The sequence below is a fragment of the Melanerpes formicivorus genome, unplaced genomic scaffold (genome assembly GCF_026170545.1).
Source record: "Melanerpes formicivorus ecotype bairdi unplaced genomic scaffold, bMelFor1.0.p_v2 SCAF_20, whole genome shotgun sequence".
NCBI lineage: Eukaryota > Metazoa > Chordata > Aves > Piciformes > Picidae > Melanerpes > Melanerpes formicivorus.
In genome coordinates, this window is record NW_027142372.1 from 7,853,221 (window position 1) to 7,925,309 (window position 72,089).

Here is a 72,089-nt window from a genome sequence, read left to right on the forward strand (position 1 = left end):
TCAGAAAACACTAGCAAAATACAGGTTTACAGTCACAAGATAACGAGTATCCGCTCAAACTAACCACCACCCACTGAGAAAGAGCAGAAACTCCTCAGGATTGAGGTTTCTATGGCTTCATTACAAGATTTTGCTGGCAACAAGTGGTTTCTTAAGTCATAGAGACAGACTTGTTCGTTTGCAAGCAGATACTGTAGGAACTGTAGGTTGTTGGCTTCTGAGGCTGAAGGCAGGAATAACCCTGGCCTCTTAGCTTCTCAGGGTACAATGACTTAGCTCATTATAACTTCACTTTTTTTTAGCACACTGGGAATTTTCAAAGGGATTGGTATTATATTTTTATCTAATGTTACTGGATTTTAATTGCAGTGTTTTATAGGAAGATGTAAGAAAGCCAGTGGCACATGAAGTACTACAACGCTAAGAAATATACCACTAACTCAAATACTACAAAGTTTCTCATTTATTCTAATTTTCAGGCACCACCAAAGCAACATGAATGAGCTCTATCAACAATATTTTAGAGACACAAGTGAAACTAAGTCAATAATTTAAGCAAGCTATATCAACCATATCTTCTTTCATACCCTTTTATAATCCCTTCTAAGATTAGTATTCAAAAGAACTATTATCAGCGGACAAATTGCATGAGATGCAGGAAGCTACAGAGCCCACAAAAGGAAAATGCCTGTTTCCCAATAACTATTTCTGCAATGAATGAAGCAGCACAAATCTTTTCACTTTCCATAACTCATTTGCATGAATTTACTTTTTTGCCTTAAGAGGTTGTTGTAAAGTGTGTTAAAACACACAGTGCAATTTTAACTCCATAATCTCACAGAAGAAATATTGTGTTAGTATAAAGTGTAAAAATATGAATGCTGTTAAATTCTTTGAACAGCGACAGTGCAGCATTGCTCAAAAGCACCACCCAAAGGTAGAAGTGATGTAAAGACATGGACAGAATTGTCACCTTTTCTTTTTTTTTTGTTTCCCCTTTTTATTTTTCTGTTAATTTCAGCAAAGCCTGAATGTAAAAAATGACAGTGCAGGGGAACTTGACAGAGTTTTTGATTGAAGCCACTGATTTTCACAGCTGCACCTGTAGGAAATTGATGATAATGCTGTCTAAACCATTCATTATGATTTGGAACTTTACTCAAATGAACACTAATTTATAAATTTGGTAGAGGAGTTGTAGATAATATGACAAAGTACTGTTTTGAATTGAAAATTCCTTTGACTTAATTTTATTTTTAAAAATGAATAAAAAAATACATTGAACAAAACTGGGGAAGGATATTTATTTCAAAAGCCTTCTGAACTAGCTGAAATTGTATTTCTGGAATAGTTTGCATGTAAGTGAAATATGTTTGTTGGACAAATTCAGCTCTCATTTGTATTCATAAATTTTCTTTGCTGGAATTATAAAGGTAAAACAGGAGACTTTTACACATTACCAAGAATCAATTGCTTCTTAGACAAAGCACATTTCTCTTTCTGCTCATCATACAATATTTCTAAGGCTGAGATAAGCATCAGCTTAGCATTTAAAAAAGATACATAAGCATAAACTTTAAGTATAAACCATGTAATACTAGGTCTGGTCTGCTAACACATTTTGATGGAATAATCATTTTAACATCCTATTAGATACTTTAAAGGAGAGGAATTTGAAACGCACTGGTTCAAATTGGTGCATTACACTAATATAAAGTAAGTAAATATATTCTTCCTTTAACTTTAGCAAAAAGACTCTAGATATGAGGAAGTATAACACTGCCCTGTATTTTCCAGATTTAAGTGGGTTAATTTGCTGGGGGATGGTTTTGCCCTTTTTACTGACATTCATTGCTCACAAGGAAGAGTTGAGGAATTGTGAAGCAAGAGATACACTGAAACACCAACTCAGTGGAACACAGATCAAGCACTAGAAATATCAGGAAAAAGTAACACTTGGCACAGAACACAGATCTTTCACCTTCACACAAATACCTTCAATATGAACATTTTCCTTCAGAAATTGCTTTTGTTTGCATAAGTGATTAGAACCAAAATCATGCAGAATGGTTATTTATTAATGAAGAATAGATGCAGTATAGTTTCCTCTGCATGCTTCTGTTGCAAGAGTAGTACAGAAATAAACTAATTTACAGAACTCCCTCGTCAAAGAAACAAGACTTGTAGTAAATTCTGTTCTCATAAGTATGCCTACACTGTGATTTTACCACCAACTGGATAATTTCTTCTTGTTTCTCATTGTTGAGGAAGCCAGGGAAATAGCTAGTTATTAAAATAAACAAAACATTGAGTATCAAAATTGGGTTTTCACAAATGTATTGTAATATAAAAATCACATTTAAGCCTGGAAAATGTACTGAGTTATGTTAAACCCCCAAAGGATTCTCGAGCATGTTCCCTTTTCTTTAAGCCTTGGTACATTTCTGAAAAGCAAACTTTAAAAAGGTTTTTTTAAGAATATTTGCAATAGTGTGACACACAGTTCTGGTACTTCAGATTTTATAAACCCTGTAAAAATAGGAATAGACTTCTTTTTGTTAAAGAAACTTACTGTTTTGTAATGGAAATCACCCTGCAAGGCAGGGAATGGGAAAAAAGAAGAAAAAAAAAAAGAAAAGGAAAAAAAAAATAAAAGAAACAACACAGAAAAGGAAAGCTAAGGCTGCAAAACTGCATCTGTAACAATACTGCACAGGTAGCTGCAGGGCTTACTGCACAGACACTAGAGGCCACTTAGCCTTTCCACTCAATAGAAGCCAGGCTCCAAAAAGACCTTTAACCATGTAAGGTGGGGAGAAACTGAGGCCCCCACAAGCTCTATTTAGAAGATTGCAGGTAACAGGAGAGAAATTCAACAACTGTTACTAGACATTCTGTCCCATTCGTGCACAAATTGCAGGAGGAGGCAAGTTACTGATTCTCACCTTCCAAAGAAGGCAGTGGCATTCGATTGTTAAATGCGGTTGTCCAGTCCCTCTACCCTCAAGGTCAAAGGAACAGATTAAAATTTCCTCGTATTTCACATACAATACCTAATGTTAGATCAGACAAGCTTTATAGGTAGACTGTATGGACATTATTTACAGGAAAGGGTGAAAGGAGTACATAACTTCCCACATCTTCACAAGAATCAGAAGGTTCACTAGCAGGTATTTGGAGACTGTAACAAAAGAATTAGTACTTCCTTAAAAGTAGTTTAAAACAAGCTCTATATATATAAATACACACACCTGTGGTCTAGATGCAACTAGGTTGCACTCCACATTAGCCTGATCTCCACAATTCACTGGAGGAGAGTGGATTAGGCTCAGACAGCCAGCAGAAACCTCTCACTGCAAAGCATATGCTCACTTTTCCTCAATTATTCCCAACTTCATTCAGGAAGACCACTTTCTTATAAGGTATCATTAAAGAAATTCACAAGACATTGACCCTATGCAGTATCTATCAATTTCAGTCATTAGAAGAAATGCAATCAGTAATGAAGTCACCTGCATTTTTCAGCTTTCTTACATCTCTAAGCACAATACACTGTTAAAAAAGGAAACTGTTCATATAGAGATTCCAGCCAAACCTCATGCATGCTTGGAGTTGTGATAAGAAGGTCAGTCTTTTGTGACAAGATGGCAAATTCCCATGTCAAGTTTCCCATAAGAGTTTCAAGAAGGCATTCACTTCATTCATTTGCAGTGCATCAAGTTTTGCCACTGTTAAAAGATTTGTTCAATACCAGGCTACTGAGTTTCACTGCAATAGATTTATCAAAAATCAGCTTATATTTTTCTAGGTTTGATTCTTCTGGTGCTTTTGAGGCCAGTTTCTCATACTTGCCCTTTCCCTTTATGACTTTCTTTAATCATAAGCTTTCCATTAGAAGTCGGCCCAAACAGGAACTATTCATACAACTTGATGATGCTGATTCAAACCTACTTTGATTCCAGACTTCCATGAGGAATGCTTTCAGTACTCCTACAGGATTTGACTAACAACTTCCGACAAACTCAAAGATTCAGCATCTGGGAGTTCATTATCTACACCAACACATGAGCAGAAGTAGGATCTGAATGTAACACCCTTGTCTTTATCTCTGAAAGAAACACTCAGGCATGTCTAGCAGAAATAATTGAGACAGGAAATCATAATACCATAACGTACAAGCAGATGAGTTGAAAAGATTATCTGTGCTCCCTCATGACTCCCTCTGTGATGGACCTTAGACAGTAGGGAGAACATGCAGGTATTCTGTTCCTTCATACAGAAGTGTATGATATGGCATCTCAGTCTTTGCCTTTTCAAATACATCAGTGTTGGCACTTGACACTGGTACAGGTCGTAAAGTGTTCAACTTGGGGATCAGTGATAATTGCTCAGATCTCCTTTAAGTCATTCATTTGTTCCTAACAAGTTTGAGAAATAAGGATACCCAAGGTAGAAACCTCCACACTAATTACAGATACATATGAAAAGCTGAGATGCTTGCTGAGAATTATTAAAGATAATGCAAGTAGTAGATACATTTTAATGTCAGGAACAAAACATTTTCAACTCCTGAAGTAACAAACTTTAAATCTTTACTAACTGGGCCATCATATTCTTACAATATCATTGATGCTTGGGTAGCAGTATTCAGCATGAATACATATTCATCATCCATATTCAATACCTAAACCCAGTGTTGGGAGAGTTACATCATCAGTTCTCCAACTGGTGAGGAAAGTGGGATGAAGACCTGATGTTGCATTATCATATGTACCTTCAATACACCTGCATGCACACAGGTAGAAAGGAAGCACTCCAAAAGGGCTTTGAATGACAAAATTCCATCAAAGGCCTCCTCAATACTCCAGTGACTCTACCAGCCCTATTAACCTTAGATCAGAACTCATTTACACTGTGAGGCTATAAAGAAAATATATACAAATAAAATGCAAAAGGTAAAGAGACAGACAGAAAGGAAAAAAAAAATAAACAAAAAATATAGCAAACAAGCAAAAAAACAGTTGTACATCAGAACACTTGGGAAAAGAGGGTTTTTTCCAGAGAAGCAGATACTTTGAGGGTTGTGTGCCCAGATGTAGATAAGAAAAAAGAAAATTTCCATCAAACTGGGTCCAAAAGAATTTGTGAATTCAGATGCTAAAAAGTAATTGAGCTACATTTCTCTCACTTTTCATTCAAGAGATTTATTTATCTCTACTTAAAAATTACTAGTTCTGTGAATTGCTTTTTGCAAACTGGTGAAATTCCAGCTTACAAAACAAATTTTACAAAATTAGGTTATTATGTATTTTAAATGATATAAATTCTTACTCATTTACACTGATCTTTTTTTCAAAATAAAATTAAATTATATATTAGGCCAAATGGACATAATGTTTTTTGCTCTCGAGTTCTGTAAACATGACAAAAAATAAATATGAGGCTAAGAATGTCTTCTCTATTGGTAATTAAGTATTAAAGCTCTCTTGCATGAATTAAAAATTGCAAAACCTAAGATTTTGTGAAACAGATAAAAATTGCAGAGGCTGTGTGAGCAAATAAGATCAGCATGGAAAGAATGTTTTATTATATGCATCTTACACTATCATAACGTTTCACACATTTACAATATTTTTCCCTGTTTATTGACACTAAATCACTTTAAGGGAAGGGGAGCAGAAGGGTTTGAAGAGGATTACTGCCACCATGTATAGGTTCAGAGGTAGCAAGATGTGAACGGTCTCCAGTCATTTAAAAGGACCAATACTTACTACGGTCACTGGAAGTATTAGTAATAAATATCCTGAAATGGATTGCATATCACATACTTGCAGTTCCTGTTTTACTGGGGAATGGGGGGAAGACTATATGTACTATAGCTTAGATTAAAGGAGTCAAGAGCATAGATTAAAGGAGTCAAGATTTCTGATTTTATTTGAATCTGTAACTTGCAGAATCCATTGGCTCTCCTTGAACTAAAAGCTGCAGATCAGCCCTTTTCTCCTCTGTACTTTCAACATAATAGGTATTATTACCCATAACTTTTTATATAAAAGAATTGTGCAGCCAGGAAAATGAATGAATTTAATTATCAATGCAGTGTGAAAAAAAAAATCATTAGAGCAAGAGCCTGGAACACTACGTATTAACAATAAACAAAGGCTATTAAAAACAGGTTTAAAAAGTGTCATTGTTTCTTTAGTTCTTAAAATGTAAATAATGCAAACATAGAAACAAGAAAGCCATAGGTAAACATTAGTAGTTATTGGCAAAAGATGACCCCAAGAATGCTAAATGACTGACTGGATCATTTAACTTTAAATCTATACTTTAAGCAGCAATACAGAGAGGTCATTTGATTGCTATGCATAAAAAATTTAGAATTCTAATATGATCTAAAAGTTTCACCTTCAGAAGACAAAATTTTCATTATAAAATTGTATTTAATGGTATTCATACATATATGCCACCTCAGTTTTGTAATATTATATTTCTATAGGCTGTCGACTGTGCATACAGAAATGATTATTTTAAAAGAGTGGAACTTTTTTTACTTTATACTTTACAAACTCTTCAGTTTCCCTCGTAGCTGAAGAATAAAAACCTGTGGCCTCTTAAATGGAAACTGCAAGTTGTTGCACAGAATTTTGTCAGATAGGAATCAGCACTTTGCAGCTGTGTTTTGTGGTAAGAAAGGGTATTCACAGCCATGCACTTCATACTCCATTCACTTCACATGCACATTTATACTGAGTCATGGTTCAACCTTTGAGGATTTGGAAAGAGATTTTTGTACTTTCATTTTATGATTTCACGTAAATTAATGAATAATCTGGCCCAATTCTTTTCCTCTCCATCAGCACGTAAAACCTTCCAAATACCAAAGAGAACAATTTAGACCAAAAGATGTGACTACTGAAAAATTATATTATCAAAAGAAGAAAGTATATTAAATAGGTACTGTTGCTGTGAAAAAGCAGGCCAAAATCCTCACTTCACATAGATGGGACCAGTTTCTACTGCAGTTTACAAATGCGCTTCCAGACACAATTTGCCCTTGCTGATTAAACTGTAATTTACTGAAGTCCTGACTCAGATCTGCTTTATAAAGTATACTTATTTACTTCATGCTTGAGTTTAAAAAAAAAAAAAAGAAAAAGAGTACTTGTAAAATACTTCTCTGTCACTTATTTAATTAATGAAAAGAAAATAACCTACTAGATAGCACTAGAACTGCTGGTTGTCAGTTGGGTTGGGAAGGAACTGAAAGTGCAGCTGAATGAATACCAACAGACAGGAAACAGCCATGGAAGGTAGTAAGGGTAGAGAACATTGCATAGAATGTATCTAAGTTTCAGGTTTGATTTTTTCAGACATGTAAGTGGTCTTGAAACAAGCATCATTTCAAAATCAGAATGTTGATGCTGATATCTTAATTAAAAACCCCACCAGTATACTATATAAACAACAACTAGAAAATTGTGTCATTTATAACATGACTTACTGTATAAAGCTTATTAGTGGTTATTTAAGATGAGGTTTCTTTATTATGGAGGGCATCACCACACAAAAAAAGAGTCATACAACATTCTGTAATGTTTCACAGCCTTAGGCTTTATTCTGTAAGACATTTCAGACTGTTTAACTTTACTACTGAGGATATTCCCTATTGATTTCAAAGGGATTACTTGTAGATGTAACTACAAGCAGTGGTATTTGCAGTAGTGGAGTCTCAGACATCTTTTCCCATCCTTTTCCACTGAAGTCATCAGAAGAGAATCAAGAATTTGAGATACATTATGCTAGAGGGCTAAAAATGTACAAAGAACAAAAAAATGTAAGTGAATCATACTGCACGCCAAGTCTAAGTGCGGGGCTAAAATCTGAGTACAGATCTTTACAGGGAAAGAATGAGACAAGTAAACAGGTAAGAAAGGTACTAATGTGAACCAGATTTTCCCATATTGTTCAGCAGTGAAACTAGTAAAGGGTTTAAATTAACGCATTAATGACATTCATGCCAATCAAAACTTAAATATCCCATTCAGCAGATTGCACAGGTTTCCTCTACAAAGGAGACATTTCCATCTTGAGAAGACATTTATGAGCAACCAAGTCTATGTCTAGAACTTGGTAGTAGGCGTTGATATCCAGAAAGATATCAACAGAGCCCTCCCATTCTCAGACTGTTAAAGGAACCCTGGAAGCAATTATAGCCCAGCCTAGAGAATAAAGAAGTCAGGAACATAATGCAGAGAAACCTCTGCCCTAATTACTCACCTGCTATTTCGTAAATACCAAACACACCCTACAGCTGGAGCCACTACCAAGTGTACATTTCCTCCCGTGTCACTTACAGGTGACTGTGCCGTCCTGTCACTAAAAATAAAATGTCTCCAGGAGTAAAATGGAGAACAGACTGAACAGTGTTCGCCTTATCATCTACTACCTTCAGTATTTTCCCACTTAATCATTCAGTCAGAGCAGGCACAAAATATTTTATTCTCATTTGCTTTTAAATTTTGAAGCTTTGAGCATTTAATTTGAAAGTATAAATTTTGTTCAAACCAACTAACTTCAGAGAGCTAAAGTGAGGGGGGACCAGGAGACTGGGAGTCAGATTATGTAGATTATATTGGGATTCTTGTATGGTGTAGCAGTTTGGGCTGGGTGCCCTCTGCTGTGTTCATACGTGGGGTGCTTCCTGTGTCCAGAAGTCCAGCCCAGTGGGTGCACACAGGAAACCAGGTATTTCATACCGTGATTCTCTGTGCCACTATAAGATCCAGTGCAGGGTCTGGCACTTCCTCTTTCTTTCCTCTCTGCCGCCCGGTAACTTGGGGGAGATGTCTTCCGGCCCAAGGCTGGGGGGATGGGCAGTCTCAGATCTGGCCAGCTGAGACTAGCCTAGCGGGGGTGGGGGGGGGGGGGGGAAATGGGAAGAAGGAGCCCTGGGGGTCTTGGGTGTACCCTCAGGTGGGGATGGGATGTTTCTGGGTCTGCTTTGGGATTTCTTTTGTCACTGTGCTTCTGGCTCTCTGTAAACATTCACCGCTTTCCATTTAAACTTTCCATCACTTTTGCAATCCGTTTGTCTGAGTCATTATTTTTTGCCCATGGTGGGGAGGGGGTCTGCCTTAACCCCTTACATACGGACAAACTGCAGTCTTCAGAATGCAGCAGCTTTCCAGGAGATACAGTTTGCGCTCTCTCCTAATGAAAAATACATAGCAACAATGCTACAAAGCCATCTTGAATAGTATTGAAATCCTTGGATGGAGAGCATTTATCAAAGCATTTTTCCTGATATTAACTGTGAGAAAATTAGTAGAATAAAGATGGTCCTTTTTCTCACCCACTTGCAGCAGTGATTACAGAAAAGATGCACTTCATATGCTACAGTTTGAATCAATACTGGAGCAGTGACAAAGAACCACATTTAAAAAAGAAAATTTGGAGGAATTTAGTTTTCACAATTTTATACATAATGCTACAGAATCATAGTTCAGTCTTATTTGCAAGGGTATAACCTATATCTGAAAGTACAATTCATATGTGAGCTGAAAAGAAAATGTCTTTCTTCAGCATACCCACTATTAGGCAAGCAGATGGCTTAATCTAAATGACCATGTGAAAGAAAGGGGAAAAAAAAGACCAACACAGATCAATATCCTCACCATGATTCCCGCATTCCAATAAATACCAAACCATCAGGAGCAACAACAGAGAGAAAAGGAGCATCAACATATCATTTTGGGAAAAACAGTAAATAGCTTAAAAACAATCTGAAAACAAACAATGAATAGATTTAGTAAAAAGAGTGTAAACAAAAGCTAAACCAGCTTTACTCTTAACATCAGTGCCTGTGGTTATCCTGTATGAAACAAAATAAACCACCATAAAAGCTCTACGTATCACATACCTATGCTATAGTGAGGAAAAAAAATCAAAAAGAAAGCAAAAATAATATTTCCTCATAAACAGGACACTGCTTTTCTGTTGGAATTTTATAAATGAAAAAATTAAAACTTAAAAAAATTATTCTTTGTCCAGCATACTCTTTTAGGAGCACTATGATGACATCAAACAGATGAAGAAATGCCAGATCAGAGTGGAGCCAGATCAATGTTGGGGAAATGAGACAAACAGCTTTCAAAAATTCAACAGCAAAACTTCCCGGCCACAGCTCCGGGACCTTGGTCCTGTATCCCATGGCTCCTTTCATGGATGGTATCAAGGAACAGATCTATTGATTTGCTAAGATTTGTTGCTCTGAGGCACAGCCATTACATAGGTATGAGAGTCCAGGGATTTAAACAGACTCAGCCTGAAAATGCTAGTTCCATCCCAACCTAGGCCTTGACTCAAGTGGGAGAATGAAGCAACTTTCTGAAGGCAAGGCAACAGGTAAGTTCATATCTGCAGTCAACACCTTCCACAGGAAGCAGATTACTCTCCTGGCTCCAGTTTTCTCTTGGGTACAGCAGCTGATCTGTGGATATTTACTCACTAGCCCCCTTTTCAATCTACCTTGTTGAAAGAGTGTGAAACCAAAACCACAGAAGGCAGCAGAAACCAGTGAGCTGCAAGAATATTTATCCCTGAAAAATAACTACAGCTATTAATTTACAGAATTCAGAGTACTTACAGTTTGTAAGTACAGGTAAGTACCTGTTTCACAGCAAAAGTCAAGATCCTCTCATGTTCTTCAGCCTTTGCTCCCACAAGCTAAAGCCATGGAGTTCAACAAGTGAGTTCTCATTGGAACAGATGATGACCAGAACCCAGGATATGCACACATCTGCTACACAGATTGAGTGTAATCTATGATATAATCCAAAAAGTTAAATAAGCACATAAGTCATTCTCTGGTGGAATTTACTGATAAACTTCGCCTGACAAAGCATGTAATTTATAGAGGAAAAGGGAAGATTAAGTGATTCATTTAAAAGATATCCCAAAATATTCCACATAGGTATTCTGGCCCTGAGCACATCACACTATGGAAAGCCCATGGAACAAAACAATCTTTAAGAGGATCCCTTCCAACACAAAGCATTTCATGATTCTATGAAATTTCACCAGTAGTCTTGTATTAGAAACGTTTGGGTTTTTTTCCCCACATTACTTCAAGTGAAATACTGTGAAGGAAATCTGAATTTCAGGCTCCTTGGAAGGTTTCAAAGGTAATAGTTTAAGACTACTGAACAAGTTAGCAAAGGTTGAGTAATCATCTGGGTAAGCAAAAGCAAGCTATTAGAAAGCATTTTTGCTATTGGCTGTGCAAATTCTCAAAATTCTTGAGTGGAGTGTCAGACACAGTATCACAGTATAACTAAGGTTGGAAAGGACCTCGAGGATCATCGAGTCCAACCTATCAACACAGACCCCATGACTAGATCATGGCACCAAGTGCCACGTCCAATCTCCTCTTGAACGCCTCCAGGGACGATGACTCAACCACCTCCCTGGGTAACCCGTTCCAATGACGAATGACTCACTCGGTGAAGAACTTCCTCCTCATCTCGAGTCTAAACCTCCCCTGGCGCAGCTTGAGACTGTGTCCCCTTGTTCATAAGAGCTTCAGAACCAACAGGCCAACACCATGCCCAGAGGCTATGCAAAACCTGACTGCAGTCCTGACAGAATCTGCTCTGCTTTGTCCAGCATTTGAACCTATACCTTGCATGCATGACAATCACTAGAGTAAAGTTGTCTCTGACACGGGACACTTTACTGCTTTGGAATATTTAACTTCATGAATAATTTTCATTTACTTCAGTGAGAAAACCCACTAAATAATACTTTTTAAGAAATTTTAAGTATTTATTTTGTAGTTTTGTCCTAATTTTTCCAGCTGCTACTATAATGTTATTTCATTGCTAACTACACTCTGCTGTAAAACAGAAATACAAAAGTACTAACTATTTATATATTTCAAGAACTGATCACTATACTGAGACAACATATTGCTTTGAGTTGCACGTGGATTAAAAGATGTTGGAAGAGGTTTTTGGATAGTTTTAGAAGACTATAGGGAAGGTTTGCCTTTGCTCTAATTAGAGAAAGCTGTTTTGTATTTGAGGGTAATGTAAACACCTTGTAACTGAAGGAGAGAAACTAGGCAGAATTTGGTTGGATGTGTTAAAATATTGTTTTGTTATTTTGATCTATTGTATGCCTTAATTATATGCATGCCAGTAGAAAATGACCAATTGAGATGTGACATGTGCCTTCTGATAGACTATATAACAGGAATGGAATGAAGCTGGAGGTTGGGAGATTCAGGCTAGATATGAGGAGGAAGTTCTTCACCATGAGAGTGGTGAAACCCTGGAATGGGTTGTCCAGGGAGGCGGTCGAGGCCCCGTCCCTGGAGGTGTTTAAGACCAGGCTGGATGAGGCTCTGGCCAGCCTGATCTAGTGTGGGGTGTCCCTGCCCATGGCAGGGGGGTTGGAACTAGATGATCCTTGTGGTGCCTTCCAACCCTGAATGATACTATGATACTATGATAATGTAATAAAGGTCTTCACCTGCTTACATCTGTCTTGAAAGTATTGCATGAGGCAAATCCAACATCTATACTACTACAAAAAGATAATCTAGATGATAACTACATTCGATTTTACAATTTTCAGGACACTAAGATCCTGAACTGTATTATAATATTAAAGAAATAATAATAATTTTAAAAGTAGGCCAAGTGTCTTAATTTTGGTAATTTAAACAAAGTTACTGTTTAAGTAATATTTATTTTCCTACTAAAAAATAAACTTTCCTGAATGCATTTCCATATCTCATAAAAACTCTATAACTTTTAAAACAATAAATACACAAACAACAAAAGCTTCCATTAATAAGACTAAGAAATACAAGTCCATCACAAAGCCCAAATGCAAAAAGATGCCTACTCTTTAGCCCTTTGACTGTTCCAATCATAGCTGAATATTTTACTACTTTCTAGAAGGACACATTTGGTGATAAAATTTTTGGGTTCATATCTAGCTACTTAAAATAAGGACAGTTTGTAAAGACATGAAAAAAACAAACATAACAGACAACATTACTAAACAAATACTTTGAAAAGCTCTTAGCATAAAACACCCTGCAAATCCTCCACATTCCCATACAAACATCTGAAAATAGCCCTGCCTCAAGATGCTTTAAATCTTTTCTAACCCTGGTTTTATAACCCTTTAAATTTTGCATCTTCCTTTAGGACAGCAGACAAACACGTTGTATTTCTACTGTTATTTGCATGTTTAATAAAGTTGAAAAAAAAATACACTTCTTGACGTGTATATAATGCAGAAAGTACAGAATATACCCAATGCAAATTTGAACACTGCCAAAAAATAACTGTAAATGTCATTTCATCAACATGCAACCTGGTTTTTAGAATTAAGACATCATCAAACCACCTTTACATGGAGTCTTTTTGGCTGTCTTTAATCTAAAATACAGCTTTTATAAGGCCTCAGAAGCTGACCTAAGTGAAGTGACCTTTTTAAGGTCTGAGAAGAACTTGATCTATATTTGCTAGGGAGAAAAAAAATCTCACGTTTCTAATTTTATGCCAGCAGTTCATACACTATGTATAATATTTAAACATGCTCTAATTCTTATGTGTCAAAACAATCATGTTCATTAATACTTCCATTGCGCCTGCACTACTTTCAATGTATAATTTTATAAGAACCATTCCCTAGATACTTAGTACTCGTCAAGGAACTCAAAAGAAATAGGAATCAAAAACTGCAAGCACTAGATCTAAATTACATATTGATACAAGCAGTGCTTTAACTAAACCTGTTCAGAGACCTGGAGTAGACAGGAGAAAAAGAAGTAAAAAATCCCAACTTCTTTTTAAATACAGGGGAATAATCTAAGAAGCATGTGAATGGCAAAAAGCAGTTTCTAGCTATTTCAAGAAAGTAAAGGAGAAAGTCTGCAAGCTTTCCATTCACTTCAATAAAATATGTCTTTCTCTGTTCTCACCAGTTACATTAGACTGGAGATATTCAGGTAGAAAGGCCAACACAGTAATTCTAATTTTAAAAAGATAATATTTTGGTAACCTATTTTGATAGCTATTTGCTGAAGAATTCTTCAGGCCTACTTACAACTTTTATTTAATTTTTTTTAAATTTTACCTCTTTTTAGATTTTAACTCTTGCATTTATCTGAGAAATTTTAAGTATCATTCATCTTTACCTTTTCATCAACAGGCTCTGGCCAGCCTGATCTAGTGTGGGGTGCCCCTGCCCATGGCAGGGGGGTTGGAACTGGATGATCCTTGTGGTCTCTTCCAACCCTGAATGATACCATGATACTATGATAACAGTAAACATTAGGGAATTATGGTAAATTGGACTAAAAATTGACCAAATGTGTGAGCAGGCATTAGAAGACAGCCATCAATACAAGCAGCAAGTGAGAAAGGAATTACATTAACCAGAGGAAGTTTAGACACAAGCTGTATATTTTGCATGTTCTATGGAAAAGAAGTTAAGACATTATGCAAAGTGCTCTGGCACTCCTAATGCAAAATTTCAGGAGCTCTGCAATGTAGTCTAGTGACTTCTCACTAAGTAAATTAATGAATTGATGTACTGCATATTAGATAGCAACAAAGGGACAACAGCATTGTATGGTAGATTGCAAGTTGGAGAGATAGAGAGTGGCAGATTTGGGAAAGGGAGCTTCATAAATGAGTGTGGACATGTGCTGGAAACATCTCTACAGCCTGGAAATAGAACTACACTCTGGAAAACATATGCATTTTAAATAAACTCCACTGAATCACAGGATGATATTAAGCTTTTGGGGTATTTTTTTGCCGGGCTTCTAGCTCTTAGTTGTAAGATCTGTGAAATAAAGAACTAACTATACTCTCTCTCCTGCCCTTGACATTTAAATAGACAAGCCAAAAACCTTAAAAGTAAAGCTAGACAAAACTGCTGATAAATGGTTTACCACCACAGAATGTAACTTCTCAGTCCTGACTCCAAGATTGTCATCAGAGAGGAGTGGCACATGGTAATTCAGATCTCTCTTTACCACATTCTTTGGTAAGAGGTGCTACCAAAGAGTGCATTAAGATAAAGACTTCTGAGGCAGATTAAGAAGGAGGATTACCAGGATGTTTTCTGCTTCTAAGAAGTTTTTTTTTTTACTTTCCTTTTAAGGGTTTTCAATTGTTAAAATCATCTAGATTAAGAGCTTTTCTTTTATTTTTTTCCTGTGGACAGAACAACAACAGAAGCACAGCCTTCACTTGAGGGGTTCATTACACACATTCCAGACAGCTCTGATCATATTTCACTACCCTGGAAGTGATTGTGATGTCCAGAACACTGAATTATGTCATTAATTAAGGAATCGGGCAGGAGGTAGCTGATTATGAGGGAGAGAGGATCTGTACTTCCACAAAACTATTTCCATAATCATTGATGATAGAAAGGGAAATAAAGAAAAATTACGTAGTGCTTAATAGAAGTGTCCTGGTATATTGTTTTAAAAGGTTGTTCTGTGTGTAGATGCTGCTATTTAGCTTCAGTGGTCAGCCAAAAGCAACTATAGGTCTTCATAACCTTGTCTTGTTATGAAAATAAGACAGACAGGAAATTTTTGTTTTGGATACCAAACTTACTAATTTCTCTCAAAGTACATATGAGAAGGAAAAGGGGGGGGGGGGGGGGGGGGAAGGTAGGAGAAATCCCATAATCCTTTTAAGATCTTTTTTTTTTTTTTTAATGTTGATTTTACCTGAAACAAAATGTGCAGCATACAAGAGCAAGAATACCAGAATACAAGAGTATCAGAGATTAGTTCATTAATGGCTTCAAGCAACTGGCCATGCATCAGCATAATATTAGGGGCTAACTGATTTCTCCCTGTAAGCCACTTATACAACTGAGCATTTGCAAATCATCTCAAGATGCATGTCAGAAAGAGAGATGACAGTGTTAAAGAAATGCATTTTTCATCTGTTCTATCAGTAATACACACTACTGAATATGTTATAGTGCAGACAATCAAAGAGACTTATTTTGTAACCAGTTTGGCAAGCCAGAGCACACATTACCTGCAATGTGGCTTTTTTTTCCTATAAGACCTGATTCAAGCAAGATTTCACTGAACAGTTACAGGATTTGGTGAAATGATGGTTTTGCCACATTCCCTATAGGCTTACATTCAGATTTTCAAATCAGCATCTGATTTATTTTTTAGCAATATAAAACAAATAAAAAAACAAACAAACAAATAAAAACTCCCTAATGTTAAGCCAAAGAGCCAAAAATGGGGACATGTTTAAATATCTGACCAAATCAGAGCCTTAAGATAATGAAATTAAAGAGATTGTGCAAAACAATAACTGCTTTGCTTCTTAACACAAAGACCAGAGTAGTCACTTGTGTCATTTATGTGGGTGCCAAATAGGACTCATAAGTGTTCACTGGGTAAACCTCACAAGTACACAAAACATTCATAACTTTTTTAAAAGAAAGGCAAGTAGGCTACAGACAGACACAATTTCCTGTGTCTGTTTTTGCTTGACTTCAGTGCAGGGCAAATATGCATGAGATTGAAATGACTGGCAAGTAATGTTTTCAATTGTATGGGTATAAAAAAAATTGCTGTATCAAAAACCTGAATTCCAAAGTGACCCTAAAGGCAATACTGACTGGTACTAACAAAACTGGAAGCACATTAACTCCAAGACAAAGGCTAGAGAGTACACTACATCCCATTAGTGCATAAACAGGTGTGTTACATCTTCGAATGTTACATTTTAAATAATTCAATTCCTACATTTCTTACAGCAAGAACAAAATGGTCAAACTGAATAGTTCCCACAGTTTTTAAGAACTATACATAAATATGCAGATTGCTAAACGGTGCCTACAAAATCAGTGAAAGAGTTACAGTTGGGTATGAACAGTCCTCTGGAGCAGGAGGTGAGTGCTGACAATTTCTCTTTCTCATTCCTGTATGAGAAGAGACTAAGGAAGCTGGTTCTCTAGCTCAAAGAGGAGACTGAGGGGTCACCTCATTAATGTTTATAAATATATAAAGGGTGAGTGCCAAGGGAACGGAGCCAGGCTCTTCTCAGTAATGCCCAATGACAGGACAAGGTGCAATGGGTGGAAGCTGAGGCATAGGAAGTTCCATGTAAACATGAGGAACAAATTTTTCCCTGTGAGGGTGATGGAACACTGGAACACGCTGCCCTAGGGGGCTGTGGAGTCTCCTTCTCTGGAGACATTCAAAACCCACCTGGATGTGTTCCTGTGCGATCTATTCTACCTGCTCTGGCAGGTTGGTTGGACTAGATGATCTTTCAAGGTGCTTTCCAACCCCTAATATTCTGCAAAATCTGCATTTTAAAAATTTAAGGCCAAATTCTCTTTTACAGGCACCTCTAATTCCAAGTTTAATTTGAGAAACAAGTGTATTACATTGTCAGATTACCAATATTGAACCATTTCTCTGCTGGATTTCAATGGATACCTTTTGGGGTCTTTTGTGTTAGTCCATCTCAGAAACCTCTGTTCCACTGGTTTGTTTGCTTTTTTTTTTTTTATTCCCCCCCACTTGGAAGACATGGAACTCTAGAAAGGGAGACTGAAAAAAAAAGCCTTTGATATCTTTGTGTAATCACCTGCAGTGTGCATCAGCAGGGAGTGAGAGCACATGGCATTGTGAAAGCCAGCTTGCAACTCTTGAGAATCCACTGTTAAAAATCCACAGCCAGAGATAGACACGGCGATTGTGCTGTAAGCACAGTTCAAGCATTACCGCGGCAAGCACGCTGATGATTAGCAGCCCTCAGGTGGGCAACATCCTCGTTGATGGGCTTGCCATACAAGCTATTCTCACTCACTCTACATACTGACTTCTGTCTATTCTCTTGCATCTGTTTTTATATTTAAACTCTTAGGGTTGCTCTTCAGTTATATTTTCCTTTAATGAAACAAAACTGCATTGAATCATTAAAATTTTCATAGCTTTGTTTTGATTTAAACTTATTTTATCTTTTTATTCCAAAAGCATTTTGCCTCAGGAAATTTTTCTTCTTCTAACTACATTCTCAAGCAACTAAGCCTATTTTTATAAGGCAAAAAAAAAGTAATCTTCATCCATTTTTAAATACTGACTTATTGACTATGGATTTAGGCTCTTTTTATTCGTTGTGTCCCACCACTACCACAACTATAACCTGAGCAGCTGCAGATGAATTAAAAAATAATTAAATTGTTTTAGATAGAAAAAAAGAGAGTAAGATAGTAAAGAGAACTTTATATTTCTCCCTTTAGCATCACTAGCTGTCAGTATACAGCTGCTCCCTCATGTAAAGATATGAAAAGTTAAACTTAAAAAGTAAGTGATGGCAGTTAAAAGTACACCCTGAAGAAATCTAATACAAAACACATATTTAAAGCATTTTTCCATATATATCCACAATAAAGTGCTTGATCATGTTTACTAATTTAAGAATAAATGTGCACATTAACAAAAAGAACTGACTGCTAAACTGCCAAATTCTACAGAGTAGAATATGCAGGCATTCTTTCAACAGACAAATAATCCTATATTCCTCATACTGTAGAAAGCTACTTAAGCACTTTACAAGGAATCATGATAGACTTGTAGTATCTAATCTTAATGAGATTAAACTAATCAATCTTAAATTAACATTTATTCTGCATATACATGCAGAATTAGTCCATGTACATTTGCATGTACACCTGTGCACACTGGTGAAATTATTACTGACCCAGGAGATAATGTTCATGTAGTAGAATGCTCTTACCATTAGGAAAACTGGTATCAAAAGCTCTGCATATATGCCAGGAGATAAAAGGCACCATATTACTGTGGTCTGTTTCAGGGACAAATAAAGTATGCTATTATCTCATATACTATGGAATACACAGAACCACAAACAGAAGTGTTTCAATTCAATACAATATGAAAAAATTCAAAATATAATGAAAAGTGTCTGAAAACAAACCAACAAAATTACACAGCAGAGTTGTTAATTGATTATTTATGATCATCCAGAACTGGCATCGTTATTATAGTTTTCCTTCCAAATTTCACTAAGATGCACCACTCCATAGCAACTCAAGAATCTATACAAATCGCTTAACCACAGCTCAGGTCTCTAAAAGGCGTCTCACCCAAGCCTGATGTTGCTACTGCTATTAACAAAAGTGTAATATTTAATTCATTAAAAAAAAATAAAAATCAAATTAGGGAAGTTATGATGGACTTTTCTTGTGGAGCATCATCAGGCTGGTAAACGAAGTATTTGCAACCACTGAACTTGTCTCTGCTGTGAGCAATCAGTTCTCCACTATTCTTAAAAAACACCACCAAACTTGTAAGTGTAATCCATTCATTCCATTGCTACCTGCTACGCTGAATATTTCATCAGAAATGACAAGACATTTTCCTTCTCCCTCCCTCCCAACCCTGCTTTTATATTTGCTCGCTTGACAACTTGTCACTGCCACATCACTGCCATACTGACTGTCCTTGAAACCTGACCTCTGTAGCTTTTTGCGCCCAGTGGTCATGCCGTCCCTGTCTCACTCCAACCATTTCTGACAGGAGACATGCTGATCTCAACAGCAAGTCCTGGCACCTGAGACACACTGGGATTACACAGGTAAATCAGGGTATTCCATGTTGTCTCCTAGCTAACAACAGAGGGAAAAACATGACATCTTGAACAACAGATCTTACATTCGCATATTCAAAAGATTCATCATGCTTTTACAAGCAGATGGCAAGATTGTTTCCCCTTGCTATGAGAGGGTAAGTCATACATATAAAATATTTTTAAAAAATTTTAAAACACAGCAGACTCTACTTTGGCTGCAATTTAAACAGAATTAAAGGTTGGTTCTGGAGGAAAACAATAGATAAGACAATGAATTTAAATTAATTAAAAATAAAGAAGGCAAACAGAAAGGCTTGTTCACCCAACTAAAACAGTTTTAATTACATTCTTTATTAGAAGCATCTCCGTTTATTCAGCTTTCATGTGAATCATGTGTGCCTAAGAAGATGTATGATTTGATTCCACAATGGTCAGACCTACGTAGAAGCAGGTATATTTGTAAAGAAAGGTAAGGCTTCCTTTTAAAATGGCATGTTTTTAACTTTTCTTGAAATGTCTGTGTAGAGAAGAACGTGAAGTATTTTGACTGAAATAAATGCTTTCATGGAAAACAGTGAACCCTGGAGATTATGCCGATTCTTGAAGAACTTCATACTGTTTTAAGCAGGTGACAGTAATGTCATCGCCTGAGCTTTTTGCCTTCCACATTTCCACAAAGAAGAAAAAAAAAAGAAAAGAAGAAGAAGTTTTACATTGGACAGCAAAGCTCAGAGCTACCCATGCAGATAGCACCTCAGCACAGGCTACAATTAACATACGCCAAGATCAGGCCCACTACTGTTACTTTATGGCAAATACTGCCTTTTACTATGAAAAAAACCCATAGTTAACACCATGCCTAAAATGAGAAGCAGTCTGCATTTAATATACATCCATTGCAAGGACTATAAACATCTTGCTCTGCTACCAACATCACGACCAAACAATCAGGGGGTTCGGATATTCCCCACACATCAGCACTGTTAATTATCCCACAGGATATCCTATATAGCGCATGAAACCATAAGAATAGATTTTAAGAAGATGCCCATGAGGATAGTATTTAAACATATTCTGCTGTGCTTTTACACTTTATAATTTCTCAGTTATCTTTTGCTATTAGTAAATAGCTACAGAAAGCCCCTGGATTCCTTCCTAAAACTACTGATGCTCTAAGACGAAGACATTATACATGGCAACGCTTCAAAGGCTGGTAGAAGCTGCTGTTTGACCACGTCTTCATTTTAATATTCTTTAAAATATCTAATTCCAAAACATACTAGCATGTTGAATAAGAACCTAAATGCACACAGGCTACACTGCATTCCTTCTCCTGTCTCACAAGTTTACACTCTTAGGGGTGCAGACATGCAGATATTTCAAGGTATGAATCCCACTTTAAACATAATCAGAATGAGTACATACACATGCAGTAGCTGCATAATTCCCAGTCTACACGCAGGGATGGTAGCTAAGAGAAGTCCAAAGCAAGTTCATCCAGGCAATCTCTGTAACCTTCTGCCTGACGTTTCCTGAGGGAAAATTCTGATCCTAGGACTTCCATTGTTTTCTCCCCAGATATACTACAGGAGGCAGCAGTTGGTACAGTGATTTATGAGTTCAAGAGAAATTCAACTGATAGTGTTTGAGGTTATAACCATGGATAAGGTAATACAAGGTATGTGTTCACTTGTTTTCTTTTTTGAACCAAGTCTCACAAAGTTCTAACAAATGAAACAGAGTGGATAGAATCTAGTAGGTAAAATTCTATTAGCATATTTTACAATGTACTCAGAGAACACACTGTTAAGAGAGAAGTGATCATTTTCCTGAATTAAAAAGAGCTGAAAGTAGGTGAGAACAATCCCAGTATCACAATATCACCAAGGTTGGAAGAGACCTCAAAGATCATTGAGTCCAACCTGTCACCACAGACCTCATGACTAGACCATGGCACCAAATGCCACATCCAATCCCCTCTTGAACACCTCCAGGAATGGTGACTCCACCACCTCCCTGGGCAGCCCATTCCAACGACAAACGACTCTCTCAGTGAAGAACTTTCTCCACCTTGAGCCTAAACTTCCCCTGGTGCAGCTTGAGACTGTGTCCTCTAAAATCCACAAATCTACAAAGTGTCCCTGTACACTTGTGTTCATAAAAGCCTTTTGAAAACAGATAACACCTACAAAAACCCACTCCAATAGAAATTTTAAAAAACAAACAAACAAACACCCCACATGCAAACCTTCTTTCAGAGTGTAATTATCTGTCCAATGCTCAGGATCACTTTAACAATCTTGTTTTGACTGCATCCACCAAGTGAGAATCAGTACAATTCATGCAGATTTTAACACTTTCTTGAAAACGCAAAGAATTATCAGTGCAAAGTAACTGATCAGCAACACTTAAGACAGTCATGCTTGAAAACATATGCAAGCAAGTAGCAGGAATGATAGCACTTTTCTTTAAAAGAAATTTATGACATTTATCACTTCTGTTCTCAAAGCCCATCTGTCTATCAGTGTGCTCTCTGAGCAAATACAAGTAAATGCTGTCTTTGCAGTGTATCATGTCCTGCAGACTTAAGAAAACATATATACACTTTTAAATTTCTTATGCCTGTATGTAGAATAAACCAGTTTGGAAGAGACCTTCGAGATCATTGTGTCCAACCTATCAGCTAACACCACCTAATCAACTAAACCATGCAACCAGGCACACTATCAAGTCTTCTAAACACTTCCAATGATGGTGACTCCACCACCTCCCCGGGCAGCCCATTCCAATGGGCAAACACTCTCTGTGTAGAATTTCTTCCTAACCTTCAGCCTAAACCTCCCACGGCGCAGCTTGTAATCGCATAGAAATTGCCACCACTCAGTTCACGTGCCACTGATAGGTGGGACAAGGATGCAAATTCTATGATGCTTGGTCCAACACCATCTATTACCATTCAATTCTGCAAATTACAGCAACGTCATGCAAAAATGTTGTGTAAATAAGACTTAAGGAAGCTAAAGTCTCTCAAAAGAAGCAGTTAAAAAATATATATAAAATCATTCCTTCAGACCCAAGAGCATATTTTTTTTTAATCTTATTTCCAAAACTCACAGTCCAAAAACTCAAGCATAATTTATGCCTCAGACTATGATATCAAAAAAAAGATATGGCTAAAACCAAAATCTTCAATATAGTGCAGCCTCTGCCAAAGCAGCTGTAGCAGATTTTTATTTTATTCCCCAGCCACATGACCACAGGTTAAACAAACAAACAAAACAACAACCAAAACTCCACAGAAAATACCCACATCTTATAACAAGAAAGAAAGAAACACTCAAACCCACCAGCAAGCTATCAAGTTAATCTGTGTCTTTTTAACTGATCTGGCTGTAGCACCGACCCAGATCATTAGCCATGAAAGAAATGTTATTCATTAGAGTTACACATCCAAAGCAGTACCATTAGGCTTCATAGTTTTAGATGTTCATGTGCTTCAGGAATGTGCATCAACATCGAAATGAAAGGAAAAAGGAGTTTTGATTTTCTAAACAGAATTCAAAACATGGTAAGGAAAATCACTGGAGAGCTTTTAGCAAATATGTTCTGGGAGCTGATGACAAGATTCTCAAAGCAGGATTCCCAAAAATCTCAGGGATTTGGCTTGCAGCACTCTCTGCTCTGTGTTTCTCTTTGTTTCCATAACAAACTTAAATTTCTTCAGCTTTAATTAATGTTTGGCATATTGAGAGCTGATCTCAGCTCATACCCTTTCCATACCTTTGCAAATGTGCGTGTCTTTTGCAGCAGATCATAAAGTTCAAGGGCACAAGTAGTTGTACTGTAATTCAGCCATATGATTCATATGAATTCTGCTTTGCTTAACATACTCAGGAAGCCCTCCCTTCCCCAAGAGAAAAAGAGTTCAATTCATAAAATACTAATAGCTTCATTATGCATGCTCAGGGGTTCTGCTACACCAAATTATCACAAATGGCAGAGCTGGATCTGCCATGTTTAGATGGCCAGCTTCAGAAATACCATGGTGTTAGAGTTTCTGCTTCTGTTTGCAAAACACATGTGACTTGTGTAGTTATCACATTTCTCAGCTGAATATGTGACATAGGTGTACTATCACAATAGCATGCATGCATGAAGTCTAAAAAACCTAAAAATTAAGAACATTTTAAAAAGCCATCTTTGAACTGATCCATTCATGTCAATTTTGAAACCTACTGCTCCACAGGTCCCCACAACAGCAGACTGAACAGGCAAGTTTTAATTGCCAAATTAAAGCAGAAGCAACTGCAGAAAAAAAATCTGAGTTTCTGACTTTAGTTTGATGGTGCTGTACATGTATCTCTGCAAAGTCCAGCTACAACATCCCTTTGCAGCAGAGATAAGTTACTCAATTTAGGTGTTGCTCTTTATACAGTCTCTCACTACTTTACCTTTCTACAAACTCCTGTGCAGAAATTGCATGCTGGTTTATATATACATCACAGTTCCACACCTCAAAATCTATGTATAAATGATCTGTGTAAAATGCAAGACATGCAATCCAGATACCACACATTCCCTTACTCTACCTTGGCAATAGCATGTTTTGTGACACCCTCGCTGTGCCTTGTGCCAGGGTTTGCCCCACCATTCTCTTCAAAGTTCTCCTCCATTCCCTAAGCAAAGAGGGAAAGTATTTGGTGTTCAGGCACCTTTCTTTGCCCTTAGAGTTTACTATTCTTAATATGGCCATTTCTACATCATGCACATTGCCTGGACCTTTCATACAAGTGACACTTTGGGACCTCACTCATTACAATCCCTGATGCAGACATTGATGGAATACAATCTCAAATGCCCTGTCATCCAGCACATACAAGTGTAAACAGGTCAGAAGGATGTGCCATGGACAATCACCCATGCACTGTATTCACATTTTAGGAGCTAGGTATGAACATTTTGAGAAGAGGAAAAGATTCTCAACAGCACTGTGACTTCAAAATAGAACCAGAGTTCTTTCTGAAAAGGAATTTTCAGTACCTCTCCATACTGAAAAATATATTTTTGGACACATTACAAAGCACACCTAAGTCAGTAGAAAGACTGAAACCAATCAGTGTTCAAGAAAGTATGTTTGCAAAAAGATGGAAATAATGTTTCCACAAAGGAGAATTTGTACTTATAGATCAATTGCTTTCATCAGTTTCAAGCTTACTGGTAGGACAGATTAAAAGGATATTGTTTATCATCAGGAATTATAGAAGTACTGTTCAGACTCACATTTAAGGTCACATCACACCACAATACTATTTTAGCTGATTTACATTCTTGTAGTCAAAGTTTATTCCATATGTTTAGCAACCCAGAAGGAAGAAATTGCATTTGATTATCTCTGTATAATTTTTTTTTTTTACAATGCATAACTTGCAAGGAATCCAACAAAATGTATGCAGAAATGTACTACTTGCACTTTTTACACACATGTGAACTACTATTTTTAATAGATGAACAATCATGACAGGTTTTTAATAATTCTAAAGTTAATTTGTCTAACTCAAGCCATTATTGCATTCTGCTAAAAAAGATCCATGCCAAAGTCTGCATGTAAATGACTACATTAAAAGCATATACACATGATGCAACTCAGAGTATTAAAATTCTAAACTAAAACTTGTGCATATGTCTGCATGCTCCTTTTCACCATTCCACACCAAATGTAAAATTAACTAGAAGATTTATCTGCACTGACTTTAATCTATTTCATTTTATGTTGATCAGTAGCTAAGAATACTTCACTACAGAGATTTATCACATTAATTAGTTCTGAAATTACTCATAGTAATTAAGTATATTGTTCTTAAACTCTTTAGAGATTATTGAAATACTTTCACTGCTACTTAAAGGAAACAATATTGAGGGAAAGCCTTTTTTCCAAGAGAGAAAACTTGTCTATAAATGATCTCTTCATTCTTCCAGGCTCTCCTGCACTCAGTGGACTTTACACTATCTTCTAGAAGCCTAACATCAAAATCTAGGAGGTTTTAGTAATTCTTTTTTTTACCTGTGACTTGCAGCATGTCATGTTATGACTGTGATCTTTGAACAATTCTTGACTGATCTTTGAACAATTCTTGTTTACGCGTGTAGCAATCCCAAATGTAGTACAAGACGCCTCCATAACTCGGCTCTCCCGGTCACAAGTGCTTTGGGGTTATAGGATTTCTCCAAAGGTTTTGCCAGGGATTCTGAGGGAATTCAGGACTGTGCAGTACCACAGGATAAAACACACAAAAGCAGAAACCTATATTTGCATGGTTTATTATCTAATACAAGAATGAGGCCTGACAACCAAGAAAATCTTGTAAAAACTGTAAAATCCAACAGAACTGGATATCAGCATGGAGTATCTATTGCCTTGCTTTTGGTTTTGGTCGTTGGGGGTTTTTTTTGTTGTTTTGGGTGGGTTTTTTTTAAGCAAACAGCATGGCTTAAATTTATCAGGCTTGACATCCCATTGGGCTGGTGCGTCATGTCCCTTTTTGTCAGCCTGTCACGTCACACAGTGTAATGTGGCATTTCTGTGTAACGGACTGAGACACGTCATGCCAATGACATGTCAAGCTTGTGAATTTCAAAAAGACACAGTTCAATGAAAAACATGGGTTTCTAACTGCCCTGGAGGTTTTAAACCTTTAGAAAAATAGAAAAAAAAGATTTTTCTTCTCCAGTGATTTTGCCACTGAAAAGCACATGTTTTTTCGGTGTTACCCATGTGTAGAAACAGGTAGCAGGTATCTGAGTATTTGGACATCTTTATTAACTGAATCTTACACTGCTGATTCAGTTACATAATTAGGAAAGGTCCAGAGCACATGTGTATTCACCGAGCTGACTTCTGTTTATTTCCAATAGAATACATATGTATTGATAAGAACTTGTCATTTTATGATAAGCCAAGCCTAAGTATTCAGTTTCCACAACTCACAATATCACGATTCATAACTAACACTTTTTATGCCTATGTACACTCCTGGTGACCATAGTGGCACATTACGTGTTGGCTTAAATACAAGTGGGTCACCAAGAGTGTTAGCCTGGCCTATCCTCTGTGCTGGTTTTTCAGATTTGGAAAACAAAACCAGAATCTGTCTGCATCACTAAGTACCTTATTATTTTTTTCAAAGCAATCTCTGCCAACATAGATATAATGTAGTCCAAACTGTACAATTAATCATCTATGGGTAATACCTTTCTCCCATCACTAGTATTAATCCTTATTCTCTTTACTTGCTACATGCTTAAAGAAAACAGTGTCTACATGCTAGGCCCTAAAATGTTTATATTTTGTTAACAACTATTTTGGACCAAATTTGTAGGAAGGAGCAAATTAAGAGCTTCATGTGGAAACTATCATGCCAATACCTCACTAAACCAAACAAGTGGCTGGCAGCTTTTACAAACAGCATTCTTGCTGATTTCAAAACCAGCAATGCCTTCTCTGATGGGTGGCTTTCAAATCACACTGGCATCATACAAGACAGCTACTGTAACAAAGAACAGGGAAGACACTAATTCTACTTGTATAAGACCATCTCCATGGTAGATATCAATCATCAGCAGATAGATTTGGTGTGCCCTGATGTCAGATCATGGGTAAGTTAATACTGTTTTTAGCTTGAAGAACACAAAAGAGATCTGATCCAATCTATAGATACAAAAACAGATGTAGAACTTCTACTCAGCACCAGTACTGCTCACCTCTGTAGCCAGCAGAATTTTTGCTATTTGCATATATGCAAATGGTTTGAAATAGGAGCAGAAAAGTTAAGGCACCAGGTTTTCCTTGACACAACCTTTCCCACAGTTTCTAAATGGAAAATGTATTTGATTACATTATATAATTATTTACATCACATACAACAAAAAAACAGGTCCATGAGAAAGTACATGCCCTTAAATGAAAAAAGAAAACTCAATAAAGTGCAACTTCCACAGTATCATCCTGTCTTTATCTTCCACTCTAGCTTAACGAGATGGAACAGATTCAAAGTCTTTCCCATTTCAGTTCTTACAGATTTTATGAAATTCAGCATGTTGGAAGAGGAAATTTACTTTGCTGGTATCTTCATCGTGCATATAACCAAGGTAATTCTAGCTCACAACTCGACACAGAAGTCAGACAACTAACTTGTGAGTCCCTCCAGATTACTCATGATGTTGTTGGCCTAGGAAGGTTCCCACAGGGCTCCTTGCCAGGACAAGCACTAGCACTGAGGTGCTAACTGACTGGAGAAGCATATGCATTCCTGAAGTTAAAGGCATTGTAGAATAGAATAGAATAAACCAGGTTGGAAGAGACCTTCAAGATCATCGCATCCAACCCATCATCCAACACCACCTAATCAACTAAACCATGCAGCCAAGCACCCTATCAAGTTTCTTCCTAAACACCTCCAATGATGGTGACTCCACCACCTCCTCAGGCAGCTCATTCCAATGGACTAGATTAATTCACATCTGCCCTATATTTCAAATGCATCAGTCTCTCAAACTGGTATGGGTCTCAATTTCTTGGTATCATTCCTATTTTGGGAGGTTTTTTTTCCATCAACAAAATGAGTGTTTGCAAAACCCTTTAATACAGCAGTGATGGAAGAACTCTCATAGTGGTCACCAGTTAGAAGATTTGCTGTCATCCTCAAATGAACCCCTGCTTACCATACTTAAGATGCTACAAACGTGTTAAAAAATTTAAATATCTGCTTATATGTGTACCAAAGATTTGAGTTGGTAGATCTTGACTTACAGAAGATTCAAGATGACAAATATCTACAAATATACTAATCAGCTGTATTTTTATATAGTAGGATCAGTTTTAACAAACAAACTAAAGATGCCAAACAATAAAAAGAACCCTAACCTACCCTTATCATCAGGTAGTTCCTTTGGGTAGCTGATTAGTTACAGAGTAATGCCAGGCAACCAGCACCAGAACAAGAGGACAGTGTCTCAGGCTGTGCCAGGGGAGGTTTAGGCTGGAGGTTAGGAGGAAGTTTTGCACAGAGAGAGTGATTGCCCATTGCAATGGGCTGCCTAAGGAGGTGGTAGAGTCACCATCACTGGAGGTGTTCAGGAGGAGACTTGACAGGGTGCTTGGTTGCATGGTTTAGTTGATTAGGTGGTGTTGGATGATAGGTTGGACACAATGATCTTGAAGGTCTCTTCTAACCTGGTTTATTCTATTCTCTGGCAAAACTGGGTTTGTTCCAGAATGCACAACTGCTCTTAGCAGAACTTATTTTTAAAAATTACATTTGTTGTGCTCCTTCCATATTTCTGCAAATCTTTCAAATATTACCACAACTTTCATAAAAGCAAGGTAAAACACAAAGGTCTCAGCTTCTTTTTGGTTTTTTTGGGGTTATTTTTGTAGCTGAAATTAAAGAAAATAAAGATATGGTAGGCCTAAATGCACACTGGATTCTATTGTTACACAACACGTGCTTTTAACCACCAGTCCTGACTGGTCCTCCCAGGTACTATCTATCTTTCTCTGGTCCAAGGATTCTTCAGATCTTCAGAGCCCTCAACCTATCATGATGAGCAGAGCTGGCCATGAATCAAAACTAGGAGATCATGTAGTGCACTTCTCCTTTCTCTAATGGAAGGCCCATACACAAGTCCACATTTATACACAATACAGAACCAAACACGTCTTATGGAATATATGGTTTCTATACATCTGTGAAGAAATGCATCCTCTCTCCAGTACGGTACATTTGAATGCATGAAAAGATGCCAGAAGCTGTCGGGAAAAACACAGCATCTAATATTTCTTAAATAGAGAGGTAAGAATGAGATTCAATGATATATAGAGAGAGGGTTTCACTATGAACCATGGGAGGGGTAAAAAAAAATACCATTTATGTTACAACTATCTTGATAATTGTTCATTTTGTCATTATGAGAAAAGAATAAAAAGTACTGCTGCTAAAGACAGAAAGGATCAGCTGTCTCCACAGGATAATCATGGATTTGTAAAAACAGATAGGTCTAGTTGGAGGATGTTGTCTTAGGCAATCCACCAAGCTGTCTCTCTGGAATAAAAAGAATAGCCAGAATCTTTCCCTCCTCAAAAAATATCAAGCTTCTTTATCTTTTCTGAGAGGGTTGCATATCTAACAGCTGCCAATTCTCATATTTCTATCTATAATTTTGAGCAACATCTCTGACAGCAGACCTGGACTGAAAACAAAATAGAGCATCATTAATCATAAATCATTCCAACAGACATAGGATAAGCAATTCTGTTGGAGAAGATCTGAAGCAACAGGGGTTTCATTCTTTGTTTTTCTTGCAGAAAAAAAACAAACAAACAAAAAAAACCAACCTTGTGCATCTGTAGCGAATCTCAATGCAACACAAAGCTTGCACACAATTGCAAAGCCTTCATATTTCCAGATTCTGGTTCCATCTATTCATTTCCCATGTTTATGAGATCACTTCAAAAGACTCACAGAATTAGATTTGACCATCAGGTAAGCCAGAGTAAATCTATAACATTTTTTACCATTTCTTTAGCATTCATTTTAGATTTATTCTCACTTTGAATAGTGTAACTCCAGTGGGTATGAATACCATTTCCAATAAACAGATAATTTTAGAGTTGATCATCCATATTTCTCCTCAGCTTAGCAGGAATTTTGCTATTGGAGGACAAATCAGGAGGAGCTGATGGGCACCTGGGGATTCTCTTCCAGAGTGCAGCTGGCCCTATTCTGAGGGCTTCTAAGCAGCAAGGCTTTCCCTTTTCTCACTAGCCTACCTCTGTGTCAAGAGTCACGGAGGTTTCCTTGCTGGAGCTCACATTTCCACCAGGACAGTAGCAGCGTTCTTCATTTTGTTCCAGCTAGGATCCAACTCCCTCTCCTTCCCTCCCATGAGCTTTTCGTAAGCCACTGCTGTATTTATTACTCTATTCTCAATTCCTGAGATGCCACTTAAGGCCTAACAAGTACCTTATGCTCCTTTGAAAATTTTCTTCATAATATTAGTACCAGTTTTGTTGCAACTTCTGTATAGAACAAGGCAAAACAGCACATCTCTTTTGACTCCCTTGCTTTGCAGAGAGAAAGAGGCATCATTGATTCATCTCTACCCCAGTTTCCTAAATGACTACAGCCAGGGAGATTTCAACTTCTGATCAAATGTCATGAGATTTTCCAAGCCAGGGACTTGCTTTTACAAACCTTGGCCCAAATTCAGTTCTTACACAGTGGTTAAGAAGACCTGCAGCCTTTCTTTGGTCATAAAGAACTTGATAGTGGCTTTTTTCTTTGGAGTTGAGATGAAGTGATTTTGCTATGATAGATGCACAAATACAAATCTAAAGCAGAAGATCCTCAATCTTGTTCTTGCAGCTGAAAAACTATTAACCTTTCATCCCCCAAATGCCAATTTGTATATAAAAACAACCTCCAGGACTTAGACCTTGGGTGGCAGTTTTAAGTCTAAAATCAATTTTTGAGTTATAAACCCTCTGAAAATAGGGGTTTATAATGGAACCACTGACAGACCCTTAACTACAGTGGCGCTAGCGGGCACCACTATAATATAGGAATAAAACTAAATTACATCACTTGTCATCATTAGGAAAAATTTTCATCTCAGTTCTTCATTTGAAAAGCACTATAGTTAATGAATGATTACTGAGCCATGACACCTAAATGACTAAAATATAGGAATTATACTGAGGTCAACTCAAGTATTTTTTAAACCATGAAATTAAGGGATCTATTCGCATTGGTATAGGATACCAGTCCTGGCTATTATACTCCCTTGCAACACTGACTTTGAGCATAAGGGAATGGTATGTATTTCTATATTGGAGATTAAGGTCCCATGCAAATTTAAGAGGTGAACACATGACTGACCAAGAGTGACGAAGTATGGGATTATTTCCTGTGTTCATACATGTTTCCTTCGAGTTTTCTTTATGCTCTTCTGCATGTGACTAACTTGAAAATGAAGAATATTTTATGGCAATAAAAGGCAGAATCTTGTTCTTCAAAAAAGGACATTTAATTATTCAATAGAAAGTCCAGTAACTTAAATTTAGTAACCTGCATTTAAGTATACCAGATCCTTTTAGCCAAGACACTTAAAAAGAAAGGCATTTTAAGGAGAGCTGACAGTACTGTACTACTGTGCAACGCTCTGACAGAGCCTAACCATATTCTTTACATATTGTGTGATCTTGAATTACAAAAGGAAAAGTCTCACTTTAGAAGGGTTTAGACATTTTTAAAAGTAAATTCAAAGAACCAACTGCAACAAAATTACAAAGAAACGTAAAAATTTATTGTATATGCATGGTTTTCCTAATCTGAAGCTATTTTATACTTCCTTTTAATTAGGAAAATGGAGATGCTCAGGAGAGGTTCTGTAATTTCAATTGCTCATACAATCAAAATAAATTAAAAGGAGCAGGTAAAGATGTAAAACAATGGAAAAGGAGGCAATTTGCATCACTGCCATTCAAAGATTCTAACTCTGCAATACCTCCCCAGTGCATCTACTTTACTCATGTTCTCACAGCGCTGAATCCGAGCACTGCTGATCATGAAGATTTGTCTAACAGTTGAAAGCATGCCAAAACTATGAACAAAGTATGCAGTGTCTATGATTAGAACAAGCATCTGAGATGGTAGCTTTATAAATATGTTGTCAGTTCCACTACTTAGCCCCTGTACCCATGCTAACTTAATGTTTCACTAAGATCAATTCAGGAAAATAAAGACAACTATGTAACTTCAGGTTCTCAAAGCTTCCAGAAGAAGCAGTACTAGCAATATTCATTTCTTCATAAATTCTTTCCCTCTCTCTTTTTCTTTTGGGGGTGGGGGTGGTGGGGGGGGAGGGTGAGCAGGGGGGCACTGGGGACACGGAGGAGCAGAGACAATGGGAAGGAGTAGCCCACAAACGAAAAACAACTCTCTAGAAAGTAATGCCTGGACATTATAAAACATACCTGCAATTACTCATTTTTTTTTCTTATCAGATTTCAAATGTGCTTTCCAATATATGATTTCCAAATGCTGCTTTAAAGAGCATGGTTTTTTTTTTCCCCAGTGTAGAAAACTATTTCTAGGTTTTGAAGATGAAAGTGTAAGTAAAAGTGAAGGTTACCAAATTGAAAACAATGAATGTAGACTGCATGTTAATTGTCACCTAGCTAGCTTGCTCCTGTTGGTCACATGGCCAGTGACAGTCATAGATGTTGACGGAGTCTGACCTGTTCTAAAAAGCTGGCATTTAAAAAAAAAAAATAAATCCTGGCATAGAAACCATCTCTGCAGTCTGTGGAAAAAGAAAAAGGAGAGAGAGGGGCTTCTGACAGCTCAAGCAGAGGAGGAAAATTAGAAAGGAAAGCCAGTACCACTACCATATGGGCTCATAGCTCGTCAGGACAGCTGGCAAGAAACATTGCTCTGCTCCTCTTTACTTCCAGGGCTGTGATACATTTCTTTATATGGCTATCAATAATACTGAATGATTAATGCTAATGATTTATGTTAATTTCATTATAAGCTTTATTTGTTGCCCAGTGTCGAAATAAGCCTGTCAAATCATCCTTTCTTACATTGCTAAGGATACTAACATGCAAAGCTAAATATAGCATCTGATCATTAATATGTTAATACACCTGTTTTATATATGTACGAGGAAAACAAGCAAGTCATTGCTTTGAGGTGATTCTGAGAGCAGTGGGTGAACAATCTTATACCAACTTAGTGACTCGAAGGAGAAAAGCTGACATTTTACATTTTCCTCCTCTAAGTCTTAAAAAAGCAAAGATCATCCTCTGGCACCAGATTGCACAACACCATTTCTTAAACAGTAAATAATACAGGATGTACCTTTCAGTGAGTGGCACCCATTTCCCTCCATTCTACATTAAACTGCTTCTGATTGTTCAAAAAAGTAGAAAGAAGACAAGATACACAGGATGCCATTTAACTATGTCAAATCCTTAGAATTACCCAGAAATACTTCTTCCAGCTCAAAGTGTCTTCCATAAAATTAAGAGGGGTATGAAGTGAAATTGTCAGTCCCTAACTCCTCTCACAATATTCTCAGACTAGCTGCCTTATTTTCCACCATTTGTGTAAAAAAGAAAGGGGGAAAAGGAAGTTACCATAACTATTCCAGTAATTCAAACCTGATTCCCTCTCTTGCTTAAAATCCATTTCAGTTAAAACCAGCTCATTTTAACCTACCAGAGATCCGGTCACAGAACCCATACCTAAGTATCTAAAAGCTGCTAAGTCATAAGTGGACAATTTCCTCTCCATTTTCCCTACAGGAACCAACTTGCTTTTATTGGCAGAGGAGAGACCACCTTCAAAATGCCAAGAGTGACAGCAACACTCAAAAAAGTCTAAGGAATTTCCAGTACAGGAAGACCTGTCACACATGGTGAGAGGAAGAGGGACAAGGTTTATATACCCTTTACCACATACTCAGCTGGTAATGCCTTAACTGAACTACGAGACCTTTGGAGAGCAGGGACCTTTAAGCAAACATCATCCTTTTTCTTGCCACATGACGTTAAGAAAGGCACAAAATGGGGAGAGCAATGCTGCTTTCCTGTTTGCTTAAAAGGCTCTAAAATGCATCTCAAAGTTGAGACGTTGGGTACAATTTCCCCTGTATTTTTCCTGCTGTGTCTATTACAGTATGACCTTTCACCTGTGTTGGGGGGTCTCTCTGTACAAGGACTGCAAATCACATCTGAAATTATGTTCCTTAGTCTCTTAATGCAACAATCAGGCTAGTCTTTTTAGTTATAATTTTGCTTACAGATTTACTCAGAAATACCTCTCATAAACAGCTTGAAACAAGAGCAGTAACTAAAATTGGGGGTTTGAGTTCAATCTACAGAGCATGCTGCCATATGCCTTTCATATACAGATTTATTTGGTCCTCTGAGGCTGGAAGAAAGAGAGGAGTTTGACTACAAGCACCTAAATTAAGGACATTTTATTATTTAAGTGAATATAAAGTGCAGGACTTTGCACTTGAAAATATATTGTAAGGCATTTGAAAGAAAAGAAAGGATAAAGGTACATATTCCAAAAATAATGCAGATTTTTTTATCTAAGTGCTAGAAATCTGAGCTGATGTAAAGTCCCAGATTCTTGCCTAAATTTTCATTAACTTTTGAGTCTGCCCTGATAATTGTCACTGTATAGCTTCCATTAAATTTCCCAGGTTTCTTTAAAGAGGGCAATGATTGGAGGAAGATAGGAGTGGAATCTCCCAGAGGATCCCATTGATCAACTTTATAGAGACACTGATAATTTAAAAAAGAAAAAAAGGACTTTTTTAAAACTTAAAAAATGAATAAAATAAACCCAAAAAGACTAGGATTAAAATGTCATGAAATCTGAATCCTGTAAACTACAACACCTGAAAATACAAGCTACACTTTGCATTCATGATTATGAAACCTGAAGTAAAACCAAAAGTGATCTTCAACAACTTTGGTTTTTGGTTTTCTCACTTGAAATCTACTACTTGCAGCTTTAAAACTGCAATATATAAGTTTTGTACCAAACGGGAAATATTCTATTTGTTGCTTTTGCTTTTTATGATGGAACTACAATTCTAGCAGTTGGTCTGGGCTATACAGCTAACAAGTGTCAAAACATATGGACCAAACCATTTATCAAATAATCTACTCTTTGAATAGATAGGCACTATCAGCAATCTGGTATTGATCTTTACAGGCTACTGCTATTGTTCATCTGAGCATCCAGAATGCCAGCAAGAATTAATGAAAGAAACAAAACAATGCATACCAAGCACATAGCACAACTTTTTCTTTTTCTTCTTTTTTTTTTTTAACCCCAAAGTTTGGTAAAATGTATGTAGTTATCAGAAATACATTACTATAAACAAAAAAAGCAGGCAGGATAGGATATGTGATGGAAAAAATCAGCTCCCAGACATTAACTTCTGCAGACTTCCAGTATATTTACTTCTAGATCAGTGTAACCTACTTGCAGTTGAGATCTAGCATGATAAATTCCTTGCAGCGTGTTACACTGGCATTCACTGTAGTTGATACTGAGATGGCACTTTCATTAAAAGCTCCATTTCAGGGCATGCTTAATGTCTTGGACATTTCAAATTGCATCTGGCTGAATCTTGGCATACAGCTTGTCAGTCCAGATGCACAGATTTTGTTTGGTTGGTTTTTTACAGAAAATCGTATAAATTGGTTGTGACATTCAGGAGTTACATTGTGACCAAGAATATTTAATGTTAGTATCTGGGAAAGTTTTTCTTAAAAGGAAAACACGTGCATTTGTAACTCCTTTTCCAACTTTACCTATGTGCTTTCCACCACGCTGCCTTCTATCATCTTTGCAGAGATCTGCAAGTCCACCACATCATTCTCCTTTGAATTCCTCTTTATAATGCTCTTCTAAGGGGATGCAATTTGACTTACTATGTTTTGATTTAGATTACTGCGACACACAGTATAAAATTTTAGATACAGATGTTACTGCCGTTTTCTCTTCATTTGGTCCTGTACGAGTAGCACAGTGTTGAAGATGTGATGGGACAGCAAAGAAGCCATGACCAGACTTGGAGCTAAAAATGATACCTAGTGAATCTCCTTCCTAATTAGCACAACAAAAAAAATCACCACCTAAACATCAGAGTGAGAAATCTCTTCTTTTTTGCAGGGCTTCTTACAGATCTTAGAAATTAAGGTCGGTTTCCCAAAGCTCAATCACATGTAACCAAAAATCACTTATCTCCAGACCAAGGATTCTTATGCTCCTGACTGACCCATCATTCTCTTTCCAAAGGTATTTATTAGATTGTCATTTCTTCCCATGGAAAAATGTTGGGGGAAAGCGTAAAGAAGCCACAGAGAGGCAAGAGAAAGCTACACAGCAAACACATCTGGACTCAAAAATCACTGTGCTGGACATTGTCAATATAATTTCTAGAGTGAATGATGTTGCTTTCTGAGGCCCTACCCAAACAAGACTGTAACAGCACGGCACTTGTTGACACTTTTATATTACAGAATCCATCATGCTGCTATTGTATACAAACATTCCTCACCACCAGCGCCTAAGTTTGACAATCTCAATTCTGCCATGCACATGTGTCTGGGAAATCACTGGGTGTTCAGACGCACTCTCCTATGAATTGGAGGATAATGCTGAGTGTAGGAAGAAAAACAAAACATGATATTAGTATTGACATGGCCACTGCTAACAGTGTTCTGAGGATTATGCATTTCTGAAATGTTTCCTGCTAATTAACTACAGAATACTCATGAATTGCAGGTTTTGCCCAAGTTCTCTTTAAAGATCTTACTAATTTTCAGTGATTAGCATTAAAATTAAGTATGTCAGCATTTCCATTATAAATCACATTCTCAGGGGTTTATTAAATTATTGGAAAAAAATTATTCTGAGGTAAAACTCAATACTTAGGGGTAAATTTTCAAAGTGCAGCATGCAGTTTTAGCTCCTGATCTCTGAAGAAAGTCAATAAGGAGCTGCAGAGCTGCACCCCTAGTCAATGCTTTGAAATTTTACTTCAAAGTCTCACCCCAGGAACAAATTCTGTCACACATACACAAAAATCAGTTTGACCTCTTTAAATCTGAAGAATGCCTCCTATTCATGCACTGTAACTGCTTTTCATAAAGATATTCACTGCTTCCTAGAACTTCCCAGCCAATCATAAGCAAAAGCTTTTAGGGAAGGGAAGAAGGATTAGAGGGTATAAATACTATATCCATAAAGAGCAAAAGATTTATTGTTGTTTTAACCAGAAGCAAAGCTTGAGTAAATACATAGTCATGTTTGCAGTCAGCTCCACATACAAAAACCCAAACCCAAGCAGTGCATTCATTCACACATCAACATGACATTAGCAAACTGAAACATTAAATGCAGGAAAGACAACCCTTTTCTATTGCCAAGAAACAGGGAAATTACTCAAAAGCAGTAAAATGGTAGACATTTTATACTGAAATATTTGAAGGGGAATACATTTTAAAAAAAAGATTAGTAGTGTTGTGGCATTGAAGAAAAAACTTAATTTTTCACTGATGTAAGGCAGTAAAGCTGGAAAGAACACAAATACAAGAGCAGATCCATTAGGAGCATGGCAAGAAAACAGTGTTCACATCGACCTACTAAACTGTTTTGGATTGTCTAGTAACAACACACAGAACAATCCTTACATTATGTTGCCAACGAAAACCCAGAATGCATTTATTTCATAATGTAGCTCTCTTCCATTATCATAATAGAGCCATCAAGGTTGTTGCAAACACTGTATGGCCTCAAACACCTAAATACAGCCATTAGATTAGATTTTTTTTTTTAAGAGGAGGACATTTTAAGCCTCCCTAGAGAATGGTGTTGTCTGGCAAACTCTCAGCAGGAACCATCCATTACTACAAAACCTGGCCTACAAGTCAGAAAGAAGGAAATTATCTCATCTAAGAAAGGGGACATACATGAAACCATGACCAGAGAATGAAGGCCATTAAACACCATATGCTGACATAGAATCTTGGATAGAATTTAGGCTGAACTGATGAACCTTAGGGAGATTGTATTTATTCTTTGCAAGTGATTTCTCTCTTCTGTGATGGCAAGTTGCAGCTTCAACCCTATTTTTGTCTTGAAGACCCAACTCATCCGCTCCCAACACTTGAACTTTGTGCACAAAGAGGCCCAGATTGAACTGCAGAAGGAAAATACAAGATGGTAGAGCAACCAAGATACTCAGGTCAAAGCTTTGTAAAGTATTCCCGTCTCCAAATACAAAGAGTGCAAAGGACAGATTTTTCTACTCACCGCCTTGCTTATTGACCACAGTAACAAGTCCATGACAGAGACACCACTTTCTATTTTGTTTTATGATGAAAATCAGAAACAACTCCTTTATGTTCTATGCTTTAACATCCATGTATAAGAAGTCTTTATTTTAATGTTTCATTAATAGTATCTAAATACTGGCTACATGTCTAAAATACCACATGGTGCTATCCTGCCAATTGCCTACTAATTTGAAAGAGCACAGAACTGCTAACCAAGAGTTAAATCTATTTCATACCCATTTAAAGAATCATTAATTTCATGAGCATTTGTTTATGTATTTAATGAAACTAGGAAGCACAAAGACACCTTTGTTTTGCCCATCTCTTCATATTAAGAGAGCTTTTAGACAATTAAATAAAAATATTTGTGGCAGATTAAAATATGGCACTTGCATTGAGCAGTGTTCCAGCTTTTCAGTAAGTATTGTCGTTTTACTCTTGGCTACATTTTAGGATTCATAAAACTTGATAATCAATTATCCGCTGAATAAGCAATAAAAGTCTGACTTTTAATTTCACATAAACAGCATTTCCAACAATATACCATTTGCACTGAATCTGCATAACCAATACTACAATATCTTTAAGTGTAATTTGCATGAATTGTGAAAGGTGTGCCTTGGCAAAGTACATTGCTGCATGCAGTTCACAAACAACTGTAGTAATGTTAACTGGTCAATGTTTGCTAGAAGTGTTAGATTAGTTACCAACATCTTTAGCAACAGTATCCTTAATAAAAAGGTTATGTAACAATGAGGAATAGGTTTTATGTTAAGAATTTAATATTATTTTAGTATATCTTTGAAGCTGTTTACCTTATTGTCAACATTATCTGCATCCCAAGGGATAGCAGTTTGGTACACACACATTATAGATTTTTTTCTGCAACTTTGTAGCCTAATTAAATAAAAAGATCTTTTCATTTGTGATTGCATGGGTTTTGTGTCACCTTCCACTAGTCACTTCCTAGTAACTCAGCTATATTCTCTGGATCGGTACTTTCTTGTCCATCAGCTTGATATTAACAGGAACAGAGACACTCTCACAGACCTCCGAGCTAAAAAGCACTGTCCTATATTAAGCCACCAGTATCTTATTTGCCATTAGCATAAATATGCCCAAAAGCAGTGCATAAAAACTTGTTCGTGTATTTCGCCCATGTCCTTACACAGCACCTGTCTGGGAAACCACCGATACCACTGCTTCAAAAATAGTACCAGTGTCTTGGGACTTTTATTTAAAGCTTTGTGTATATATTTTTAAAATAATATGACTCATTATGACAACATCTAAAACATAATTCTCTTTTGCAAAACTACCTAGTACCACTCTAAATATATATACATGTATATAAGTATGTGAGATATTAATTTAACAACTTGGGGGAAAGGCCAGAGATGGCAGAGGATGGCTAAGTGCCTACTAAAGTAGGTTTGGCAGTTTGTAGTAGGAAAACTCAGCATTATACATTCAGTCTTCTGAACAGATTTCAAACATCAGTCCTGAACTGCAGCTGATAGAAGGGGCAGCAGCTCTCAGCAGCCCTTAGCCAGGAAAAAGCATACACTCCCAACGCTGCCCAGTTCAAATTACTTATCTTTGTACTAGTATTGTACCAACAGCAGCAATATGAGATCAGGTATAGTTGTGGCAGGTAATTTACAGTTACAAAAAGTACGGGGGGGGAGAGGGAAAGGAAACCCATGAAAAACAGGGTTATATGGTCATGATTTACTACCAGACAAAAGAGGTGAAGTAACTCCTACTGAAGCACTGAATTTAACAGGTGTATTGGGTGAAGCATGCATACAAGTTTATCAAGTACTGTGAAAGCTCCACCAGAAATTGTCTGTTCCAAGCTTCTGTGTATCAGATTTGCTCAAATCTTACCACTATAATTTGCCATTCTTGTGATTACTTTTTTTTTCCCCATTTACTTTCCCTTATCCTTCTCTCCCAGGCATGCTAATCCTTAGTGTGGTGGTTCGCTGACCAGTGTTTGCATTAAACTTTGTTTTCTGCATCCAGAGTCACTATTTCTGTGGGTTTCTGTGACTAGAAGTCACATCTGAATAAAGGAAGATTTTTTGAGGCAGGACACCCTCTGCTTCTGAAGTTCTAAGAAACAAAGTCACGTATCTAACGTATGAAGCAAAAATTTGTACTGGTGTTTTTATGTAGTGTACTGGTACTCTTTTATATATAAGACACAGAAAGAATGCAGTCACTGGCAAACAGAAATTTCTACTGCTTGACAACTCCTTAGGCTGCAGAAAGAGCAGCAAAAATGGAAGACAACCACATACAGGGCTGGGGGAGAAAAAAGAAAGGAGTAGGTAAATAATAGAGCCATTAACTCTAAAGGACACCAGATGTATCCAGTTAAAGGTAGAAAAGTTTCACTGAGGTTTTCCAAGTAATTGACAAGAAGGCTTTCATTTCTTCATGAACTACCTTCTCAGAATAAGTGGAAAAAATATCAGGGTTTATCTTTTTCAGCTATGGCCTAATCAAGATGAAGATATAATCTCAATATCCAACAAAACCCAGTACTAATTTCCATAGCTGGAATTTAAAATGCAACATGGCTTCAAATGCATGTAAGAATCTAATATTTGAAAAATCTAAGAGGCCTGTACAAACACCACCAGCTAGCATGCTTCAAACTAAATCCTTACTGTACATTATGAACAACATCTAACAATACATGGAAACTTTTCATGTGCTTTTTTTCTCCTTTTAGTTATCACCAGTGGTTGTGTCCCCACCCTCAAAAAAGCAAACTTGTATATAGAATCATAGAATCAACAAGGTTGGAAAAGACCTCAAAGATCATCAAGTCCAACCTGTCACCCAAGACCTCATGCCGACTAGACCATGGTTCCAAGTGCCACATCCAATCCCCTCTTGAACATCTCCAGGGATGGCAACTGCACCAACCCATCAACCAATCCAACCCACCTAAACAACTAAGCCATGGCACCAAGCACCCCATCAAGTCTCCTCCTGAACACCTCCAATGATGGTGACTCCACCACCTCCCCAGGCAGCCCATTCCAATGGGCAATCACTTTCAATTTCAGACATTATTTTAATGATCTTCAACCATCTACTGGTAAGCTAATTTTGAATCTAAGTAAATTGATAAAAAGCAATAAAGGAAGTATTTTTAAAATGTTGTAAGAATCTGGTTTGGAACAGAAGACTAAAAGCTTACGAATGTCAGCAAGTAACACCCTCGTTAATGTTTTCATAACAAAGACAATATTTTTAAGTTATATAACCATAAGGATAAAGGACAAGGCACCAAATTTTCTCCTAATAAAAGTTAATGAAGTATTTCACTTGTATGCCCCTAAATTGATCCAACCATCAGGAGATGGCAGGATATTCTGAGTTTTTTCCTCAACATTCGTTATCCCCACTTTCACCTGGATCTCACATAAAACCAAATGTGCATTATGTAACTACAAAACAAATCTTTTACATATGTAGAAACTATGTTAAGACATGTTGAAAGATCCCTAGGAGGTTGTGAACATCCTGTATTTCTCAAGAACCAGTATAGTAAACAAGATCCCTTTCCTTGCATTCCTCACATCACTGATCACCTTTTATTTTGATTGGGCATTTAGTAATGCCTTGCATGCAGTTTAACAACATGTGTCCTTCATCCTGATCTAAACATGATACTATTAATAACTCTTTACTGTTTGTTTGATCAAATCCTGTTTCACTGATTTGAATTGTCTATATTACATAGGTTTGTCTTAGATATGTTCCATGAAGACCAGGCTATAACATCTTCTCTTACCCTGTTTTAATTCACAGTGCCTGATACCTCCTCTTAAAGGTTCCCCTTATTGTAATCAAAACCCTAGAGGCACTTTAGCAGCTAACCTGGGTGATTACAGGCATTGCTGTTGTAATTTCCTAAATTATAAATGCTTTTTCTTAGTCATCAGTTTCAATTGTGTAAAGTTGCCTAACTGTAATGGAAGTTGCATGCAGAAATATTGTTGAAAATTTAATTTGCATGCAAATCTGCCCACTTGCCATCCTTTATTGTGAAGTGTTAATGTAGTCACACAATTCTGCACAATGCTGCACTCATGGATAACCCGGATTTTCAACCAAGCACTGCAACTATGACCACTTGAATCCACTTGACATCCTACATTGCTCTCACAAAAATTCTAAGTTCATCATTTACAGATGTGTGTTTGCATACATGGATATTCAAAAGTATGCATTGCTATGTATATGCTCCTACATTTAGTGTAGCCCACAGTGACTAGAAAAGAAAGTTACTTTAAACCACTGCAGTTGTAAAGTATAAAAAGTAAGATGAGTTTTCAATATTAAGATTGCAATATAAATACCTCTTTACTTCTTTGGCCTGCCTTCCTTTTATATCTCTCAGTCAAAACAAACAAAAAAAAATCTCTGGCTAAACTTTTTAGTAGGATTTCTCCTGAGGCTTCATATCTGCTTGTTGTCAAAACTCCCTAAACCAACCTTCATTCCCACAGACAGGCACACTTAAAAGCAGCTGGCACATGGTACAACACTTATTACTTCAGGCTGCATCATCAAGTGCCTGTCATTATCACCTCCCATGCTTCCTGTCTGATTTATTGTATTTAAGAAGTTGTAGCTGTAGGTAATTAAAGTGTACCACTTTGATGCAACAAATAACCACCACACAATTCATGTTACAATTAAAAAAAAACAAAAACCAAAGTGTAAGCTTCTTTCTTCCTCACTTTTTAGGATTTACACACCACAAGCAGCTGACTTGCTGCTTGTTCTTATTCCAGATTCTACTCTTGCAACAATCTTGGTCTAACTACTTCTATTCATATTTTTAATGTAGCAACTAAACAGTACAAGTACATTCTAAGAAAATAACGAAAAATGTACAGGCACTTATTCAAGAGTGAAGAAACTTCTCAGTTCGAGACAACTTTACATTTGGGGTTGGAAAGCATTTGTCTTCAATTTTCACCACTACAAACACATGCAAGGGCATTCCAAGCTCTAGCATCCTGGCATTGTAGAAAGTACACACTGATCTCTACATAGACATTTACTGCAGTAATTTCTTTCAACACTTGACTGAGGAAAAAAAAAAGCACAAGCTTGAAAATAATCACATACTTCAAAAATTTAGCATCTGTTTATGCAGTTTTTGAATGTAATGAGTTAGTGCTCCCAATCCGCTATGACTTGCCGCTGGACCTTCAGCAGACAACAAATAGTAACATTTTCTTTACAAGAAAAACATCCTCACCCCCACAAACAAGAACTGCACAATGAAATGAAGGATATTGCAGACACAGGTTTCAGAAAGAACAGACACTTAGATGTAAGATCTAAATGGAAAGACAAACTGTTTTAATGAACCAGCTATTATGTGGTTTGGTTTTGGGGTTTTTTTTGAAAGCTGAACAGCAAAAAGGGAAACAAGGTCCTTGATAACAAAATACATGCACCAGTTCTTGAAAAGTAGGGTAGAAAAATGTTTGTATGGTTCGTTAACTATTGTTAGAAAAATGAATTTTTAATATTTCAGCTACATATAAAAGAAGACTCATTCAGAAACTATATGCAATTGCCAGATTTTCTTGGAATTACAAAGATCTAACAAAGCACTCAGATGTGGTTGCTGGGAATTTTAACATTTTTTTATGTTTACCAAGAACATTTACAGGCTCATTCATTAAGTCACAGGATACAAGAGAGGAACATGTCACAACAGCTCAAGTATTATTTTTATGCATAGCTTAAGCATTGTCCCTGGAGTAGTTGAAACAGTCCAGAAATGAGTGTTACCACTTAATTTGGCATTCTTATTTGAAATTCCCTTTAAAGCCTCTCCATCTCTTGAAATAGCCCCCAATGTCTTTGAATTATTTCACTACTACTATAATAGACAAATTCATAGATTCATAGAATGGTTTAGGTGGGAAGTGACCTTGAAGATCCTCTGGTTCCAAACCCACTGCCATGGGCAGGGACACCTTTCACTAGGCAAGGTTGCTCCAAAACTTTGTTTGTAAAAGTACAACTGATCAAAGATTCTAACAGTCTCTCAGACACTTGTAGTACTATTAAATTTCTGAAGTACTTATGCAAAAAAACCCAACATAACAACATATATCCCCAGTGCATAATTATGCCATGCATTATGTTCACTCAGAAGAGTTATTCCACATCTCTGCTTTCAGGCAGAGGTCTCTTCTATCAAAGTAGTCAAGAGCAGTGCACTTTAGAAGTCTTCAGTGCACAAGGCACAAAGATGGAACTATGAACACACAGATTTACTTCAATTCCTTTGAACACAGCAAAAAAAATATAGCTGTAGGCAGTAAGCTTAAACAATCAATTAAATATGAGAGAGAAGAAAAATTGTCTTTCACCACAATTTTCCAGTGAAACTAGTCTTCAGATTCTTCATCTTCCTGAGCACAGAGTGTCCTGACTGGCTCCAAACCCACAGCTACTCCCCATCCAGTGAAGCAAATTTCACAAATTTGCTGGGTGGAGCTGCTCCTACTTTACATCAGGTGAGATTAATTTCATTATTTACAGGTGAAAATCTCTCAGCCAGCTTGAGTCGGGGTGAGGTTATTAAATACAGGCTATACTATGTATGTGGCTTGAACTAGATTCTTCTTGTACTTCTTATTTTTCAGACCACTTTTAAGGGGAAAAAAAATTAGCGGTGCACGTTCTCCCTACTTAACAAGCCTTCAGTTTTACTGCTGCTACAATTAACCATTTTCAAAGGCCTAAAATGACCTACCGTCAGTTTATTCACAGAATGACACCAAGCAACAAACCCAGGAATTAAAAAATACCTTTGTTTTGTTAACACCTACTTTTTAAAAAGTTTTAAAACCCTCAAAATTTCTCTTTAATAAATTACAATTTGGGATTCATCATACTGAAACACTTTCCCACATAACAGCAATAGACACACAAGCCCTCTGTGTAAAACAGAACACATATACATTATATACCATTCCAGCATACCTTGGGGTTTGGTGTCAGTGGGAACTCTACATTAAAAAAAAATTAATAAATAAAAATATATAGCTCCTCAGTCCTTTTCCTCAACCAGAATAAAACCCCCATGCCTTCCTTCCAGAGCAGAGTTCTCAAGACGTATCTGCTGTTATAACACAGCAGTAACTGTCAAGCACCTTCAATCCAGGGTTGGAGCAAAACGATTCTGAGCAGCTCCACATCCCTTTTCAGGGCATTAGCATCTGCCAGCCTCTTACGTTTCCTTCCTTCATGCTTTATCTGTGCCTTTATCTTTTCCTCCCTTTATTTTGCTTTATCTGTTTTCGACAATGGTGACTAGCACAGTATAACAGCATTATATAAGCTTTTTACAGTGCCATGTTTTGCTTTACAGAGTGAGCATAAATGAGGAAACACTAAGTTAAACCCTGACAGCCAATGTTGGATGTATCAGCTTGGCCTATAAATAAGCACTGATCACCTCCATTTTATTGAACTCATTTTCCAGGCAAGCAAAGACCACAAGATTCCTCTGCAAATTTTCCCTTTACACTCTCCAGCAGTGCTGCTAGTGTCAGCTGCGACAGATTTATAGCCTATTCATTCATGGGAACAAAAACCCTGCCAGGGCTGGTCATGCAACACGCAGTAGCAGTTAGTTCAGAAGATAACAGCTGCAATACCTCACTTCCTTATTCAGCACTCTATAGCATACACTACTTTGGAGATAATAAATGCTTCTTGTTTGTATTTCCTGAGTAATATCAGAGGAAAGGGTCTGCCTTACAACAGTATGAAGTGGCACTGCAACGCATGAGAATTAATCAGTATTTTCACTGTATTTATTCCTTCTCTGGCCCTATGATTTTATAATTGACATTAAAAAGTGGTTTTATATACTGTCACTTCCAGGCACAGTCAAATATTTATTTATTTATTTTTGTTTAGTGCCATTTAATGTAAACACTTATTTTTAATTATTTTTAATTCTGAGATGTTAAAATAGGAAGTTCTCTCATGCCGAGAGACATTCACTGTCACGATTAACACTTACATTCCAAGTCAAAAAGTGTGCTTAAACTATAGATTATAAGATTTCCAGATTCCTTTCACTATTTTGAAAAGGCAAGAAGAAATCTGTAAGTTTTGTAAAACATTATTTGCAGCAATATATCAGAGATCAACACTGCTCTTTTTAGAGGTGCTATTTACAGCCTTAAGTTTTGTAGGAGATGATCTTACATTTGAGTTATATGCTGAATTTTTAAGCAATGCACTGTTGACTCACTGCAGACAATCTAAACCTTCAACTTCTGTTCAAATGTGTCTGCTGCAACAATACTTCCTGCTCCTTTGTAGCAACCATCCATTCTGCCATTGGAAATACAAGATATTGCACCAGGCCCTGACCACAAGCAGCATGGTCTAAGGTCAAGACCCACTCGTGTGCAACCAACTCATGCGCATATTTCTGTGGCATCTTTGAAGGAGGGATTGCATTGATATGAAAACCCCAAGAAACTTTTACCAGCTTGTGAATTTCATGTTTTCTCAACACTCTCTGCTGCAAAATAATGTTCAAATAAAGAAAGCCCTATAAAATTAACTTTTAAATATGTTAAAAAAAAAATAAGTATTTCTTACCTTTGTTCAGCCTTAAGCACAATATTAATATTCAGCTCTTACAGCTTCTCAGGAGATGAGAAATTCTAATCTGAAGAGAGAATTTTGCAACCTCGATCTTCTGTCAGAAACACAGTGCCCAAAACTGCATGCACTTTTATTCTTTGGTGCTTTCACCAGGAAAAAATACAGAGCCGTTTCTAATGCAGTAGTGTGGAACACAAACATTTAGCATCTGGAATTTCCTAGGAGCTTTTACTGAATTCATGATCCACTCTCCAAAGTTATGGTTAAAAAGTTAGTTCTAGTTTGATCAAGTGTATCTATATACCACGTCATCCAGAAATGTAGATTTACTGTTAAGGAAAACAAAAATGATAAAATGATAAAAAACCATACTCTGAAATAAACCATTAGTTGGTCTCACTAGAAATTTGACTTCTCTCTACAAATCTCATCTGCCTTAGCAGAGCAGAACACACCATCATCTTAATGGATCAGACCAAAATCTGGCCTTGAATCCTGTCTGCATCACTTGAAACTCCGAATGCAAATATAAACACTCAGAGGCACAAGAAAACCTGCTTACACCACAACAGCAATACAACCCACTGGAAGCACCACTGTGTAACCTCTTCCAAGACAAAAACATGCTCTAATATGCTCAGATAGACTTCCAGATTTTACTCTGAATCCCCTTGTTTCAGTCACTTCGAGTCGATAGAATGTATAGAAAATATGACATCTGTTGCTGTAACTACAGACTTTGCTAATCCATCAGGTTTTATTGTGTGGCTCAGCTCATAATGCAGTAGAGAGGCTAGAGCTATAGTTTAGATTTTAGCCAGTTTAGTAACCCTTGCTAATCAGAAGTAGCACAGTGGAGGGATAGAAGAGCGGGGGGAAAGCCATCAATGCACCCAAAACCCACTGGCACTGAGATTTGCTGTATCTGTTTTCCTTATCAGGTGTGATGGAAAGCGAAGGGGAAAATATTTTCTGCATTTAAAGTGAGGGAAGAGTGTAAGAAACTAATTAATCAAATGATTTATCCTTGCATTGTCCTATCCTGGAATATAAATCTAAATATATATACATATTTAATTGTACAGTATTTATAAAGAAGCTTTTATGAAGCAGCCCTATTTTATCTGCTGAAAATTAGCCACCCCCTGCTGTAAAAACTGGAATTTTCTCATTCAGCACAGAAGTACATTCATTCTTATAATTGTTCTTTTCTTTCAAATCATTTAATATAACAAATGCTAGAAGACATTATAGTTCATCTGCTAAGCAGTCTCTTTATGAGTTGAGGCTTCAATGCTTTAATGGGGAAATTGCCAGATTTAAGTAAATCATGTCACCTCCACCCAAGTAATCATATTTGTTGCAGACTTCTGCTGACCTCATCTCTACAGTAAAAACAAAAACACATTTACATTTTCAGCTTGAGGTATTCGGTTCAAATTATTTACAAATAGGTTGTGATGAAAACTAGTTTTAGCCTACTCCAGAGATACTATTTCTCTGTTGATAGTGTTTACACATATACAATTATTGGTTACCATCATTTAAATAGAGACAGCATGTTTTTGCAGGAGGAAAGCAAGCAACTTGTAGTAATCTATAGAGAAATCATCTTACATTCTGAAAAAGTTTCTTTCAGAGAGAATAAATGAAAAGTTAAATAAAAGCTAAATGTGTGTATTTTCTGTGGTTAGAAGTTTCACTGGGGTATTTAGCACACGGTGTTTTCCCCTCTGCTTCTTAAAAGAATCTCTTTTGGAAGCAGTGTCTCACTGCATTATCTGCACCACAAATTTTCCATGGTAAGTGTTTAAAAAAAATTCTAGTTAACTGGTCCTGTAAAATTTTAAGTAAGTTTAATAAAAAAATTAGTTGTCTCCCTTGTTATGCCCCACATGGGTGAAAAAAAGCAATACTGCCATTACAAGAGCAAAAGTTAGAATTTCACGTGGACGATAGTACCAAGGTAACATGTCAGTGCATACTACCCTCAAGACTATGAGGCTCACAGGTTGCCTTTTCAGTTAAAATTAATTTATTCATCATGCTTCCTTTTCACTTGGCCAGGGATTTTCCAGTATGCAAACAATTCCTAACCTATATTCTTCTATCTCAAGTTCTGATGCAAATAAGATAAATAAAGAACCAAAAAAATAAATTTGCTTTAAGAAATTTATAAGGCAAAATTTACACATTTCAACCTATAAATTTAAGGTGAAAGGGGGATATCTAACCTCCCATTTATTCATCTTGACACTTTTAAATGACCTAAATAAGGAGCGTAATGACCTTACTAAGTAGCATAAAAATGCTTCCTTTATTTAATCCCTTCTTCAGCTAAAAGGATGAAGTCTCGTACATACTTCTAGTGGTTACTATTTCTTCTCACTAAGAACACTCATTAGAAGAAAAAGGCAAACTACAAAAGAGCAACTAAGCAAAACTCAACATTTTGCTTTAGCTTCATATCCTTTGTGCAGTTCTCTCCCTTGCAATTCCCTTTCATCCACTTACAAAAAGATTGGCTTGTCCTGCATTGTTACAGGGGGAAAAAAAGAATCAAAAGAAGGGAGAGTGCGAAAAAGCTTCCATAGGCAGTAAACCTAAAGGTGATAACAAAAGCAATATAAAGGTGATAATTGACCTCAGTGGTCAATCTAGCCTAATATTCTGTCTCTGGTATTTCCCTTTAGGAATTATTTAATGTTTAGAAAAATGCCTAATAGGTCACAATGTATCATATTAGAAAAATCTATTCCTATGTTCTAATATGCTAAAACAGTCATCCCAGGGGGCTTCTGGGAAAGGGCTCCTAAACTTTTCAACATGTATGGGATGAAAAACTTGTTTTCACTCTTGTTTTCTACTTACTCTTTTCCAATTTCACTGAATGTCTTGTGTTGCAGAGCAGAGAATACCTGTCTCATTCAGTAAGAACAAAATTAAGCTAAATGCTTTTTCTAATTTTTACATATTTTTTTTTCAAGTTCATGCAGCTTTGTACAAATTTCCCATTGCTAGGTACAATGTGATTGAAGCCTAGGAATGTAGGTACAACTTCTGAAATACACTGTGCAACTGACTTAATTTGCCTGCCAACAATCTTTTTTTTTTCCTTCAATACAATTTCTACTATGGATGACAGACTTTGCAACATATTTGTAGGCAAAACCTTCTCCTTTGAAATACAATATTTCACTTATCTTCATCTTCAGCAATGAGCCTGGGTTAGCACCCTAAAAAAAAGCAACCCTATAAGTAATATAACATGCCTATATATAAAGATTTTTTTCAGCATTGTTCAGTAAAAAACAACTTCAAAAACTGAGCACAAAACTGAAGGATGTTGCAAAAATAATACTGATGTCCACATGCCCAAATCTAAAAAAATCAAATCTGGTTTGTTGATAACAATCTAACACCTAATTTCTATTGCTCCCAGATGGTTATCTTAAATTTGCACCTATGTCTCATCTTTTCTGCCCACCACATTACACTGAATCAGTGATAGTATTTATTAGTTCACAGCATACAGGAGTTAAAAGACAAAATGTATTTCTGACTACTTTGAGTCTGGCAAGTAGAACACTATTTGTCTGATAATTAAAAATAGAAAGATGAGTTATAGGGCTCCACAAACCACTGTGAGAACATCAGCAGAAATCACAACACACTCATCCAGCCTTTCGGGAGCTGACTCAGAACCTCAGGTTTGAGACGACCTGTAAAATCTACAAGAGTGCTAAAAAAATACTGCTATAGTCACTTCCTAGATAGATATTACAGTTTGTTACTTCTGTTTTCTCCAACTCCTTCAGTTTAAAGATATCTCCAGAAACAACACGAAAGGGTGGGACTGGCGGAGTGTAAGTGTGGAGAAAATCTCTCCAATTCCTCCATCCTCACACTTGCCACACCGACACCATTTCACCTTCAGGTACATCCACAAGAGTTTCTGCAAGATCTACAAAACGCTCTGCAATCACATATCGGTAAACAAGATGACACATGCCTACTTCTGCACCTACAAACAACATGACATACCTTTTTTTCTTCTTTTTCTTCACTGCTAATCAAAGAAACTGTACCAAAACTACATTTACCAATGAGAACATCTGCCTGTTGCTCACAGATATAATTATTTCATAGAACAGCATACCAAAGCAATGTTCATAAAATTCCAGTAATGATTCATTACATCTTAACTGAGTCATGTGTAATAGTCACTACCCACTGTGTGAAGCATACATAGAAGTTGAATAGGAAGTCCATAAGCAGTAGAAGTTGTATATAGTATTCTTGAGACCTTTAAATGCCTCAGAGGAAAAGATGGACCAAACACTGCCGCAAATATCTTAAGTTGTGCCAGCATTTCCATGAACTTATATGAAACAGAATTTATATGAAACAGCAACAAAAATAATTTTGAGGTTTAATATTTTTTTTTTCAGAATACTACAATAATTGTTTTTCAATCCAGTTTTATTTTTTGCCAAAAAATGAAGCATTTTCTTTTAAAGGTACTTTTATGTTAGAAATGTTTCTTCCTCTGTGTATCTAGAGGCTATTTTTTTCTGTTTGAAGGACTGATTCCCTTATACACTGATGTCAGAAAGATGACAGTTTAATTTTGTCACAGTATCACAGTAGTATCACAGTATCACTTAGGTTGGAAAGGACCTCGAGGATCATCGAGTCCAACCTATCAACACAGACCCCATGACTAGACCATGGCACCAAGTGCCACGTCCAATCTCCTCTTGAAACACTAAACACTATATTACTAAACAGTGTTTCTAAACACTGTATTACTACTAAGTGGTTTTCCAATGTAGATACCTGCAGACCAACCCCCTCCTAAACTCCTCAGGTGAAACCATCATTATAAAAATATAATAATTAAGACATGGTCTCTTACATATGCATTAGTCAGCATCCTGTGTTCTTGATGTTTAGAATTTACAGTATATCAAATTCCTTCCCTCCTATCTTAATGTCAGGAGACAGTCTTCAAAATTCTGAGAGATTGCAACATACAATTGTCTTATTCTTTCTAATGTCTTCCCATACAAGTATGACAGAAATCTTACTATTCATGTCTCTCTGTGGAAAAGAAAGGAACCTTCTCTAAAATTTGGATTTATAGACTTCCAGTGACTACAGCCTCATTACACTTTTTTTGTAATTGATATCTGTCGTGTAAAAGTAATAAGGTGTCCTCTGTAACGGTCTTCAAACAATCATCCTCCCTGATACAAATGATAATGGCTACAGTGTCATGAGTTGAGGTTAAATATACTGCAAGTGTGTGACTCTATAGCATGCTAATTACAAAGGATGTGAATATAAGCAGAGAGGGTTCCCAATATTACAGAGATAGAGGAAGGAAGAGAATGAGCTCTAACCACCAAATAAAAATGCTGAATCTCCCTTCTCAGAGCTGGGTCCTTTGTACCTCTGTAACAGACTCGACTGAATGAAGCCTCACAATGCAGCATGATTTTTAAAATTCTATTTTACATTTTGTACACTGTCAAAAGGAAGCAGATGATATTACTACGACTATTACTCAATTTATCTGAAATGCTCTTCTCTGAAGTTCTTTTGCTATCTATTTCAGCACTTTCCCCTTTCTTTTCTCCCCTTTTTCTTTATAGAGTTGTCTGTATCTTCCCTTTCACAATACATCTATGTAAAGATGACACTGAAATTCTTCTGCTCACGAAAGGATGTTGTTACTGACAATTACAATTAGCATGCTATCACAATCACTGAAGGAAAGAACACACTACAGCCCCACCATGGGTTGTTGCCTCTTCAATTGCTTATACTATTGTTCTTGAGATCTTGTTAAAATTATACTTAATGACTGCTGTTTAGATTCGTTTATCATGAAATCTCATACACATAGGTTATTCACCCATTTAGTTTGCCATCTCACTTCTATCATCCTTCTCTTATATTAACTACCTGTTAACAGGAGTTTTGCCTAATAATGCAATTCATTCCTTAAATTAGTATCTCTTTTTTACATAAATGTATATCACATCTGGGGTTTTTTGATAATTTAGTCCAGAAAAGTAGAGGTTTTGGTTTACCCTTTTTTTTTCTCAGTGTTTTCAAGATACTGGCTGATAATTGTCTTCTAATCAATACTGAGATTAAATGGAATCACATATTTCACCAATATATGTTTATTCCTGTGCTGAATAGGTCAATGATTCCCTTTTAAATATTTCCAGTTGTGCTAGTTAAAGAGTTAAAGAGAATGCTCACAACTTACTCTATATGCATTTTTCTATTATGTATACAATTTAAAGAGAACTTATGAGTTGCCCTATCTGCAGTCATTCTGCTACCCAAGAAGTAATTTCTCAGACACAAGCTCAAGTACTTAGCCCAGTGTTAACCATAAAGGTATTACATACCTAAATACATACACAGAAGCTATAACATACCAGCTCTACACAGGCTATAGTGCAGGGCTCACTCAGCCTCCCCACAATGTGAGCAGAGGAATCCTGCCTGGTGCATTCTCTCATGTGGTACGTACTGCCTCTCTCCTTCACAGGTAAAGGTAAAATGAATTGCCCTATTACCCCAAAACAATCTGCCAGAATGCAGCCCACAGTAAATGGTGTTTCTGAACTAAATTGCCTAAAAACATTCTCTTCTTCCTGATGCCGCCATAATGAATGCCCTAAAAGCTGTAGCATTCCCATGATTTGTTTCCAATGCCAATGCTCGTGGGAGAGTCAGGCCAAGAGGCATATCTTGACTCTTCACAAGCCAAGATGAAGAAAATCAATTTCAATGCCCAAGGGAAGAAATTACTGCTAGAGAAGGCCACACACCACTACAAGTTGCTCCATTATTATGTAGTCTTAGAAGGAATCCTACAAAAATTAGGCAGTGCAGAGTATGAGACAGTAAACTATAAATAACCTAGGGTAATGTGAAGGTACATAAAGGAGTTAAACTTGAAACTGGGTAAGGTTTGCACATGCATATTTGTCCTGATAAAGAGTTTAGGTAAGACACTATTTTGCCAATAATTTGTACACTGCACATGCAAAAAAATGTTAATATATTTCAAAGAAGATTCATGTCAAGTTGGAGATGTTGCTAATGGAGTGTGAGACAACTCACTGAGGAAAATGATTACTTACTTTGTTCTGAAATCAGCATGTTCGAAGGAGGCCTGACTTACCATACACAGAAATTTTTTAAGAACCAAGTCTGAACCTCAGCTGAAGGAATGCACAGTCTAAGGAATCACAGAACCAATTCAGCTGGAAAAGATCTTTAAGATCATCAAGTCCAACAATTATATAACCCTACCAATTCTGGTGCTAAACTTTTTCATTTAGCATCCCATCTCTGCATCTGTTAGACACCTCTAGGGATGAAGATTCAAACACTTTCCTGGACAGCCTTTTCCAGTGTTGGTGAAACCCTGGAATGGGTTGTCCAGGGAGGTGGTCGAGGCCCCGTCCCTGGGGGTGTTTAAGAGCAGGCTGGATGAGGCTCTGTCCAGCCTGATCTAGTGTGGGGTGTCCCTGCCCATGGCAGGGGGGTTGGAACTAGATGATCCTTGTGGTCCCTTCCAACCCTGGATGAAACTATGAAACTATGAAACTATGTAGTGAACAAGTTCTTTCTGATGTCCAATCCAAACCTCCCCTGGTGCAACTTGAAGCCATTTCTTCTGTCCTGTCACTAGTTACTAGGGAAAAGAGACCAACACCCACCTTACTACAACCTCCTTTCAGCAAATTATGAATTCATGTGTGAATGGCTTTGCAAGCAGAAGAGAAATTGGCAGAGATGCAACAGGGTAAGAACAGTAAAACATTGATGGTTTAATTCATGCTATATTTATAGGCATGCTCAAGTGAGCTAAGGAAAGCACACTCCAGAACGGACAGTCACTACTCTCATAGGGAAGCTAAATATTCAAAATAAATTTCAATATAAAAATGCTAGTACTCCTCTGACTAGCCTCACCAGGGATTTATAGAAGTTAATTCCTTACAAAAGTCAGGATCAAATGTGGAAACAAAAACAGCAAAATGAGACCATAATTACCTGGTAAACTGTTAACTCATCCATCCACTGTGTCATAATTATTCATTTCCCAGCATTTTCTTTACAGCACCATTTGCTGAATAATGTTGATCCTAGAAAAACAACCCAATATAACCTACCTGCTTTCATAGTCACATTGTTAAAATCTGTTACTATGAACTCAGCTGCAGAGAAATCAAGACTGTGAACTCCCCTGAACACATAACAAAACCAAAACCAGTTTTGAGGCTTTATTCATAGCATATGAATGCTTAGTAAAGCAGAAGATTAGTATTTTAAGTAAAATAATAATTAACAATTATTCTGTACAGCAGGGAGAAAAAATCAGAACAATGCAAAAACACAACAAAAAAAAACCAACCTCTTTGTAATGTAAATGTTAAAAAAGTAAGAAAACCAAACAAAATCCCAAAATACAACATCCCCTTTAGTAACATTACTCTTGCTGAAATACCTAATGTCTGTAATACTTAAACAGATATTACCTATTTTTAAGGAGGTTTCTTATTAGTACTTTCTCATTTTTCCTGACATCATAGGCTAAAGTGAGCAGTAACTGAACCACAATGTCATGCTCAAACATGAAAAGAGAATGAAGCAAAAGGACACCAGGTGCTCTTTCAGCTCTTAAGAGTAGGGAGCAACTCATTGTGGAATAATAGATTAGGTCTTATTAGTTGGAACAACACAGGAAATTCAGAGTTAAGACTATATTAGGAATTCAAACAGCCTTATTTGTAGGCAAAATGAACTTTTGACTAAAACTTCAACTTTGTGTTTCAATCTTTTTGTGTAATTTACACACTTGAACATGTCCAGAGAAGGGCAACAAGGCTGGTGAGAGGCCTTGAGCACAAGCCCTATGAGGAGAGGCTGAGGGAGCTGGGATTATTTAGCCTGCAGAAGAGGAGGCTCAAGGGAGACCTTATTGCTGTCTACAACTACCTGAAGGGAGGTTGTAGCCAGGAAGGGGTTGTCTCTTCTCCCAGGCAATCAGCACCAGAACAAGAGGACACAGTGTCAAGCTGCACCAGGGGAAGTTTAGGCTGGAGATGAAGAGAAAGTTCTTCACAGAGAGAGTTGTTAGCCATTGGAATGGGCTGCCCAGGGAGGTGATGGAGTTTCCGTCTCTGAGGTGTTCAAGAGGGGATTGGATGTGGCACTTGGTGCCATGGCTTAGTAGTCATGAGGTCTTGGGTGCCAGGTTGGACTTGATGATTCTTGAGGTCTTTTCCAACCTTATTGGTTCTATTATTCAATTATATAAATACTATGAATAAATGCTTTGTAAACACAGATAAAGGACAAACTTTGCTGGACAAAACTTTAGAGTCTAAAGATTGACAAGTTGACAGAGGAGAGTATCCCTGAAGCTTTGATATTATAGTTAGAAAGAATCACAGCTTAAAGACAAATTAAGTCCAAACAACCCCCCCATCTTCTCTCCTTTCACAACACTTAATAACATTTAATCATTGCTCAAGGAAATGCTGAATCAAAATCCCTTTTGTAAGAGAGGAAGACAAACAACAGGCACCAGCAATATTTTAAATGAAACATAAAAGAGAAATGAACCTATCAAATTTACCCAAAATTCAATAAACTCAAAGCAGCCTACTATCACACTTGTAAGTTTTGTATATACAAGAACTGCATAACAGAATTTTGGGTCAGGTATCCAAGTCTCAGTATGACTTTCAAGATGGTATCACCTGCATTTCCTACGTGAAATTTTTATGTACATATATTTGTATCCTCAAGCAAATACAAATATGGTACAAGATAGGAGAGATGTGAAACACTGACATTCTGTCCCCTATTAGCATAACTGAAAACTGAACAGGTTTCAAAACAAATAAGCCTATCCTGAGCATAAGAAAAAATATAGTATTTATATAAAATGCTTGATACTCAGCATTAAAAATCATATATTTATTTCTTCTATGTGTGTCACATTTTTCTCTAACAGATATTTAAGGTACCAAGGAAGAGGGATTTGTAATTACATTACTTTGGACATTGTGTTATACAAAACATAATGCCAAGTTCAGTCAATACTGTGACATAAAATTGGTAACACCATAGTCTGTGGGTTTTGTGTTATTCTGCTTCTCCTATTTAATGTTTTAGTCACTGAACATGTATAGTATGCCTTCTCTTGGGAAATTAACTATTTTTTCCATAGCTGTTACCACCAAATGGGGTGCAGAAGACATATCAGAGAAGAATTTGTGCATTATGCCACCACCATCTCTTTGCAGCTCTACACTTTTTTCCACTATACATGACATTATACCAGTGTCCCTGTAGTCCAGTGAGCGTCAAAGTACAACAGGAAAACACAATACCTGACACTAATAGAAGTTTTTGCCAATAGCTGTTCATAACCAGCTGTGATTCTTGTATTCCACTCCAGATTAAAACAGAAGCAAATCTAAGAGTTCATCTCACTTCTGCATTGTATCCTTCAAACAGTTCAGTAATAATATCTACTTCAGGTGTTCAGAGCAAAAAGCAAAGGTTCGAGAGCCTGTTCAAAGACACATGAAATTTTTTATTATTCAAATTTTCTTTTATGATCAACTGAACCCAAAATTGAAGTCAACAGAGCAATATTCATTCAAGAACGATGTATTAACAGTGACAAAATGATTAAACTGTTATTGAGGTATATGATTTTTAGCATACTCAGTTAAAATGTGACCTCATGTCCTTTTCAACTTTTTCCCATTTTATATGCTAAATAATACATGCAATGTTCATTTATTTTGAACTAATGGTAACCTGATATCTACTAAAGTTCTAAAATAGTGCATTAAAAAAAAAAATTCACAAAATACAACTTGAGCTGTTTTATCATTTTAGTTACTACATTGCTAGGTTAGGCGTGCATAGATGAAAATTGAATCCATATGGCAAACAATGCAAATGCAAGTTACCCTTGTAATTTGAGTGAACTGAAGCCTGTGTATTTAGTTCAAATGAAACAAAGTAACCACTTCTTGATGCCACCCATCATTGTTTAGGACAGTAAACACAATATTTGCAGGTGGGAATTTATAAATCATTTCTACAACATTGTTGTGGCGAAGAATAGAATAGAATAGAATAGAATAGAATAGAATAGAATAGAATAGAATAGAATAGAATAGAATAGAATAGAATAGAATAGAATAGAATAGAATAGAATAGAATAGAATAGAATAGAATAGAATAGAATAGAATAGAATAGACCAGACCAGACCAGGTTGGTAATCTAGGCTTAAATTATCTGGCAGTCATCTTCAGGCTAGAGAGGTTTGATGAATTTACTGTCAATGCAATCCAAATTGTATCTCTTGGGTTTGATACTGGTTTTGTTTGTGGTACTTCTAGTATGCAATGGCGCTGGTCTCCTGCACACATGACATTTCTTATCTTCTTCTCACCTTAGACATGTAAGAGCAAAAAGTCTCTGTTTGATGTCAGAGGCTCCTGAGGCTGCCACCTTTTCCTCAGGGCTTAACACTACAGCGGTTTGTTTTTACTTGTGGTGCTCAGCTGTGTCCCTAACAGACTGTATTTACAGAGATGGAGCTAAAGAAAGCAATGTAGTTGACATTAAAAAGTATTGTCAGTGTTGAGGTGCTCTTACACCAGAATCTGACATTCTGGCAATATTTGTTAAAGCCCTGGTAATGCTAATTTTCTTACTTATCTTTTTTTCTTTCCTGTTAATCTTATTTTGATATTATTCACACTTTCACACATCAGCCAACACAACGTGACCACTTGTAGTCCTCAAGCAACAAGCAGCAAAGGAAACTTGACTGCTGTAGCACTGGAAATAGATAAAACCACTCATCTAAAGCTTGTGTCATGCAATGCCCCTTTAATGCAGTCAAGCCAGATCCAAGTGACTTCAGATCTATAAAACCCTCTAGAGGCTGAAGACTCTCCTTGGTAAGAACTCTTCACTGACAATGCCAACTCCATACTCTACGCTTAACTGTTAGATGTAAACAGCATATATTTGCTTCTGTGGTCACTGCAGGTTTTCACTGTAACACTGACAAAAATAAAAGCTATTATTTGAGAAACATTACTGCTGCTCTCATACAGGAAAAGCAGTGCTTAAGTATTATTTTTTTATACAAAGTATAACACATCTATCATAGATCTTGGCATTCATTTGGGGTATCTTTAAATTTTTATCTATGTATTTATTTAGCTTGATACCAGTTTAAAATACCAGTGATGTTTTTGTCAGAACAGTACTAATCATGAGCTTTTAATAAAAATTGATGGAATTTTAAAAGTAAAAATTTAATATTGACTGGCATAGTGTAGTAATTTCATAGAATTAGATTATTTGACTTCAGTATACTTTCTAAGAAGATACTTTCTTTAGACAGATATTCATGCATATCTGCAGATGCTTGGCCAAAGTTAGAGACCTTAAAAATACTTCTCGTTACACTACCTAATGCATTTTGTGTTTTGAGATTTACAGCCAGCAAGCACAGAACTGCTGAAAGAGGCATATCACAGTATATCACAGTATCACCAAGGTTGGAAGAGACCTCAGAGATCATTGAGTCCAACCTGTCACCACAGACCTCATGACTAGACCTTGGCACCAAGTGCCACGTCCAATCCCTTCTTGAACACCTCCAGGGACGGTGACTCCACCACCTCCCTGGGCAGTACATTGGACAACTCTCTCCATGAAGAACTTTCCCCTCACCTCGAGCCTAAACTTCCCCTGGTGCAGCTTGAGACTGTGTCCTCTTATTCTGGTCTGTCAGACTGTTCATTTTCTAAGCAAAGATTAATCATAGCTTAGATGTTCTTGGTTCCATTAAGGTAGTACAGCTTTATACTAAGCACTAATATTAACAATATTTAAAAGTGAGTTTTGTGTTTATTGTTTGTGCCTTATGTCACTAGGTACTGCTTCAAATCAGGGGCACAGAAAGAGAAAGAAACAAAAGTCCTGACTTGCAGTAGCCACTGAACAGGATTTCCAGAGATCACAGGACAGTCCACACAACAATGAATATATTCTTTTGGACTCCAACAAAACAGAACAATTTCCACCCATGCTAAGAAAACCAGGCCACGTGTTACTCTTTTCCTTTCAAAGTTAGAACAGTAGTGATATTTTTTTCTCCAATATATTCATGTGAACAAGATATTTCATCTCACAGATTTTACTCCAGTTCAGTCTATGCACATTTTAAATAAATTAAGATGAAATAAATCTATTTTATTGTATTACTTTGTGCCACCTCTATGAAATAACGCTCATCTTTGCATTTTGTAAGGGATGTTGACACGCCTGAAAATGGTGCATGAAGTATAATCTTTGAGGATTGCACAGCTAGAAAAATAAATCTAAGCCTGTGTTTCAAGCTCAGAATGGCACCACTTTTGATTGAAATGCCTCTGAAACATCCATTCCAATATAGCTATTCTGTAATATTCATACAATTGATCACTAGTGTAGCTGTAACAAAACCAGTGACTAGTAGCTTTGTTTTCTAAACATCTGTTCATATCTCACAAGCATAAAACATTTTTACGAAATAAATTACATACAATCCTTCAGTTTCAGAAAAGAAACTCACAGTATGGAAGATCAGGTTAAAAAGAAGGGCAGGTCACACAGATCACAAGTGAAAATACAGTTAATTTGGATGTTCATTAACAGCAAAAAACTTCTCTTGTAGAGGAATTTTATCAGTCACAGGTCTTACTGAAATAAGTTTGAGTTATGACATCCCCTACAAAACAGTGGTATTTCTTCTCTTGTTACATGCCTGCATTCCTAGGCTCAGAGTGACTCCAAGCTGATGGAGTCCTAGCAGGACAAATGAAAAAAAGAATGAGGTATCCTAAAACAATAAAACTGCTTCTTGTAATACCAAAACCAAAGATTTTATGAAAAAAAAGTATTACTGGTTGAGAAAGAAAAGTCAGCTTTAAGGTCTTATTACCTAATTGGTATCCTCTTTATGTATCTCTCTATCATTACAACAGAGCTTTAGACAAATCCACAAAATCTGTGTCAGAACAAGGAAGAAATCTCTGTTTTGATGAAGAAATTAATTCATATTTTGAAATATGAGTTTATAAACAGTTCTCATCCTCAACCTTAGTAGCTTATCGATAACTTCAGAAGTCATCAAAATAAAGAGAAGTAATAAAAACACTTAGTGAAAGGCCCAAGACTATATTTCATGGTCAACTTCCCTATAGCTGAATGAAGAAACCTGTTTAGCTTTTTACAGCACTAGTTCCTTTCACTTTGAGATCTTATCTCTAACATGAAGAAAAAAAGCCTTATGAATCAAGAATCAGGAAGCTTTCCCTCAAGCTGACATTCTACAAATGCCATTCAGAAAGGCATCAGGAGACATTTTTTCAGCTATGATGATTGCCATTTATATTGAAAAATGAAAGTTCATGCATTCAAGTAGGCAGGCAAGTGAGCATCACCACTATACTAATCAAATACTAGCTACAGAAGAGTTTATTGCTAGATTCACCTGATGAGCAGGCAACCTTGTGCTACAAGGGAAAAATTATGTTTAACACAACATCTGCTTCTACTATGTCACTAGAACAAAACGGGAACACAATTAGAGCACCCAAATCAAACTCTCTGTGATCCTGTACAAGCTTACAACAGGACAACAAGAGCCAGAAGTTTCATAGAGTGTCCTCACTCAAGGTGTAGCAAAGAATATGAATATATCAAAATTACAATGACAGCAAGAAGAAACAAGCCATTAAAAACAGAAACAAAAATGTAGTTAAAAGTCCACTTTTTTGTCTTTCATCTGTGTACCCAGGTCTATAGAAAAACAACTAGACTGTCACTATAACTCAATTAAGTGCCAAGACAATCAGTGCTGTACAAAAAAAACACCACCAACAAGAAGAAAAAAACCACAACAAAAAAACACCGTCCTACTTTATATGTAGGGGAAAAAAAATAAGAAACTATACACAGGCAAACTGGTATCTCCAAAGTTATCACAAAGTCCTTAAAGCTGGTATTCCCTAATAATTTCATTGAAACACTGAACAGATAGCAGTATTTTGAATCCTAAAGCCTCTCCTTCTCGTAAAGATGAAGCACTCACCATGTACTTCCACAAAGAAGAAATAACTGCTTATGTGCCTTACCCATTTTCAGTGACAGACAGGATCATGGACTTTCCTAGCATTGACTGCCACTCAGTTCCTAGCTGTAGTCACTGTGGCCAATGCCTGACAACACACATCTGCTAGTTTGAGGTTTGTTTTCTTTTTAAAATACATTTATTTATTGATTTTGACACCAACTGTTCAAATTTAAATTACAGTTCAAGCTGGCGTTATATTACATCCCAACTCAAGCCAGGAAAATGACTGAGTTTTACCATTAACTTCAACAGGCCATAATTTCCACCTTTTATCCTCTAAATTAACCATACAGAGAACTATCAAGTATCTACAACAAAGAGAGAGGGTTTTTTTAATAGCACCTAATTAGCTAAGAATTTTTCATAGATACATGGGGTTAGTCAATGGCATGTGTACTTACAAAGTTTAAACTTACGTCCCATTGCGTGTCCCAAGATAATGGTTTTAAAATCCAGCAAAATTTCATAAACCAGTTGGACACTTTTCAAAACCTTTTCAAAACCTTCACAATGAACACTGCTTATTATATATAATGCGTAGTGGGAGCAAAATGTATCATCTGCAGTAATTTTATTTACTTCTTTACATTTATATAGCAAATTTGAACTCTTTTATTACATCGCAGCCTTGTAAAGTATATTATCATATTTCATTATCTAGCACCTAGGCAAATGTGTCTTCTGAACAATGCTCTATTATTATAATGAATTCTGAATATCTAGTATAAAATTGTCAACATTATAAAATAATGTAAAAGTAACTGCACAGTCAAATGTCTACCTCAAAGGAATAGAGTTTAACACTCACATTTTCATTCTAAAGTTTGCCAATGAGAACTTAATATGTTTCAACAAAAAGGTGTACTTCAATTACTTCATTTCACTATTACTCAGGCAAAAAAAAAATGGAGGAGTAGAAATGCACTGATGTAGATATGGTCTGATGAACTTTTATATTTGAACAATGGATCCCAATACTTGTGATTCTGAAAGCAAGGAAATGACCGTGTTTTAGATATTTTACTTCTCAGAAGTAAGCATCAAATATTTGGTTTCATTCTGTTTCTTTTCGGAGTTAAAAAGCTGCACACAAAACAAAAGCAAAAATGTTGCATTTATATTGATTTAAACGCTCAGAACTTTTCAATTGTTCAAGAGGAGATTGGACGTGGCACTTGGTGCCATGGTCTAGTCTGAGGTTTGTGTTGATAGGTTGGACTCGATGATCCTCAAGGTCTCTTCCAACCTTAGTTATACTGGGATACTGTAATTTATTTTAAATTCTTTAGTAGCAAGGCATAAATACAGACTATCATGATCTGATATATAAAAGTCATTCAGTAGGTTATGGAACACAGACACAAAATAAGAAGTTACCGATGAAGATTTTCCTACACTGGATTAAAATGTGAAGTTGCAATTTAGTTTAAAGAAGGTTTCTATCCTCTCTTTTGAATATGAAACCCTTCAGATCTGACCCTCACAAAACTCTCAACAATCCTAATCTGAATAATCATGACTGTTGACTCTCCTCAATATTTCTTTGCATTTATTTCAGCAGAAACCAGACTAGATCTTTTCATTTTGTTTCCTCCCACCATCCAGAGTCATCACCATTTACAATACTAATAGAATCTTACATAAACTCTCTGTTCATAGCACCGAGCAGCAGTACTCTATTTTCACTGTCCTCATATTTATTTGTAGAAAATAATGAAATAAATCTGTATAAAACAGATTGATATTATGTACTCCTAAAATCAAGAGTGCTCAGCCTCTATTAGTTTGAGTGACATTTTGTATGTAGGCCACAGTTTCACAGTTGAGTCGTGTGTAAAATAAGAAGAGGATAAGTATGATGTGAACAGAACTAATGGGAGAAAGATACAATTATTTAAATGAGATGGAGAAAAATATTCACCAGAAATATCTGTACTGGATGAATTGTGAAATAATATTTCAAATCTCCATTTTATATTAAAAAAAAAAAAATTAAAGTATTTATTCTGGGATAATGAATTTCTTGTGAGAGACTATTTTATTAATAATGGATGTTCAGATGAAATCAGATACGGGAGGTGGAAATAACACAGAATCATGTCTTGTCAAATGTGTGATTAATTTTGCACTACAAGTATTGATTTGACAGAACACCTCTTTTTTGGTTGGGTTTTTTTTTTTTTACCTGTTCATAGGCATTTAAGCGTAATGGACTTCTTTATTATCCAAATGTTATTCCTTTGTTTAAGCTTTTCATTTGAAAGCACTTTGATGCATTTATAACTAGTTACGAATTCTCTGTATCTTTATATGAGCATTATGTTCTAAGTTTACTCCTCCTCTTTTCAAATCTATTAGCGTCAATTAGGCTCACAAAGACATGCAAGTCTGACAGGCAAACTTTGATAAAATGCTTGGGCTGATCAAACAAACAAAGACAATGCTATAGCTTTTATTTCCAATAAATGATTGCATTTAATAAACATTTCCTTGCCTTTTACTTTCTGGTTGTGGGGGTTTTTTACCATATTAATGCATATAATTACTTTTATTAATGTCATAAAACTACTATCCATTGTGATGTACATTTCACTTAAGTAGCTTTAGTAGCTTGCATACACTGGTAAGTTAAAGAAATGGTTGGACTTAGGGATGAACTGCGCCTTTTAGAGCACAGATATTCAGGCAACATTTCAATACACAGCACAACAGCATACAGACGTTATTGCATAAGCACCCAAACTATGCTTTGGTAGTATTTTGTGCTCAGACTATCCCCTGTAGTCATTTTAAAGAGACAGACTTTTCACCTCCAAGCACCCACTGTTCTTTCCAAATTAAAACTAAAATGTTCCAAGATAGTTTCTCTTATTATTAGTATGGCTCCTTAGCATCTTACTTCACAAACACACTCGTTAACTTCTTCAATAAGAGCAGGATGAAAGACATCTGTTATTTAATTCTACCTACCCACACTTACCTCTCAGTCTCCTTTCAGAAAAAAACTATTATGAAATGAAGAACAAATGTTTGTGAAAGTGTTAGACTGGGTCATGGGTATCTAGGTAAGAAGCAGCTAGTAACTGCAGCTGCTATGTATGTGAAAATACAGCAAAGTAGATGGGAGCTCCAGCCATAAAATACAGACTTTGAAAGAGGGACACACTCCAAAATAATGTTTATTTCTAAATAGGAAATAAAATAATTATTTATGTGAAAAAAATGTAAAATTACTTGTTCTGAAACAACAAAAGAAGTAACCTAACCCTAAAAACCTTGGAGGTTATTTTAAAATATCTGATTTTTGCAATTCACTCTTTTTCTTTCCACCTCTGCAATGATGGAAAACAGAAGCAAAATTCAGATGCACCACTGTAAGCATTTATTACTCCAAATGAAAAAAGCCAAAACACCATCACCTATAGCAACTTGTTGCCTTGGTATACTCTCTGGTCTTTCAAAAATAGTATTTTGTACTACAATGTCATTTCCTGATATAACTGAACAAAAACACCCCCTCATACAGTTGCAGTTATTTGAAGTAAATAAGCTATAAGTCATTTTAAACATTCAGTGGGCAGGTTTTAGCAGTGTGCCAGTCCCAAGCTGTCATTTCATTGCAAACGCCTTTATTTTACAGTAAGCTGAAATATATCTTCTGGTCAATTGTCCATAAATAAAATTAAGAGATAGAAGCAGAAGGAAGATAAGTGGCAAGTCTAAAATATCAAATAGAACAAGAAAGCACTTTGCCAGCTCCACAAAGATGATAATTTTGGCAACGATCAGGTCAGTGTACACACTGCTGTAAATTGGAGTTTTAAGTGCATAAGGACACAGGATTATAAATGCCATATCCAGCACATCCAACTATTCTTTATTGATATTAACAAAGAAGGATTCCTGAGACTTGTTTGAAGTGACACAATTGACCAAATCAGATTTGATCCTTACCAAAGCTTAGACTGTAGCTATCCTTTTCTTTTCTCATTGAAATTTTACTCTTATCTAAGCTTTAAATAAAAAATGTTCATAGCAGCATGTTTACATTAATAGGCTAGCACATTATTTTTCAATAATGGAAATTTGTCCTGGTATCCTGGATTTAATTCTAAACCAGTTAAATATAGAGTGAGATTACACAGAGAGAACAGAGTTTACCACTTTATTAAAATTGTGATTGTTCACATAAAGACTCAACCAGGTCACATATTAATAATTATCACTGACAATCTTTAACATCAGACTAAACCCACAAGTGAAGCAATATTACATCTCTCTCTCTCATTTATCTTTACTGCTTATGGCCCCTCTGTGGTCAGCATGCTGTGAGCTTCGTGGACATTTAATTATGAACACATCGTAAATGTGGCTGACAAGGCAGAAGCTGGGTTCAGATGCTCCTGGGATGAAGGAAACATCGTTGAAACCACTTAGACTTGCAGTACTTTCGTTCTGTTACAATAAACAGTGTTCTGAGTTACCATACACACACTCAATATAAAACTCCCTGCCTTTCTCATTACAGATTTTCATTTCATCAAATATTACACTGTGTCTTGGTGAAAATATGAGAATGCATCGTTCATGATCCCTTAAAAATAAACTATTTACCTTTCACCAGTCAAATTATATCAGTCTGATATCAGTGTAGTGAGGGCCAAATGCTGAATTTTTCTACCACTGTCACATTGATTACTAGAAAAAGGCATAGAAATGCAACACCTGGGTAATAACACTGTGAACATTTCAGCTGTGCCAGGTAACGGGACAAATGCCTCAGAGCCCAGGAAAATCAAAAAGAAGAAAAAAAAGGCACATAACAGTACACATAATTTTTGTTATGAGTACCAACATAGCTACTACTCCTCTCTGTGAATTGCTGGATATTGGTAAGAGAGAGCCAAGTCTAATGATTTTCACAGCAAAGGCCATAACTGTGGTACATTATTATAGATCTTAGTAAACAAACAAAAAAATTCCAAACCAATAATAAGAAACCAAACAGAACAAAACCCCACGCTGAATTACACTACATATACCCAAGAAATCGCCCATACCCACAGCTCCCAGGTATTATACATTTGAAACAAAATTCTGATATCAGAATCATACAGCAGTTTGTCTGAAAGCCCACACAGTAAGCAAGATCAACACATGCAAATCCAGTATATGAAAAAGGAAAAAAGAAAGAACAGAGAGTAAATTCTGGAGAAATCTGTTAAACTACTGTATTGCCACACTGGCATATAACATAAAAGGAGTTCAGGACCAGAACCGGGGCAATGCCCTTACAGAAAGAAAGTTACAAAATATTCTGACTCAAATGACTTTCACATCATCACAGAAGCTGCTTTCTACCACCCTCATCACACCAGCTTTGGTTATGGATTTTGTCTTTCATGGCAACGAAGGTGCCTGTAAGAAACAGAGAGCATCTCAGCTCCACTCAGATTCTTGAAACATCATTATTATAAACTACTCTGAATCCTCATCATTTATAAGCTTTACGAACAATAACAGTATTTAAATAAAGCAGCTGATACTATCCACAAAGCTGTCAAAAATGGCACAAAGATGTTACCTACAAGGTGGGTTTGGTGGTTGGTTTTTTTTTTTTGGTAAAATAATATTAGTAATGCTAAGAATTAACATTTGAACAAAGAGTAAATCTTGCAGGCTGCTCTGATGCTTAAACACCTAGGCAAGAATAAACGTGCATGCAAAGAACTAACCAGTGTCATGTTTCAAAGCAACTGTCCTCTGTAGTGCTGAGGTACATATTTCTATACCTCCCCAACAGACTAGAAATAGAAAAGACAAAGCATATAATAAAGCCAAGCACAATGAAAGAGCTCTGAAGAGAGAGCTGAAAAGTAGCTATCATGTTGGCAGATAAATTCTACACACAATTATTCATTCCTAGCCTCTTGACATGTAGATTAATGAGTTTGATAACCCAGGCTTCTAAGAAGTAGATTCAACTCGGTTTCACTAGCTTTCCTCTCCTCTTCTAACTACAAACAACACTTTGGTCTATTGAGGGGGGGTAAAAAAAGAAAAAGAAGAAGAAACAAATCAATACATTTGCACTGGTCATCAACATTTTTGCAATTGAAGTCCTATGTCAAAAATATGATATCTGCTGTGGGGCATGGCTCTTTACTGGCCCTGTCAAGAATTCACAGGGGCTCATGTGATCACTGGAGGGAGGAGTTTTTGCTTCAGCAGCCTGTGCTGCTGTGCCAAGTTCAAAGTCATATAGTAGGCAAGGAAAAAAAAAAAATAAACAAAACCCACAACCCACACCATGAAAACCCAAACACAACAGCTATTCTCATCGTTATAATGACCCTGTACTCACTGCAATGTGTTCTGTACATAAAATTTTCTACTTCTTCCCTGAGGCCAAATGACCTTTTGTCGACACTTTGGTTAATGTTCACTGATCAAAGTGGATTTTAAAGCAAGTGCTATAGCAGATTCCAGCCATGATGACTTTGCAAGGGGTTGGTGTCTGCCTTAAACCAGTACACACAACAATGGCACACTTGGGGTGGGGGAGAAAGGGGAGGAAGGAAATATGCAGCTAATGATTTACAGATTTATTCTTTATTGAGGCAAGTCTTGCAGAGCAGAAATGTTTCATTCTAGATTGGTGAGCAGCTTTGAGTCCTTTTTTTCAACTCACATGTTATGAGTTCAAATTCTCTGGAGTAATAAGACTCATGTAGCTGCTTAGGATTTATCAGGAGGTTTAAGAAATGGGGACTTGCCAGGGGGGAAGGATGCAGGGGAGCATTTCTTTAACTTTACCCCCTGGTTACTGGTTAACCACCAAGGTGTAAAAGAAGTCTTTGAATCTTAATGAAAAAAAACAAACAAACCCACAACCCAGAGAAATCCCATATTGCTAAATTACTGGGATGTTCCTTAGATAATCACAATTTAGAACCCTGCTCAGTGCAATAACACCATTTTCCTTGGTATCTGCAACTGGATACAAAATATTAAAATAAAAATCAAGATTATAGTAGGCACTCAATGCATGCTAACAGGCTCATCCTGAGGCAAGGGGAAAGTTACAACAGTCACTAAAATGTCCCAAAACTAGAGACAGGCTAAACCACTCTAGCAACATCGAAATAGCAGTGACATTTCATAGCATTCAAGTGTACTTTACTTGCCCAGGCAAGAAGTAATACCTTTTCTACTGCAAACACCATTATGTTTACTAATTTCTTTCTTTTTTTTTTTAACCTTCTCTATGACTCTAATGATCTGAGCAAGCAGTCATTGCATTTGAGCAATATTGTGTGCCAACTGCCATGCAACATTTTTTTACCTACACTATTGTTAAGCCTGATAGTTTAAATTCAGATAGATTTGTTGGTAGGTTGGTTTGGATGTGCTTCTGGTGTGGGTTGGTTGAGCTTACATTGTTTGGTTTTGTTTGTTTGTTTAAAAAAATAACAACCAACAAACTTCCTGTAGGATGAGATACCTAGCACACACAGGGGTGAAAGACACACTCCAGTAATACCTTGCATTTTACCTACAAGCTCTATAATCTTGTGGCACGAGGCACGCCCACTCACACATCCCAACTGTAAATCTACCGCATGAGAGGATATTTAGAGATACAAATTGCTGTTATGCACAATCCACTTTGTAATCAAATATATATCTTCAGTTTAGTGTTCACTTTAGAGAGGTCTCATTCCTTTGACACTCTTAAAGCCAATCTAGTGAAACAAGTTCTGGAAAGAAAGTGTTATACTTCAAAGTAAATCATAAGGAGGGAAGTTTTTTTCTAAAAGATCTTAGAAATCACTCATGCTGCTCCTTCCAAATATTAATTCTCTGGAATACTCACACTAAGTGAACCCTGTATGTATCTAATATATTTGAGCCATTGTCATGCAGATCTATCCTTCCCACTACAACCACTAAGCATCTGCATGCATCCAAAGTATCTAATTTCCAAGCATCTAATGTTCAAGAACAGACATTTCTGTAGATTGAGGGGAGAGAAACAAAAAAGAACAAAAATGGAAAGGGTATTTATCAGGATCATTGTTCACAGAAATCAGTTGCTACCCATATCAAACTATTAATCTCTTTCAAGCCACATGATATATTTATTATGAATCCATATTCCACCATCATATTGAAACCTCCTCAGACTATGTATTTCCAGCAGTCTACCAGAGTTGATATCCAGCCCACAGAGCTACAGCCACCATTCTATAAACCAGGTATTCAACAGTATTAGGTAAGTATCTCAAAATACTACAGCTATAGCTATCCCAAACAAAAGATATGCAAAACAGTAGATTTACTATTACAGGAATAGCAGCAGCACTGAAATTCCCCAAAGCAACAAAAAAACAGTCTGTGCAAAATGATGATTCTCACAGTGTGTTTATATCTAAAGTCTTCAGACAGAACATCAACAAGTATACAGAGCCTGTAAGATAAATCTTACTTTAATAATCTAGAAGTCATTAGAAATCATTAAGCATTTCAGTGGATATCACAGAGAAAACAAACTGCATGAGTGAGGATATACACAGGATTGTTAACTAGGAATTAAATTGTGTTATGGAATGATTCCATGGTTTTGCTGGGCTTAACAGCCACCAAGAGTGATTTCTGCTCAAATATGTCAGACATCTTTTTTCCTGATGTTGTGAAAATAAGTGGAAGTGCTCAGTGCCAATGAAAGGCACATGGAGAATTCTCATTTCAACAGAATGATGTTGGGCATGACTGGTCCCATATTGATGGACACAAAAGATACTCAATGACTGCAGAGGCAACAGCCTGCAGAAGCAACAGACTCTTCTAAATTATCCAGACCTAATTGTAAGCTAGTAATTTGTAAGTGAGTGGTCAGGTTATTATATGCGTATCTTTTAATCCAGTCAAAGAAGAGAATCATAGAATGAACTGGGGTAGAAGGGACCTCTCAAGGCCCCTAGATAGTCTAAACCCCCTCCAGTAAGAGAATATATTAGTTTCATCTTAATGCTTTGTGTATACTTGCAGGTTTATTTCAACAACATCTGGGGCTCAAGACCTGGTAAATCCTCTTTGTTTAGTAGCTGTTACATTGATAGACACTGAACTGAACAACAGAGAACTGAACAACAAATTATTTTTGCAGCCAAATTGATATGCAGGTGCACATCTGAGCACATTTGTCTCTAATTATCTGTTCTTGGGCACAAAACAAGCAGTTAGAACAGAAAATATGCAGGTTTTGTAATTTTTTTTCATTCTTGCTCTGAAATTTGTTTAGTGTTTGCAAAAATGAAGATCAAGTTGTTCAAGAAATAACTGAGTCTCAAGCCCACTAAAAGTATGCCCCAAAGTGACTTGTCCATGTGAATTTTAAAACTTCCATTTTAGGAGAGACAGGAAAGGAGCAAAAGTGCCTGCTTGCAGGACTACCAGAAGCACTGAGATTGGCTGCCAAAGAGCATCAACATAACTTCAAACTGCTTCACCAGAGCCACTTAACTTCTTTGGCAGTCATGCACATTT